The sequence below is a fragment of the Mixophyes fleayi genome, chromosome 9, assembly GCF_038048845.1.
Source record: "Mixophyes fleayi isolate aMixFle1 chromosome 9, aMixFle1.hap1, whole genome shotgun sequence".
Classification (NCBI taxonomy): Eukaryota; Metazoa; Chordata; class Amphibia; order Anura; family Limnodynastidae; genus Mixophyes; species Mixophyes fleayi.
In genome coordinates, this window is record NC_134410.1 from 66112479 (window position 1) to 66184567 (window position 72089).

Sequence of the window (72089 nt, forward strand, 5' to 3'; positions counted from 1 at the left end):
ATGGTGGCTCCTATTGTGACCCTCACCCGGAAAGGTTCCAATCCCTTGGCCGCCCTAGAGGCCTTTGCAATTCTTCAAGGCGCCTTTGCTTCTGCATCTATCCTCAGACAACCGGATACCTCTTCTTTGTTTTTTCTAGAGATTGATGCTTCAAATGCAGGCATAGAAGAAGTTCTGTCTCAGAAGTCTCTTCGAGGACCGTTTCATCCTTGTCTTTCTTTAGGAAATTTCTCCCTGTGGAGAAGAACTGTGCCATTAGGGACTAGGAGTTGCTGGCCATCAAGGCGACTCTTATCAAGTGGCGTTATCTGTTGGAGGGCGCTCAACATCAAGTCACTATTTTTACTGATCATATAAACCTTCTGTATCTCTAATCTGCTCAATGCATGAATCCCAGAGAAGCACTCTTCTTCTCTCACTTTGATCTCTATTTAACCTTCAAGCCAGGGAACAAAAATAAGAGCTGACACATTGTCCCGTGCATTCTCTTTGGACAAGCTTTCAGAGGACGGTCCTTCTCATCCTATCCTGGACCCTAAATGTCTCATTTCTTCCACTAGGCTCAACAGGTTAGAGCATACTGGGGCTTGTAATTTCACAGCACATGGAGAGCCACAGATTGGTCAGACCTGCCCTTTACTGTCAGTTATTTTCACAAAACCATAAGGGAGCTAACACAACATGACACAACTTCATTTTAACAGCTCATTCATTTTAAGAAACAAGCAAAATCCCCGGTGGTAGACGTTTGGGCGACTCTGAAATGACTGACAACAAAGATCCCAACAAAAAAAAGACTGACTATAAAACTGAATAAAAGACACTTACATCAAAAGCCACACAGTAGATTTCTGAACACAGCGCCATGCTGACAGCTACTAATTGAGAACACCCTGGTTGCCAGCACTACAGTTTTACGTCTCTTAACACAGCCGCCTAGAGAAATGTGAATTTAAGATGGCACTAAAGTGTGTACTTGCAGGGGTCCTCACATTGCCACAACTGACATTATTACTGATGTTATTGATACCGAAGACCTTCAATGCACCGAGAGTGTGCGTATCCTGTTGATTGTCTGACATAGGAGTATGCTGTACCTATACACTGTATTCACCCCTTGTCCCACCCTTTGCTTTTACTCCCCTCCCCCCTAACTTTACTTTAAAATCAGTCAAAGCAAATAAGAAAAAAACAAAAAATTGCAGCCTGTGTGGACACAAGTACGCCACTCCTGATTTAACATCTACACGAAAAATGTTCAGATGTTTGGGACTGAAGGAAATTGCAGTTTTACCATGCATATGGTGCTTCTAGAGACGCTAACTATGCCACATATGTGTGGCCAAATTGGACATGGCTCCAGTATCTCAAGGCAAATTGGCAATTCTATTAGTGTGTGGCCAGCTTAAGGCGCAGAATGTAAGCACTATTCTTAAGTGGCTCCCAGTTGTGTCCTTCAGTAGATGTGTATTATTGCTGTACCTATCTTTTCAGAAACCTGGTATACATAGAAAAAAAAGACATTATTTGGGGCACTCTTGAGACCTATCTATATTATGACTTAACTGGTTCACTTATAAATTCACCTGAAAACCTTCAAAATTGCAAGTGGACTAGCTATGTTATTTTACTTTTGACAGACAGATCTGCAAAGTTTAAAAACTAGGTCATTTGGTAAAATATACTTCCCCACATCAAGTATCTTCAGTTTTTAGCATGTATACCATATAAAGTATGTCTAATATTAAATCTGTCTAACATTTAATTTTTCTTTATTAAATTTTAAAGACCTCAATAAATCTGTATTTTAAGCCATGCTTAATTTCTTTCTTGTTCAGGATGGAGTAGGTGTGTTCAACATGCCTACTGTTTCTTTCTTGAGACCACCGTTTCAGCGGTGTACCCCAAATAATGGGATATTCACAAGAAAGGCCCAGAACATTCCAGGAGCTCAGAGTGCATCTTGTGATTACAAAGTTTCCTCATTACATCCTCCCCCAACTGGTAAGAGCCTGTTAAGTGTGTGCCATGGCCGTAATTTGAGGATAAACCTATTAATCATTCTTGGTTTTACTCTAGCAGGGTTTGTTGCATCGGAACTTGTTGGACCAGAACAAACTTCCATCTGCCCGATTCAACCAAAAGGTTCTCTGAAAATCTTTTCCAAAACGAAGTCTCGTCTCTCAGGTAAGACTCAAGAACTGGAGGAAAACATTGCCATTGTTGTTCCCATAAGCAGACCTTGCAAGAATGACACTTGGGAACATAAGGATAATATAGCTATCTTCTTCTGCTGTCATTGTTGTATTGAGCCCTAAGACTACAGGGCATATTTAATAAAATGGTTCTAGTAGAACTTTAGCAGCTATTGATTACAGCAAATCAAATATTTGTTTCCATTTGTATCACTAGTCAAAGCTAAAAGTTGACTGGCTGCTGTGAGCACATTGCTCTTTCCAACAATGGTTGTCGCCTTTAGTGAACTTTATTCCAAGCTTAGGCATCTCCCCAGGTAAGGTGTAGGTCCACATGTGAAATTGATAGACTTGCTGGGTTGACACTACTAAATAATGCACATACAACAGCCAATATGGGTGGGATCTGTTTGATAATGTTGTCACTGATTGTGCTTGTCCTGATTGGGGAGAGTTGCAGATATTCAGAGTCACACCACCTTTCTATATCAGATGGGCGTTTTGTTCAGCAGTATTAAGAGAGTGGCTATATGGTGGTAGATGGTGATCCCACCTAACTGCTACATCAGTATGCTTCAATGAGTAAAGTTGATTAAAAGTGGGACTTACACTAAAGGGGTTGTCAAAGTGTTTGTAATATTTTATTACTGCAGCTGATATAGATTTTATTATTTGCAATTATATTTACTATTATATCTTACTATATTTATACTAGTATAAAAATGTTTATCCATACACACAAATAATATGAGTATAGTTTACAAAGAGTTTTTTGGTAAATTTAAATTTTGGTTCACACTATTAACCTATTTAAACTGTTATCAATCTTATGGTGACTGCTGCAATTACGCTGGGCAGGTGCAAAATATTCATAATGTGGTATCTTTCCAGCAGTGAAATACATCTGCATTGTATTCCTGGAATGTCCCATTCATTCCCCAATTCTGCCTCAGACATGCACTTTTGATCATGTACAGAGGGATGAACATGTGTAATAAGGCACGAGAAAAGCACCTGAAAAAGTGAATGTGAAATGTTTAATCAGTTCTTGAATCTGCAATAGGAAAGCAGTCAATGGCATCAATCTGATATGAACTGTAAATGTATTAGCATATTGTGTCCAAAATCTTTTTGCATTTATACAAACCTATTATCTTTAATTTTTTATAAGGATTACATAACACAAGTTATGGTCTTTGCTTATTTTGTAATCCTTTATGAGCCTAGATAGTTTCCAAGGCTATTTTTGCATTCCATGTTTCCTTGCTTATATGGACTGAACATAGCCTCGCTTCTGTGTTTTAGACTCAAATTGTATAATGTATCAAGAGTTAACCCTAACCTTATATTATACATTTTTGTTATCTGTATCAATTAGTCAGAGAAGTTTGATTTACAGTGAGCTGTTGTGCTGATAGTGGATTGGGTGGCTTCCATAGGGTCGACTAGGTGCTGTCAATAGACAGATGGACTTGTTGCCATTATTTAACATTTCTCATATAGTTTACCAATAGTGTCTTACATTTTGGTCTGATTCTTGCGTTTTCTTTGCTGGCTTCCTCAAGCAATATGTGAATGACATCCAAGAGATTCTCAAAGCTGAAATTAACAAACATTACTTTCCACTGAGGGCTCGGGGAGATGAATGAAGGGATAAATAAATTCCTTTCCATATCCACATACATATGTGGGGACTATAAGCAAACTTTACTCCTTACACATAATACCATTATAGTAGTATAATAATCGCCTCTTAATCTGAAAATTTTATTTTCCAGGCTTACCAATTAGGAAACCTCAAGGAGCTCCCATTAAACATGATAACAAGGGAATGAACTGAGCAGTAAAAGGATGTATTCATCATGAAGACTTTACAGTTCAATTTAGTTTCAATGTATTTGGCGCCTTTTTAGATGTAACCTGAGCTTTGACCCTCCTAAGACAGACAACTGCAGCTCTGCTATCTCCATTAACAACAATATTCTGAGGTATGTTTCAAATAGTGGAAACTATTTTGGCTTCATCCCCACACTATTCAGCATGTTTTCTTACTTTACGGTCTTGTCTACACTGTAATACTGCATTTTCATGGAGAATGTTGAGTATGTGGAACAACATCTAGAATGGGGATGATGATTCTCTATCATGAGCCTTTATGTGCACTTTTACCAACTAGCTGGCCGATTACATCTAGTAAAATGTTCTGGATATACTTAACCATTACAAACAGTTACAGCTAAGATAATTAAGAGTCTAATGGTTGCTTATTTTTAATTATTTTTTTTGGGGGTGGGAGGTTTGCTGAATATATTCACAAATGCAGCTTTCACTAATTCCAAGAGACTAATTTTGTTTCATTGACGTTGTGCAGGTGTTTATTCTTTGCTTTTAGTCTCTTTTGTTGCCCATACTGCAGCATTAAGTGCTTCTGCAGGTGGTTTCATTTATTACCACTTCACGCTGCCGTCAGACTGCTGAATAGCAAGCCTCCAAATTGATACTGTTGAGTGTAGTTTTTTTGTGGAGGTATAAGAGGTTCTGTGAAGAAAGCTTTGCCAGCTTTCTGACTGCAGATACGAGAACCTCAATGTTTGTACCTTGGGCTTAGATATTTTCTCAATTTCAGCTGATGGTACTTGAAATGAATTGCCTCCCTTTTCAAACTGAGGTTGTACATTTAATTTTTTTTAAACTTGACCACTAGAGAAAGCTGATCACCTTGTGGTCCAGGTTATTGTACTTTTTTTTTATACATATTTGCTCTGATCAACTTTGACATTGTTTGTCCATATTGACAACGCCACCAGCACACACTGGCCAGAGTCTGGTGTCCCAATTTGCCATGAGATTTGAAGTAGGGATTTGCCAAAATTTAGGTACAGGAGATTCAGCCTCCACTAAGTTGAGTGCTTTTGGTAATGAATAGTTGGGAAATATCCTTTTGGAATGCATTTGGGAATTTGTTTTTCTTTTATGAGATTCTATTTCAAATTTCAGCATGAATACTATTAATTTAGTGATACTGTACCTGTACTGTATATAATTTTGAATAAATACTTTTCATAGTTACGAGCCTTTCAGAGCAGCAAGTAATGTTTGTTACTAATAGTAACTAAAAGACGAAATGGCTTACTATGCTACAACCGTATATATCCCTTCAATATATTAAAAATGTACATAAACTAACTTAACCCAACATATCATCTTGTCGCATCCCCTGTGTGAGATTGCCAATCTCCAAATCGTAATATAGAACTAAATAATATACAGGGTGCGTCCAAAGAGGATATAAAAAAAAAAATCTCCTCGACATATTGGAACTCCAGCACCTGAGGACGTTATCCTTTTACCATTTGGATATACATTACTATACTCCACGGGCTGTGGTTCAGGATCCGTCTTTTGGGACATTGGCTCCTGATAGTGAAATATTCACACTCCAGCGTTTCTACTGTTCACAAGATCTCTGAGGATATTAATTATCATTAATTTGTCGGGAGTTCAATCAGGTGAAGCTTATACATCACGTTCCGGACCACGCTACATCTTATATATACGGATTAGAGATTATACACTCTCGCGCTACAGCTGCACTTAACGATTGGGTGAGACCTCTCCTATTATATACCATCTGATTTATATGGGACTCGTTCCATACTAATTGATTTTATCATTGGTAAGGTGTACTGGCCAGACACCTAAAAATTATTACAATCCATAAGTTTTTGCATTCACATTGTATAGTATAGTATAATATATATATATATATATATATATATATATATATATATATATATATATATATATATATATATATATATATATATATATATATATATATATATATATATATATATTATATATTATTAGTGATACATATTACCAGATTTCACCGGTTATACTATTTGCATGCTACATATGTGAGTTCTGCTATTTGAATATTTTATTATATATTAAAGATTTTTTTTTATATCCTCTTTGGACGCACGCTGTATATTATTTAGTTCTATATTAATGTTTGTTACTATATTGAGAGGTGGCACTCCCCCTCTATGAGGAGTTGATGTGTAATATTGGCGATCCAGATAAAATATTTTTCATAGGAAGCTTTTTGGTTTACTTGCAATATTTTAAGGCTGTCCAGGGAGCAGGCTATTGCTTGATAAAATAAGAAGTTTTACTAATAAGTCTTCCAGATACGGAGAACAGAAATGACTTGTTCCTGAAGTCTGGTTGCAGTCATCACCATTACTTTTTTCCAAGGGCGCCCCGGGCCGCTCAGAATCACGGCTGTTAGGGCCATTCGCCCCCCCCCGGAAGTAATATAAATGTGATGCGGCCGCCTGCGCGGCGTGTGCCCCCCGGGCTGATGTCCGTCAGCCCGCGCCTGCTTTTGTCTAACTTCTTAGGGACTATTCATCAAAGGGTGGATATTGAAAGTGTAAATATTCTTGGAGGCAAGCTAGAGGAAATTTTGTGACTGGCTGAATTGGTATATGCAAGTATAAATTCTGATTCTATAGCTTGTATTACAGAACATAAGAACTCCATTCTTAACTTGCAACCAGGAATGTATAAATTTAGTAACGTAACAGCCAAAATGTATCATTCTTTTTAGAGCAACAAATAATTTGAAATAATATCCTGATAATGTCTGTTACTTGGGAATAGGAGATATGACTTTTCGCTGCAAAGAACAGAGTGGATTATCTGTACGAGGTGTGGACATTGTATAATAGACAACATGGGAAAGGTCACGATAAATTATCTTTTATGATCTTGCTTTTTGTCTACTATAGGAATGTCGTATTAGGATTGTGCATAACACTTTAGTGTACACTAGTGGTTCCCAAACTGTGTGCCACGGCTCCCTGGGGTTCTGCAGCGATCTCACAGGGGTGCCGCGGCCAGGGCCGGTGGTAAGCAAGGAAGGTGACTACTTGGTAATTATTTTGGCTTAGGGATGCCTTGAAAAAAATTATGGAGACCCTAAGGGTGCCTTGAATTGAGAAAGTTTGGGATCCACTGGCGTACACCATACCACCTATTTCCAAGACTTGACTGTGCAGGGACATACCTGTGAGCATTTTGTTGCAGTAACCTTTTTTTTTTTTTTTTTTTTTTTTTTTTTTTTTTTAGATTCACTTTCAGTAAATGTGTTTCTCTTACTTTTGTCCATGGCCACCTAATTATTATTGAATTGAGGTGTATCAATCAGACCCGTTGCCAAAGGTGTATAAAATCAAGCACCTAGCTATGCAGTCTCCATTTGCAAATCTTTGTGATACAAAATGGGTCGTTCTGAAGAGCTCAGTGAATTCAAGTGTGGTACTGTGATAAGATGTCATCTTTGCAATAAGACACTTTGTGAAATTTCACCCTACTGGATATTCCATAGTCAAATGTTATATTATAATGTTATTATAAGAAAGTGGAAGCATTTAGAAACAGCAACTCGGCCACAAGGCGGAAGACCACGTAAAATCACAAAGCAGTCAACGACTGTTAAGGCGCATGATGCATAAAAGTCGATAAAGTTCTGCTGATTCCATAGCTGAAGAGTTCTGAACTTTCACTTGTATTAATGTAAGCACAAAAACTGTGCGGTGGGAGCTTAATTGAATGGGATTCCATGGCCGAGCAGCGACATGCAAGCCTCACATCGCCAAGACCAATGCCAGGCATTGGATGGGGTGGTGTAAAGCACACCGACACTGGACTGTGGAGCAGTGGAAACGTGTCCTGTGGAGTGACGCTTCTCTGGCAGTCAGATGGGCTTGTCTGGGTTTGGCAGATGCCGGGAGAACGTTACCTGCCTGACTGCATTATGCCAACTGTGAAGTTTGGTGGAGGGATAATGGTATGGGGTTGTTTTTCAGGGTTTGGGCTAGGCCCCGTATCTCCAGTGAAGAGCAATCTTAATGCTTCAGCATACAAAATCATTTTGGACAATACTATGCTTCCAACTTTATGGTGACAGTTTGTGGAAGGCCCTTTTCTATATCAAAATGACTGTGCCCCAGTGCACAAAACAAGGACTACAAAGACATGGTTTGATGAGCTCAGTGTGGAAGAACTTGACTGGCCCACACAGAACCCTGACCAACCCCATCGAACATCTTTGGGATGAACTAGTGAACTAGAACGGAAATTACGAGCCAGGCCTTCTTGTCCAACATCAGTGCCTGACCTCATAAATGCTCTACAGAATGAATGGCCTCAAATTCCCACATAAACACTCCAATATTTTGTGGAAAGCCTTCCAAGAAGAGTGGAAACTGTTATTCCTGCAAAAGGGGGACCATCTACATATTAAAGTATATGTATTTGAATACAATGTCATTATAGACCCTGTTGGTGTAATGGTCAAGCGTCCGAATACTTTTGTCCATATAGTGTACTAATCGCTCAAAACGTATATAGTGTAACCACAAATCTGCTAACATCCCTTTAAGCTCTCTATGGGTAGATTCAATTCCCAGCGATGTTCTTTAGAACAATATGGGGTGCGCTTTATTACCGTTACTGAGGTAATTTTAACACATTTTTGCTTGCGGCTCAAAGCTGCGAGCAAAAATCAGTGTTGAAATTACTGTAGTAATTGTAATAATGCACAGCTATTACTGTAGTAACGGTAATAGTGCGTGACCCTCGAACAACGCAGTGAATTGAATCTGACCCTCGAACAACGCAGTGAATTGAATCTGCTCCCTAGTGTAGCCCGGTAAGCAGCATTATGTAACTCGCAGAAATAACTCATTTTCTATTTCTAAAGACCCTAATATCATATTTCCTCCTAAAACTATCCACAGACCGTTGGTGAGCTGGCACCAAGCAGCCAAATCGATTTACACCCCAATTTCTATTTTAAAGAGGTACCATCAAATAAGTAAAAACGTTTAATTTATTATAAATTGTCTATATCTTCATATAAGGTGCTTAGCAGAAAAAAATAGGCTTTCATGCTATAATAAAGTGTGTAACATAATACAGATTGCACTAGTAAGACAATAAAGTATACCAGGATACACATTCCCAAGTGTATGGGGGAGATTCTGCTAAATCACTTATTAGGGACAAACATAACTGTAATGATAAAAATTAAACATTTTTATCATATTTGAAATTTGTAATATTTCCCAATCCTTTTTTTTTGCTGTGATCAAAATGTGACTTTTTTTTTTTTTCCTTTAATATATTTTATTGAGGTTTTTCAAAAGTAGGAGGTACAGAGAATGGAGGCGCTAAATCCCAGAACATACCAACGAAATAAAAGCTTGTAAGAATTTTCTTTTATCGGAGTACAAATTGAAGATTTAGCAACTGCTTCTCAGATTTCTGTCCATTCTTCAGGATCTAGAACCTCTGCCATATCCTCCTCCCAGCGCAGCTCATGCAACTCTTTATCAGGTAAATTGTTATTCATCAACCGCCTGTAAAAGGTGGATATAAGGCCTTTATAAGTTGACCTGTGGACACAAAGACACTAGAGATGGACGGCAAGGAGTTTGCGGGTCTATTTGGTTGTTGAATGAGTTATGTATTTGCAAATAGTGGTAAAAGTTTGAAAATCCCATTGGAACTATGTCTGGTAAAAACAGAATGTTCTGCTTTGTCCAGTGGGAAAAAGATTTGGGGTTAATTCCCGGAGGAAATACAGGGTTATTCCAGAGTGAACATGTGTAAGAAGGTGGGACGGGGGGGGGGGATGTCCTAGCGCCCAAAACGCAGCAGGGGAAAAGGGCCCCTGTTCTCGTGTGCCAGGCACTCGTTATGCTGTATGGGAAAGGGGAAAATATGGGAGGAGCAGCTCTGCAAGGTGAGTGCACCACGGGAACAGCCCTCACCGGACTATACTCACGGAAGCGGGTCTACGACGGTGACTCCCTCTATCCCTGCTACTCCAGGGGTTCTCACTCGCAGGGGTCTTCCGAAGACCTTGTCTGACCAATGCCTGCAAAACAAGGGAGACCAAGCCACACAGAACAATCCCTTCCCCAACACCCTGTACTCACCCAATCCCTACGAGATGCACCATACCTTTCTTCTCCTCGAACGGAATCCTCCCACTCACACGCCCTCAGCAGCCCTGGTCCACTGGAACTATGTTGCTCCACAGGCCTTGACCCGCGGCTGCTCCGTGCAGGACTTTCAACTTGCCCTGAAGTCGTCGTCCCCAGGTCTTCCAGACCCTCCAGCCGGCGGCGCCTCTTCTCCAGTTCGGCGCTCTGCTTCCCGCAGTCCTCATGGCGTGGGCACTCAGCTCTTTGCCGGCTCCATCTCTTGCCCCGTCTTCACGTGGCAGGGTAGCTACCAGCCCTTGAAAGGGCTCCCTGCCACTTCCGCCGGCGTCTCCGCCGCTGGACGTCCCACGACGTCCTCTTTCTTCTCCTCCGCCGGCGAACTGACCTCAAGATGGCGGTGCCCGGCGGTATATAGTCGCCGGCGCACAGATGTCACTCGGCGGCGCCACAAGCCCTGATTGGCTCGCCACGGTGCCAACAGTTTAAACGGCCGGAGGTGAGCCAGGATTGGCTCGGCTATCCGATTGGCCAGCAGGGGGAGGTGAGCCCTGATTGGCTCACTTGCCCTCTGCTGTTGGGATCTGTAGGGGAGAAATGGAGGTACTCGCCGCTGGAATGCAGGGCTGGTGAGTAGTTTGTAGTCTCTTCTTTCTTCGCCCTCTTCCTGGGCACTGCAGTTGCAGGGCCCCTCTTCAACATTCATTTGGGATTGTCTATAAGCTTGAAGGTGCGTGTACAATATTTCCATATTTCAAGTAAAAAGCGAACTGCAGGAGGGAGAGTTTGAAGAGGGGGATGGTCTTTTATATAAAGCCAGAACAAAATACTGGGAGATAACATCTGGAGAAGGTTGGCTTCTGTGTCGACCCACAATCTTGTCTGGACACATGCATGAGCTAAAAAATGTGACTATTTTTTAACACACAATTTTGTGTAGGACATTGTTTCAGTATTTGGTGCTTTTGTGCAGACCATGCATGTATAAGGCACTTTGTTAGTTGAGCAACCCACATATATTGGTTAAATATCCAGATTAAATTGCTTTAGTGTCTTTGTTGCCTAAATCAGATTTATTACTTTTATGTCATATACACACAAGAAGAATATGTCCTCCCTTACTTTCTTTGTGTATTTAACTGCTTTGCATATGGGTTATCAATATGAATATAAAAACATTGTATTTTTTACAACTGAACAGCCTGTATTGTTTTGGCATTTTAACATATGAGCTTCCACTATATATAGTATTGCAATTTTGTGGTATTCGTCAACTATGAAAACCATATCATTTATCAAGTTTGTCAGATATCTACAAAAAATACATTTTTTTTTTTTTTTTGGTCAGAATTTATTCAAATACAGTCAGGAAAGATCTTAAATATTTTACATCCTCTTTCTATGAATATTAACAATGTAATTAACTACTTCATGCCCAGGAACATTTCTATAATGTGATCCGCTGAAAAGAATTTGATGGGGAAATTGTAAGAATTTTATTGCTAATTTGAGAAACAATTTTAGTGATTTCTTAGGGATACTTTTGTTGTTTTGTTTTTTTTTTAAAGAATTTTGGGCTGCTAGCTTGGATGCCTTCCACAACCTACTGGTTTTTTTTCTTTGTTTTGTTTTTTAGGGGGGGTTAAGGGCTGATATGCATGTGTGTTGATAAACACCTGTACTTTGTTCAAGCTTTTAGCAGTGAATTTGAAGTGTATTCTTGAAATCTCAGTATACTGAACCATATATGCATTAAGCACTCCCATGGAACTCCATTATATTGCACTGAGCATAGAAGGTAGTCTGTGAGATGAATAAGAAGAAACTCAATTATTTTGGGGTTCATACTGCCAGACAACATTATTTTTTATTTCATTTTTTTTGTGAAGAAACTCTGTAAAAAAAGAATAAATACCCTTAAGAAATATACCAACTCCATTTGGATTAAAAGCTTACAAGACTGGATCCTACAGAAAAAAGAACAGAGTTTATAAGTATGAATGTGTTTTTTTTTTTTTTTTTAAATTTTGTGGTTTTAATGAAGGGTGTCTTTTATTTACATTTTGCATTGGTGCACTACAGGATACAGTGGGCCCTGGGTGTCAGAGCAAGCTGGTACTTGTGGTTCCCCAAGTGCCAGATACCCTGGCAGCCATGGGCTTGCTGGGACCTTTAGTTCACCAATGTAAAACTAGTGTTTTAATTCACTTTTTTTCCTTAACCATTTATCACCCCCCACCGCCCAGGGGTGTGGGAAGAGACCTAGTGCTGTCAGCATGGGGCTAGGTACCACTAGGGAGGGGGCGTATATATATGTGTGTATATGTATATATGTGTTTGCGTGGGTTTCCTCCAGGTGCTATGGTTTCCTCCCACATTCTAAAAAAAACATATTAGTAGGTTAATTGGCTGCTATCAAAGTTGACCTTAGTCTCTCTCTATCTGTGTTTGTGTGTTAGGGAATTTAGACTGTAAGCTCCAATGGGGCAGGGACTGATGTGAGTTCTCTGTATGTACAGCGCTGCGGAATCAGTGGGGCTATATAAATGTAGTGATGAGAATATATATATATATAAATAAAATTTTTTTTATTTTTTTTGATGTGTTGCCGATTTTTATTGTCGGCAATCACACTGTCTGTATTTTATCCGTGTCAGTGAAATTTACATGACGAGATTTTGCCTGTTGACATTTTCGTCTGTCATATCTCCGTCTGTATTCCTACCGTGGGAAATTTGTACCCAACCAAGGTAGATTGATGGACATGAGATCAATATATGAGAGACACACAAAATACACCAGCACACTGTTGTCACCCAGTACAAAAGTCTTTGTTATACCCATTTGAAAAGCCATCCTCTACAAGTGTCGGCTAAGTCCGTTTTTGTAGTATTTTCTTTTTTTTTACTAGATCAAGATATGCAATGTATAGTTAGATAGATGGAACTTGGGTGATTAGGATGTGAATACATAATTTTATAGTTTTCAAAATGGGTTGGTGTATGTTTATATGTTTTCAGTGCTTAATTACCACAAAACTCAGTCCTAAGCCCTCAATCATAGGTAGCTCTTTTCGCTACCTATAACAGTTCTTTTGGAAAACGAAGTTATTTTGGAATTGTCACGTCTGTGGATGACACCCAACTTTAAGGGAAGTAATCCTGCCATCTATGCCAAGTGGAGAAAATTTGTAAGGGCGATCGTTAACTACACTAGTCATGTGCTCTAGGTTATATAACTATCAAACATTCTACATTAATTCCGAAAATAGAAGGGCTCTCTGACTGTTTCCATTTCTTGGCTATTAAGCATCTGGCTGCTGTCAGAATATGGCCCGGGAGTAACCACATGATTTTGTGGGTGTCAGGAGGTAGTCGAGGGAGGAGAAAATAAGATAGATGAAATGGGGATCTTAAATTGGTTATTTTGTGAATAAGGTCAGCTACCTCTTTCCAGAAGGGGATGATTTTTGGGTAGCTCCACCAGATATGGGACAGGGAGCCACGCTGGCCACAGTTGCGCCAGCAGAGTTTGTCGGATAGATTGTTTTCCAAATCTATTTTTCTTTTGACAACAAGAAGATAAAACCTACCATCAAACTTTAATTCATTCCACTCCTACAATCCTTTTTGAACTCAGTGGCTAAGCTAATTTTCATTGCCAAACGTTCTTCTACTGCTGCTCCACTCTGCCAATCCCTACATTGGTAACCTGTACTTTACAGAAAAAAATGTAAAATTATTTTACTAACATACAAAGCCATAAACAAAACTGCACAAACCTACATATCTTCCATAGTGTCAAAATATATCTCTGCATTGGTCACAATCTGTGCCTCTCATCTTCATTCATTGCTTGCTCCTATTTTCGGTTACTTCTGCCCTTTAATAAATAGAGCCATGTGTATTAATGGAGAAATAAGCGGGTCCTGCTATAGAAAAATGTGTGTTTAGCCCTGTCTATCATGCAAAGCATGGGGAAGCCTATATAACACGTAACTCGCAATCCTCCTTCTGTAATCGCCAGAATGACAATAACAGATAAAAATTAATAATTTCAATTATTCATTTTTCATTTGTCTTTAAAATATTTACTTTTCATATTATCATTTTTTTTGCATTACTAGTGCAACCACTGCGCATGTGCTCCTGGATGCCCAGGTCACACATGCACATATCTCCTGAGATTGGCCAGTGAAGCTGTAAATTAACCCTTAATTAACTGTTTCCGGCCAGTATCAGAAGCAGCAGAGTACCACTAAGCTGCCCCAATGATATTTTATTGATCAAATTGAAGTGAAATGTGATGATAGAACATTAATCTTATTGCTGGAGATTGATAAATAGCCCAGGTCTTCTTCCCTGGCGCAATATAAATGTTAATATAAGAAGTTGCTGCGATGAACATAAGTCAATTACCCCCTGGGCGTTTTAGTAGCTCCTTGTAGTCAAGTCATAATTCTACAAGGTTGCATCTATGTACATAAAGCTGATTCCAACAACATTTGTCACAAACACTGCAGGCAATGCTGAAAGTGACACCGGTCGATTTGCTGACATTATTTTTTGGACTACCAGCATTAAAGTGGGTTAACAAGGCTGTAAGAATGTGATTTGAATGTGTGCTTATTAACAACAGTGTGACTGAGCCCTGCAACTGTAATCCTCTTAAGGGCTTGCCAAACTTGTGCTCGAGTTACTGTTACAACTGACAGTTTCTAGACTCCTTGCAAATGCTGGAAGGACCATGTATTCAATGTCTGTTCATCTACGGTCCTTCCAGATATCTGCTGCGGTCCCACTGCTATAGTACGCAACAGCAGACCTCATTGGTTTGCAAGAAATCAAAAAGTTTTGGAACTTGTGCCCAATGGCTATGGCATTAGCCATTAAATCCAATGGGAAGAGCATTGTGGTAGAGGGAAATTCAGATCCCTCAACGCATTTTGCCTGGTTTCCCCTCCGGTCACTATCGCAAAGGTGGCTTTGTGCATGCGTGACCTTAGGTTTTTGGAAGGAGCATGTGCAGATTTATTTTACAACAGTGGTCTGCATACGATAGAAGAAAACCAGCGGTGATTTAAGTAAGCTGTGTTCACCAGTACATTTATTGGAAGTGCTGTACCGGCACAACACTTTTAATAAATTCTCATGATCTTTCATTCCTTTTCTTTGAGATAAGGAATGAAAATGATTGTGTAAAAAATGCACTAGTTAATAAATATGCTCCACAGTGATCTATTTATCAGTATACTGAGAAGCATGTAAGCGGTGCTCACCTTTCAGGGTATTACAATAGGGACAATTGAGGCATAGTTGCGCCCAAGACTGCTACCTTCCTTATACACTGAGGCACCTAGGAGAAGACCTCTCCAGTCTCCACAGGTCTGTGCTCCTAGCAGGATGGGGCTGCAGGCGTAGTGACAGACCTCCAACAGCTCATGACAGCACCAAAATGGTGATTGCATCTCACTGGAAAGCAGAATGCACATTGTGCGCAGTATTTTCCTTTGTTCTTTATTTTATTCTATTTTTCTAAAACATTTTTTTTTCTCCCAATCTATATTTCTTTCTATATCTCTGTATCGTTCTTCTCCTTTCTTTCTCCCTTTCCATTCTTCCCTTTCCTTCTTTTATCTTTTCTACTTTGTTATATCACTTTGTGGGGGTCGCTACCCTGCGTACCCACCAGGACAGTTGCCCTGGTCCACACTGAAGGTACTCGCCTGATCCCGAGGGACTGCTATGGAAGGTGTTACTCTCTCCGGCTGCAGCAAGCCCACCACTGTACTTTGTGGCGTTCACTCCCCTTCCTCCTGCAGACAAGACAAGAAAGAGACATACCCCCAAGGGGAAGGGACGGGGAAGGGGCTACGACCAGGAATGAAGGCACTTGCTCAATTCCGCCTGTCGTCACCCCATGGTTAGTCTAGCCTGGACATCGGGGCTGTGAGTATTTGGGACAGAGAACGTCCTTGCCCAAACTCTCTACTCACCAGTGGTGAGGGCCACCCAGCAGTTTAAGTGACGGGGCTACACTTGCCAGCAAAGCGTTGCCGGTCTGGCGGTTCCCACCTGGAACAGTCAGTGCACTTCCGGAACTCTGGTGAACCACGCCCTACCCCACGGTACACTGCCTGCCCTGGAACCGTCAGGTTAACCTGCCGGAACTCTGAACAGGCATCCAAATGAACCGCGGTTAGCTCCCCCGGAACTCACAAGGGATGTGTTGCAATGCCAGCGAGGAACCCACGTAGGTACCTCCGGAACATACCGGTATGACGGAGACTTACCGGGCGGGAGGACTACCATGTGGCTTTTCGTCTGGCGTGGTGCCTTGCCCGTTCTCCTTGCCCCTTCCAGGCCTAGCGTGCGGCCAGAGAACGGACCAAACACCATAGCATATCTCCAACGGGACGCTGACTACTTACTCCTGGAGAGGAAACACAACCCAACCTCGCAACCCACGTATGCACACAACAATACAGTACCAGAATGCACAGTATACCTTCCTACTCTGCCCGGAACCTCTTGCGTGCCCTAGAAGAATGCTGGGCCTAGTGCCCTGCCCTAACTAGGGGCCTACCTGGCTGAGGGCCTTGTGCCCTGCTGTGGGGCTGTGCCCCTACCTGGCTCTGGGTTTCATGCCTGGACCTAACTTAGGGCCTTATGCCCTGCTTCTGGGGCTGAGCCCCCGACCTGAGCTGTGGGCCTAGAGCCCAATAACTAGCCTACAGTGGTCACCCCTATCTGCTGCTCAGGCCTATCACCTGGTGTGCCACCAGGGGCGGGCTGGGCCGGGGGGAATCGGACCCCCGGGCTGCTTAGAATTACAGCTATTAGGGCCGGCCGGCCGCCCCCCGGAAGCAATATTGCCGGTAAAAACCGGCGATAAATGTGTGCATATCTATGATGTGGCCGCATCACATGACACGTGATGCGGCCGACTGTGCGGCGTGCGCCCCCCGAGCTGACATCTGCCAGCCCGCGCCTGTGTGCCACGTGGGCCTGTCCCTGGAGAAAGATGAGAGCTAGGCAAAGGTGGTAGAGTGCGGGCATAGGCCCGGGAGAGGTGATGCCCAGGGGGCCTTACCTGGTCCAGGGATACCTCAGACGAAAAACGACATACGCCGAAGTAGCCAGTCGGCGTCCTCCAGAAGCGGCTGCTGGAACTCTCCTCCTTCCCTCTTTGCGGCCGGGTCTTCAATCAACAGAGTAGCTCTTAGCCCTGACAAGGGCTTTCGATCTCTGTTTTGCAGGCCGCTGATCTGTGCGCTGCTCCAGTCCCTCGATGTCCTCTCAGCAGTTTCTCCGCTGCCGACTGAACTGCTGGGCGCCGACCCGGGCTTCTTAAATAGACGCCGATGCCTGATGACAGTGCGTCGCTGCGTCATCTCGCGTTTGCCAATGTTTAAATGGCCGGTCGGGGAGCGCTGATTGGCTATCACAATTTTGCTTTACACTTCTACCTTTTCCCCTATTTTTCTTAAAGATTTAAGTGTCTGCAATCCCCAACACCCCCGACTGAATTTACAATTATTACAGAAGAGCAATATTTGCACTGCCATTTACAGCATAGTACGTGTGTAGCGCATATATCTGTTCGCTACACGTACTGTGTGTAGTGTTGACAGAGTATGCAAAGCCCTGCGTTTAACCCTCCCAAACTTTGAGATCTGATGCAATAGCCTGTGGCTGTGAAGCGTATTCCGGCAACATGATGCAAGCCTCATACTGGTGTCATCAGGTCTCCTCCAGTCATACTCCCCCGCACCACGTGACCTCTAGTACAGCACAGTGTGCACTGTTAGCCGTGTGCGTCTACATGTATTCTTACACCAGTGATAATAAAGGTGGTGGTAAATAAATTGTCACAAAAGTGCGAAATTCAGATAATGTATCACACACATTTCTTGTGGGAGCTGCTCTTGGTCATCGTTACTGTGTCTCTGCCATAACTATGGTGCACTTTCTAAGACAGGGAAACAGATGATGGCTATTATGTGTGTAAGGGACGTCAGTATATTTGTAGAATTAAAAAAAACAAATGTCTTTTTATCTTTTAAATCAGCCCCCGGTATGTTGTCCTCGTGTGTAAGGAGGGGTGTGTGTAAGGAGGGGTGTGTGTAAGGAGGTGTGTGTGTAAGGTGTGCTGGTACCACTGTGTTATAGGACATAGTTTACGTAGTTGCTGTTCTGTGGAAGTGCCCCCCCTGCTTGGGGCTCGGTGACGTCAGGGTATAAGCAGCGCTCTGCTCGGCAGGCTCCATTCATTGGCAGAGCTGAGCGGGAAACCTACAGGAGGGACTTGCTGTACCGGGGGTAAGTGTGTGTCTTCTCCTGGTAACTCCTCAGCCCATATCTCGGATCGTCTCCCGGTAATCGGAGCACGGGGTGGGGAGATGTTATAGTAATGTCCTGTTCTCGTAGTACCAAGGTGCCAGGATAGTGGCTCGGAGTTATCGCTACACCAGCTCTAGTACAAATATAGGCTGAGCATATTGCCCTAAACTTGTACCCATAAAAGGCACTGGCTGGCTGGGTGTCTTTCGGGACTAACGACGTGACACAACTCCGGGCTGTGCTGGTATAGTCCCAGTGTCTGCGACAAACACTGGTATACAAGTTATATAGTATACTACATGGGGAGAAAGTGCCACCGCATATGGCTTAAACTAAATATACTGCTTCCTAAGAGTCACCCTCAAACTTTACAATTACCTGGGAGTTGGGTGACTCTTAGCTGTGACTGGTCCCATAGTGGTCTTGTCTCCTTTCCTTGCTGTTACTGGTCTCTCAGACTCTGTAGCTGCTAACTTATATCATGTGAGTGGGGGCAAGTCATTTCTGGCTGAGTGCCCTCGTCCTGACGTGGCATCACACAGTTTGGGAACACGTTTTGTGAGAACAAGTCTTACATAATATTTATTTGAGACTGGCAGAAACACCAGCATTGGAGCATCTTTGGGATGCCTGCTGGAAAATCAAACCAAAAACTGTTCTAATTAGGGTGTGTCATAAGGAGGGGAACATAATGAGAATTATTATATTGCATAATATGTACAGTGATTGAAAAACATTTCATTTTAATGCCCATTTGTAATATTATTCCTGGCGACAAGCGATATAAAGAGGGAAGGCTGTAATTTCCTACGTGTCTCGCAAGGATTTATGCCCCCACTTCTTTCTGCACTTTCCCTGTTAACATGAAATAATGATGATGGATGAATTCATTCTTCCAGACACAATTATAAATGAGATTCTGTTTCCTTTATGCTGCCCCTTTATCCAATCTAACTAGCAGCTGTCCCGGATATATTCCGATGTAATTAAGGCTGTTGACGATGATGGAATTTCTGCGTTAACATTTGCATCTACTTCCCATCTTACGCTGGGTTTCAAAATGTATTTATCCCACAGACCTGCAAAAAACATAATTTGAACTTTCCATTGTTGCAATAGTTCTTATACTATTAAATGTAGATCTTTAAATCCCTATATATATATATCTACCTTATTCATATTTTACAATGCACCAAAACACGTGAAAAATAATAAGGTTTTTATTTGTTGGAAGTTAACTTGAGCTTGTAGTTTGTGGGATCTATAAATTGTAATGCTGCATCTGATTGTCTTTGCCAATGTTTGTTTATATTGCATATTGCGGCGCGGAAAAACAACTACAGTTAATACGGTAATTTGTAGCTGGATTTCAGCTCGCGGCTCAGGGAGCTGCGAGCTGAAATCCAGCGAGTAAATTACCGTATTAACTGTTATTACGGTAATCGTGCGCGGGCCGCCGGATTTTCGCCCCATAGAGTTGACGTGGGGACTAAATGACAGTTGTGAATCAAGGATTACACCTAGGCAACGAGCTTGCGGGGTGGGATTTATGGTCATGTTATCAACAGAAATAGAAATGTGAGGCAGGAAGCTTCTGTTTTTGGGTGGGAATATTATTAATTCAGTTTTTGAAAGATTGAGTTTGAGTTGGCGAGAAGACATCCAAGATGAAATGGCAGAAAGACAGTCAGCAACGCGAGACAACACAGATGGTGAAAGATCAGGAGAGGATAGATAAATTTGTGTATCCTCCGCATAGAGATGATACTGAAATCCAAAGGAGCCTATTAGTTTTCCAAGAGAAGTGGTGTAGATAGAGAATAGGAGAGGACCTAGGACTGAGCCTTGTGGTACTCCAACTGATAAAGGAAGCAGAGCAGAGGTGGATCCAGAGAAATTAACACTGAAAGAGCGATTAGATAGGTAGGATGAGAACCAGGAAAGGACAGTGCCTTCAAGACCTAGGGATTGTAGCGTTTGAATGAGGAGAGAGTGGTCAACAGTGTCAAATGCAGCAGAGAGATCCAGGAGAATTATAGGAGAGTAATGGTTATTACTTTTTGCTGTGATCAAATCATTGACAACCTTGGTCAGCGCAGTCTCTGTGGAGTGTTGAGAGCGAAAGCCTGACTGAGAGGATCCAATAGGTTGTTTGCTGTAAGAAAGTGTGTGAGGCGAGTGTAGGCAATTCTCTCGAGAAGCTTGGAGGGGCTTGGGAGATGGGGCGGTAATTTACGAGAGAGTTAGGGTCAGAATTCTGCCAATCAATAATAGGCAGTTTCATCTTTTATAGCAACACAAGCCTTTTATTTTTATTTTTTTAAATCTGTTTATCCTTCACAATGTTTAGTATCCACAACAAATGAAGGTGATGTTTTAAGCATTGTGTTTTGTTTAGACTTCAGGGGTTGCATGGAAATATTCTGGTGCTCTTTCCAGGAAGAGGATATAATTTTTTTGAACATTGTTGATATTAAACGTTACAAATGTATCTCGGAAACAGCACACAGACAACTCCCTCTCTGTCTGCCTGGTACTAGACAAGAACTGGTTCAAACCTTCCAAAGTATGCATCAAATGCTTCACACATGTATGATTCACCTGCATGGGGTATGTCTGTGTATAAAAGCATAGAAAAGAACATAATGTTTCAGTCCCTCTTCCTGTATGCAGCATTTGTCACCAATGTTTAATGAAAAATTGTACATCATCTGAACTTCCTGCTTATTTGTATGGAGCACATTTTGGGGCATATTCAATTCCGATCCCGATTTGCAGGATCGCGCCAGAACGGGCGCGAACCTAATCCGCGGTACCGCAATAACGTGGAAATCTGCGTTCTTGCGGTACCGTATTACCGGCAGTACTGCGCATTTTCCGCGGTAATGCGCGTTACCGCGGATCGGATCGGAATTGAATATGCCCCTTTATGTTTAATCTTCTTTCTTTTCTGTTACTTGCAACAGTTGGCCTACCTGCTTATTAAAAAAAATACTCTTTACAGTTTGTTGTACTCATGCACTTACTATAACTTGTTAAACATAATCTTCTTAATGTAAATTCTTGAATTTTTATGCCAGATTGTTTTTTTTTTTGTTTTTTTTGACAGATTTTTTTCTATAGCAGTGATAGCAAATCTGATAGACTTCAGAAGCAGCATGGTGCTGCACTCTAGCCTTTAAAAGGGTCTCGCATTACAATTAACCTCAGTAATAAGTTAAAACAATATATTAAATCAAAGAAACATCTTTAGCTGTAAAAACATATCAACAGGCATTTTAAACAAATGTTAAAAGCTATAACATATCTGACAACGAAGCAGGAATTAGCTGGTGGCCGCAAGTCAAGGCTCAGAGGGCTGCCTGTTGCCCATCACTGTTTTATAGAGTAGTGTTGGAATATCTTTATCATAAACAAACAGTTAATTTGTTGGTGTAGTTCAGCTGTACTTAGTGTGGATGACACAATGTAAAGCTCCATAGTAATATTCACAGGAACAAATGTCAGCAGCAGTGTAAGGCTGAATACACACTTCAGAAAATTTCTCCAGATGTGATATCATTAACAAAGTCCCGATCAGCATGCCGATTCATATGTACATACTATACACGTTTAACCTTCAGATCAGTGCTCTTCTGTCATAACCATCAACTGAAAAGATCGTAACTTTGTAAACTCTGTATGTACTCACGACCAGCAGTGTAGGCAGATCTCTATACACTGCAGAATATGCCTGGCATTGTTCCATAGTTTCTAGAGATTTTTTAGTCTGTTTATAAAATCAAGTGAAGCGATACACAGTACTTTGGTACAATAAAACACGATCGTTGGAGTGTACACACTAATGCGATATAGGACCTAACAGTCGTTTATTGTGTGATTGGCACGATAATCTGGTGAGAAACCTGTAGTGTGTACTCAGCCTAATACTGTGCTGCAGCTTAATGCTTTATCACATATGGGGGCATATTTAAGAAAGCACGACGGTGCTCTTACCGTGAAATCAAGGTCCCTCTGTGTCCTCCGCATATTTATGAAAGGTGCATTGCTATCTGCTGCTTTGCACTCCTCTTCGTTTTTGGGAGCAGTCACCATTCAACAGTATGGTGACTGCTCCTGGCCGCAATCTAACAAGTTCCGAAAAAACACTTTTTTTCGGAAACTTGTCTTGATGTACGCCAGCTGAAGCTGACGTACTTTATCATAATTGTCAGATTTCAGTGCTGTCAGCTCTGCTCAGAAGAGCAGAGCTGGACAGCGCATGTGTGGAGGGATCACATGATCCCTCCCTGTCACTCACCGCTCTCTCTGCAACTATAGTTGCAGAGACAGAGAGGGGATGTTTTTTTTGCGCATGTACAGTTTTTCGAACTGCACATGCGCAGTTCCAGAGTAAAGAAAAATGTAGAACACCTGGAGGAGATCCTGAGACGGCGCGTCCCGAAGAAGGGGGGTAAGTGTGATTTTTTTTTTTTTTATTTTTTTTATTTTATTTTTTATTTTTTTTATTTTATTTTTATTGATTTATTTTTTTAGCACAGAAACAGCAGTTTATCGGAACTGCTGTTTCTGTGATCCGTTTTTAATAAATTTGAGAAATAGTTCAATCCTTATCCATGCGATAAGGATTGATAACTATTTTTCATTTTTGCTGATGATTGATAAATGTGCCCCATGATGAGATAAATAATGGGCTTGCTTTCCTGATAAATTCATTATTGGGGAATCTGCAAAAAAATAATTGAGCTTTTTTACTGCCAGATATTATTCAAACTGTAATAAGGTTAAAGAGTCCATAAGAATAGTGCAAGGTTTGAAGGAAACCTCTAACCCCATGAACAGGTACTATAGTTTATTTTAAAAATAAATGTCAAAATAGTCATAGTAACTAGATGCCCAGAATTCTGTTGGGGTAGGGGGAGGAAGAGACAAGAGATATGGACATTATCAGATATTTAACTAATGGTCATAGGCTATTTTTTTTCCCTTATGTAATACAGGTACTCCTCACTTAACGACCTACCCATTTATTGACCACTCGGATTTACGACCAGGTTTTTACAACCGGCACCTTGCCACTCATTAGCAGGGGAAATTGGTGCGCTAATGACCTTTGCCCTTGCGATGGGACATAGCCACACCCGTACTACCCGTGTAGTGCGGGAAGCAAACCACACTAACAGAATACTTTCTGAAACCTACACCTAGGACTTCCACTCGTACACCTACAGGTCCTTAGGTATCCTTGCTGTGATCTCCCTGGGCCCTCTTTGTTATAATTGTTGCTGTTTGTACAGCTTTACTGTACACGTTTGTTTTCTGTTATGCAAAGTAAAGCAAACTTATCAAAATACAGTTTTCTTTAGTCCATTTCTTCAATAAAAATGATTACAATACATGTAGGTGCATATTACAGTACTGTACTCAGCGACCAATTCGCTTAATGGGCTAGTCGTAGGATCGGAACTAGGTTGTTAAGTAAGTACCTGTATGTAAATTACTTTATTTTTCAAGGTGGTTCTATTGAAAATACTGCCTAGCTGTAGCAAGTTTTGTTATAGGAGTAAATCAACCTGTTATCTACTCTTATCCAAAGTATGTGATATTTCCATGGCAATAGTCATACAAATATTTCTTGTTTTGATGTTTACTTAACAGTGCAGGACCACTGGGCAGATGGTTGGGGTGTTTTTTTTTTTTGTTTTTTTTTTAGCTTTTTAAAATTTAAATAAGAAAAGAAAATTCAAAATTAATCTCAGAGCAAATCTTAACGGTTTACTTAAATTGGTATACACCTTATTTTTCACTGATGGAAACACAGGCCCTAATGAGCATATGTGACTGCCAACCCATTAATAAAATAAGCAACATTTTGATTGGAATTGGTTGTTAAAATGTTCATGAGCTGGTTTAAAGGCTTGTGACCCTTTACAAAGGCTAGTTCACACTTCGAAAGTGATTGTGTTTTACAAGTGGTGATTAGTAACAATTATTTATATAGCGCCAGCGCACCGCAGAACTTTACAGATGGGAAGAAATGCAGTAACAAACAAGACTGAGTATTACCAAACCAAGATGTTAGAGGGCCCTGATCATTATCTATACATTTACATTGACTGCACTGAACATGATAATTGTTGGGGTGAAAAATAGCATTAAAATTAGGGTAGTCTTTCACACAAGAACACAGGTCAGGGCACACTGTACCACAAAATGCTGCACAAAGCCTTATGGGTAAACTTATAAATAGGCGGTTTTGTAAAACTACCAACTCTGCTTTTTGCCATCAATATTTAAAACAGCAATTTTATTAAAGGCAAACCGTTTTAAATAAAGCCATTTAAAATAATGACTGCAAATCGCAGAGAATCAGCGATTTTTTTTTTTTATTTTTTTTTTTTATTTTTAACCACTGATTGATAAATGTACCCCCTTTAAAGTGTTACCAAGGTCTACAAAATATTAAGCAGAAGGGTTTTTCCATTCACTTCTATTTTGTTTAATCGTAACATTCATAACCTATATAGACAGCTAATACCATGGTAAAACGTTCAGGATGTGTAAAGAACTTTGTTCTGTCTTCATGTCCATCACTCCTTTCAAGGTTCATTAGATAACTTTACTTTGTGTTGACCCTGTCACTCACCAGGCGTCATGGTGCCTAACCGTTTTATCCTCCCTTTGCACGCATAAATGACTTTCGGACATTTTGTCTGTGTTCATTTTTTTATTTTTTTTTTTTCAGGCCAGAAATCTATAAATATGACCTGCTATATGTGTGTGTGTATCTATCTATCTATGCATATGTATAGCTGTGTGTATAATTTAGCATACAATATATTATATGCCAAGTTGTTTTCTCTTTGCTGAATCCAGTTAATACAATGTATTCTTCTGGTTTGTTCTTTAACTTTGTATTTTGTGTATTATCAAGGACATTAAAAGCTTAATTGTATCACAATTTTATTTTAATTATGGTTTTTCTTAACTATATTTTACACAGTTCTGTTACTTACTGATTTTGACTTGTGTTTAGTGAACATATAATTTCATTTTGGTGGCTGTCATACTGCCTCCTGTCACATTTGATCCAGAAGATCTAGGACATCCATGTGATGACTGTCTTGTTCTTTTGATCCCGTTTCCTTGGATACTCAGAATTGAGCAGTGTCTGGCTTTTGATTTATTTTTTAATTTGTGTCTGAACTTCCTTATTAACGGAGCTCTGGTTCCCTACACTAGGGGCTATACTGATGTGATAAAGTGATAACTGCCTTATGTTTGGTTGTTTTGCTTTCAATTGTTTACACATGCGCTGGGAAGATGGGTAAGTAGTGCAGAAAGAATGGATAGGTGTGACTGAGCACTTGGTAGAAAAAAATGTTTGTCTCTATTGCATGAAGTATTGCTTTGTTTAAATCAAGTGCTATGAATTATTTTTAAAATAAAAACTGCATAGCTTTTATCAGAGAGAATCCTGCTATAGAATGCTCATGTTGTGATATCTGACGGTACCGGGCATCTTGTGTGGCCCCAAGACGACCACAGTGTCTAACACTGATCTTCAAATAGTTAGGATCCTTGTTCTGTTAATTAAAAATAATAAAAAAAACAAAAAAAAAAGGATTGTAAAATGGCCAGTATCAACCTGGTGTATGTGGTCATCTTCTAACCACATTACCAGGCTCCATTGACACAGAAAGTGATCTAACGTAGCCTGTGCGCTGATGAATGGCTCCATCTCATCCAGTGGCAGGATCACAATATATGTGTCGAACTCTAGGGGTTTCCAGAGACAGCATTATTAAAATAAACTACTTAACTTTTAAATTAAATCCTTCTCATAGAGAGAAGGGAACATATCTTGTAGAGATCTCCTGTATCTCGAACAGTCCACTAGATGGCGATGCTGACCACTGTAAGATCTCTTCACAAACAGAGGATGGGATCACAACAAGGAGAACATCTGCCTGAGTGAACCTGGAAAAGCGACAGGTGAGAGGAGGTATCAAGGATCCAGGGAAGGGGGAGTGTAATGGAGCGCATCCAATGACCCAGAGCCACCACAGTTTATAACTGATAAGTACCTACGTGCTGCGACACGCCGGGAGGTAGTTCAGGCAGCACTCTGCTTTATCTAGTAGTCATTTCCACAGAGGGAGCATCAGACTCTGAGCAGGGACCCGCTTCTCCTTTCAGTGCGGCTACAACACCAGCATCCGCTGCAGGGAAGTACCGCCGCGTAGCAGGTACGTGAGGCAGAAATGGGGGTAGGCATGGTCTCCGGAGGAAAAGGAGTACAACTTACAGGTCCTAGTGCCAGTCCCGGGGGAATGGGGGCTGCTCAAACACAGCAGTACTGCACATGTCAGCAGAGCGCTCTGCGCCGTTGGGTTCCGCGGGTCCAGAGACACTAGGAGCTCCCTCCTCATGCAGGACCAGGTACAGCATGCAGAGGCAGCAGTGCCGTGGTCAGCAGCGCAGGAGCCCGCAAAGGCGGTCAGAGTCCTTCAGACGTCGTCCATACGGTACTCTGCTAAGTCGGCCAGTAGTAGGACAATACAGAGGCTGGCAGTGGTACAGGCCATTCATTCAACGAGAAGACACCATGGTTGATTTGGCGGCAACAACAACATTTAATGTAGAGCCGGATTCTGGGGGAGAAATAAGTTCTTCGTGGCCTTTTTGGTACTTGCCAATTGTTTGGAGTAAGCTTTAAATGTGAATACATGGTTTCCATAATTACTATATACATCATCTAGCTCTCTGATTACTTTTTTGTGCAAAAAAAAATAAAAAATCATGTCTTCACATAAAGCCAATGAGTACAGCTGCAGTAAATATTTGTTTGGTTATATACATTTTAGCAAAGGAAACTTATTTAAAGTTGCTTGCTAACTCTGATTTTCACCCTGCTCCCATCATTTTACTGAATGATGCCACTATCTGCACCCTGAGAGCTGCCCTATGTATATCCGTATAATCAATAATAAAGTGGGTGTCTGCAGCAGCCGATGTGACTGCTGTTTATTATGGACATTACATTGCTTCTGTTTTGATTATTTGCATACCTGTTTCCAGTGTGCTAGATGAGTATATTTCCCTTCTGTTATCCATTTAATATTTGACCATGAGGAGTAATTAGTGTTCCCTATCTATACTGATAAATTGCCACTGCTTAAGTGATCGGTTTTACTGTCTCTAATTAACTTCTGCCTTATTGCTGCTAAGGGTATTTATTCCAGTTGGCATAAGGAAGCTATTACTTCACTGAACAGGAAAATGCCCTCATAGCCTTACAGGAGCTTAGCATGTCTCTATAGTTTGGGATATAATTCTTTGAACAAATCATGCATCAGTTAGCAGCTTTGTAACCTGGCAGTTTCTGCCACTGAGCTCTCGGAGGCAGGATGAGGCGCACATGAAGGATTTGTGTATGGCTACTTATTTCTATCTATAATTCACACACTAATATATATATATATATATATATTATAGAGAGTGAGAGATGATGGCAAGCAGCCCTTGACATATTAGTAAATGAGGAGTTATAAGCACTTTGTCTACTTTACGTCTGGTGTTGATCTTTGTAGATTTGCATATTTTATTTTTTTTTACTTTAGTTTTAATACTGCATAACTTAAGTTTGGAGGTCCACCTGATCCAGCAAACCCCTTGATGTCTGTGACTGTCCAGCAATGCTCTGCTTGCTAGTGGATTTTTTTTCACATGGGCAGTAGTTGTGAATTAACAACATGCTGGTAGTAGAAGCAAGGAGCATCTTTTGGACCACAGCAAATATCAGACGCAGTGGCTATTGGATCAGGTGGAACACTGGGCCTCGGGCAAGTAATATACTGGAATAATTTGTAAGTTAAGGGAAGTCTTTGAAAAGTGAATTTTAAGTTTGGGTTGAGCTAACTGGATCTTTCCAAATTTAATTGGATGTTATTGGGTGCTAATTGGGATTCATGTAGTTTGGACTTAGTGTTCATCCAGATTTTTGTACCTGTATGCCTCTGCTGTAATTGGCAGGTCAGAACAAAGCACTGTAAGAACACGTAAGCCCAATTTTCTGACATTTGTATTCCATCTCAACAGCAGCGACATGCATGTACTTGGATCTGTAGTATTTTTTAGAGGACTTTGCTCATGTTGCAATCCATTTGGTGTGAGTAAATGTTGAAAAAGCTCATCTGCTGCTAAAAGAAACATAAAGTGAGTGGTGTGCAGTGCAGTCCTCAACATATGTCCTAACTTTCAAACCTCTACTAGGGCTATAAACCTTCGTTAAATTACCATGGCTTCTATAGATGGGACAGGGGTTAATAGCAACCTCTGACGGGGACACAATGTGAAGGGAAAGTGGCAAGTAAGTTGCACAAATAGGCAATGGTTTGGTTTTTTGAGTCCCTTTTATAAAAGTCAACAGCCTTTGTGGAATCTTAGAAAACTGTAACCGTAGTGTATTACCGTATATACTCGTGTATAAGCCGAGTTCTTCAGCACATTTTTTTATGCTGAAAAAGCCCCCCTCGGCTTATACACGGGTGAACTTACCTGGTCTCTGTTCCCTCAGCTCTTCAGTTCCGCAGTGGAACGCATGTGCGTTCCACCGTCAGGAAGTTCGGCACAAATGCCGAACTTCCTGTCATTGGAACGCACATGCGTTCCACTGTGGAACTGAAGAGCTGAGGGAACGGAGACCAGGTAAGTTCATTCTCTCTCCCTCACTCGCTCCCTCCCTCCCTCTCTCCCCCTCCAATATTAAGATAACGTTATTTCCCTATTCTTTGGGGGTGAATTTCAGATATGGCATTTTCTGGGTCTCATAATACATTATTATTCAGGATACCGTACATTATGATGTCTCGCAAAGTAGTTGATGGTTCTAATTTATACAATTCATTTATAAAACAGTTTTTTCAAATTAAATCAATAAAGTAGAGTACCATGCTTACAAATCAGGGGGTGTGGAAATATTAATGCACACATATATAAAGATATTTATTTACAGTGTCCCCCTGCACCCCATATTGAAATGTGTCAGGGCTTCACTAAAATGGCAAGCTTATATCAGGACCATAAAGCCATATTTATTGAGCAGTTGTGAAAAAATGGCAAACTGTGTATTTTTTTTTTTAAATTGATGCTGGGTGTCACACCTACAAGACCACGTTCAAAATCAGTCCTGCTTTTTCTAGATATGCTCCCGAAGCTGGTTGTTTTCATGCCTGCTTTCTGCAAGATAGGGGACAGATAGCATGCCAAAAAGATTTAGCTTCGTATCAACTCTGTGTTTCAGGAATAATAGTTCAATAATTTCTTCTGTGTACCAAGAAATATTCTCTGATTAATTTTTAAAGAAAGAAAGGTGCATATGTCCAAAGAACTAGTCAGATTAAAAATACATGAATCATTCAGTAGCTAATCAATCAAAAACACATGATATAAAAATGTGTAAAATAAAAATGCATATACAGATGTAAATAAAAAACATAATAATGAATAAATCTACAAAAATTACCAGTAGCTGCTGCATTTCCCACCCTAGGCTTATACTCGAGTCAATAAAATTTCCCAGTTTTTTTAGGTAAAATTAGGTGCCTCGGCTTATATTCGGGTCGACTTATACTCGAGTATATACGGTACTTTAAATATTGACATAAGTGGGGTGCGTCAAATACATAATTCCACTCCATCAGTCATTGTAATGCCACATTTACCCCTTACTGGACAGACGTACTACTAACAGATAAAAATTAAAGTATTATTGATTCCTATGCAAAACAAACATTTTGTGTTCTGTGATATATGTGCTTAGCTATGTTAGTGCTGTGTTCATTAGGTAAATATCATTCATGTACACAAGTCTTCCATTTCTAATTTCCTAAACTCAAGTCATAACGTGTTTTTAAGGACAGTCTAGGGGAGTGAAGATTCCTTCCATTGCTCATCTTAAATGTTATGGATTAGGCTTGTAGCAAACTTTGACATGTCATTTATATTCTGTATTCCCAAGCCCCCATCAATAACTATTGATCCTCCTGTAGTTATCACAAAGCATTAGGAGAAATAGTTGTGCTGGAAGGAATTGCTTTTCATGTGAGGGAAAAAAATGCATCCTGAGAATTTGACAAAGAACATAGATCATGAGTAATTATTGCCACAACAAAAATGACAATCTTGACCTTTGCAGTGATTTTCACACAACCTGTAGAATATTAGCACAGTAATCTGAACTAGTGATGTCTGTTCTTCTCCAGTATATATAATAGGTTGTTTTTAAAAGTGATGATTGGATTGTTTAGTTTGTGCCTTAATTAATGCGGGTTAGTACAGTCCATACACTCTTTGTGTATTGATTATAGTTAAATTTTTTTAAACTTATGTTTTTCTTTAAAAATGTCCATTGTAAATAATACTAATCTTTGCGGTACTGGAGGCGCAATTAAAAGTCCTTCCCAACTGTCAAAGATGCATCCAGGGGTCTCAGATCTGTGCTGGATGTGCAGCTCAGGGGCCGGGACACCTCTACACATGTGGTGGAACTCTCCCAGATTTGTCCCCTTTTGGCTCAAGGTATAGGAACTCTCTGTAAAAATTGTAGCTTGTCCTGTTCCTTTCGGCCAAGCTTCTGGGTACTTAAGCTCTCGAGTATACCAATCACTCACTATAAGAAATCTCTTCATAGACATCTAAGTAATGCTGTCAAACTGATAATACCTATTCATTGGAGGTCCCCTGTTCCCTCTACCTTGAAGGAGTGGACAGAAAAAAAAAAATTATGTTTACATGGCCATGGATGACTTCTATGTCCAGTTCAGACTGTTTTACAGATTTCCCAGCAATCTGGCTTAGATAGATGGATAGAATTTAAAGATTCCTCAGAGCTCCACTCCCTGATAGAGCAGTAGGACATTCTAGGCTCCTGGGAGTTCCCAATTTCACTACTATGGTGTTGGCTGACGGGCCTTGGACGGTCTGTTACTACTACATGTTTTAACATTTTGCATACATATAGCTTTTCTGGTGCATACCCCTGAGGATCACCAACCTCCTCCACCCTCTTCAGTACCTTCCTCTCTCCCCACTGTTCGTTTACCAAGAAAATGTCAAGATTATACTTTTATCTTGTCTTTTTTCATAACCAGTGATTACAATTTTTGTATACACATACTTTGTATCCTTACTTATTGAAAAGGTGTCCATACAGTGCCATCCATCCACCCAGTACAACCTGTCAGAACCAGATATCTACAAAAACAGACTTAGATCCTCCGCACTCTCCATGTACAGACTGGGTGCAAGAGGGGGTTGCCCACATTGTATAGACAAAAAACAGGGATACTCTGCACTCTCCAAACACATAATTAATGTACTAAATTAAAAACAGAATGTTAGTTCCACATATTACAATATATGTTAAGCTGACCAGATATGTATCAGTCTTGACTACATGGTTTTGGCTAAATATAATGGATATAGCAGGTAAGCTCATAGAGGGCACGGCGCCATACTGTCCGATGTGGCTGTCATTAAACCAGAGTACCAGTTGGCATCTGAACAGTGCTGCGATTTGTGGCCAGTTAGCTCTAAAACAAGCTAATTGAATGGGAAAATTGCAGCCTGTATGACCTTACATTATTGAAAGAGGAGCCGAGGCCCACAATAACTGTAAAAGATAAGGCATTCACCTGTATTGAAATGTTATTACCTAGAAAGTTTTATATATGTTTGGCCTTTATTATCTCTGTAAGAAGTGAAGGTGTTAAAAATTATGGGACTACTGAAACTTTCTGCAACATTTAACATGTTGTGTGTTTTTATGTTTTTGAAGGAACAAGACATTGAAAAGATGATTTGTGGAGGATTTACAGAATTTGGAAAGAAATTGATCCGTAGGAGGGTTATAGATGATGGCAATGAAGAAACATGCTTTGCCCGATGCCTGACCACATTAGATCTTATTGCCCTGGGGGTTGGCAGCACACTAGGAGCTGGTGTATATGTTCTGGCTGGTGAAGTTGCAAAAGAGAAAGCAGGGCCTGCTATAGTCCTTTGTTTTCTTGCTTCTGCCCTTGCCTCCGTGCTGGCTGGTTTATGCTATGCAGAATTTGGAGCAAGGGTCCCCAAGACTGGTTCAGCCTATCTGTACAGCTACGTCACTGTTGGAGAGATCTGGGCATTCACAACTGGATGGAATTTAATCCTTTCTTATGTATTGGGTAAGTTGGTTTTTTTTTTTCTTCTGAACTCTGTACAAAAATATTATGTTTTGGCAGCTTTTTTTTTTTTCTAACCTGTTGCAGTTCTGAAGTTGTTTAATTGCCATATGGCATTTCCACATGCTGATTTATGTGAGAATCTACATAAACAAGTCAGTCCTAGATGACTTTGGGTGCTCTTATTGTTCAACATTTCATAAATATTATTAAATTCCTACAGGGGATCTTTCTATATCTTGTACCAGTAATCATTATCTCCTTTCCCATGAAGAATTAGTCATATGAGCAGTCCCTACAAGCGCTCATGTGTATACACATACACCACACATTCAGCAATAAAATGTGCTCCAACCTTTTACAGTTATTAAATTGTTCTACTTAAGTCCCTGATAATGTTTCCATTTAATTAATGGTGAATATGGAGAAATGCATCTTATAAAACTAGATGATTGTTTTATTGGAGAATGAGAGTTGGCAGATTGTCCTCAGGCCTTTGCTAAATTAGCGGGCTTTCCACCAGACATGTAGAGGTGTGCTCGTGACTCACTTTCCTTTGCAGACCTGCATTTTTCGCCACTTAGATCATTGGTGACGTAGCTTAGTAAAGTATTTTAATCACTTAATATGAAAATTGTTCTTAAATTTTCTTAGGGATAGAATACCTAAAGATCGGTCTTAAATAAGCTTCAAACACAAGGAAAATACATCCAAGGCAGTTAATCTTAATAATTTCTTCTGTAACATTTCCTTTTGCCATGCTCCGTCATATAATACTTGTGGAGAAGGCTGTAATTAAACATAAAGCTTTTCCTTGTGTGTTTTAACAAGCCGAATTGTGTTTTTTTTTTGTTTTTTTTGTTTGTTTTTTTTTGTTAATAATTAACAATAATATAATAATGGTTTTAGTTAGTCTGATCCCTGCGGTCTCCTTTTTAAAGATTTACTGATCAATATTGTAGTTTGGCATATTTTAAAAGTTAGGTGAACAGCGGCAGGAAAGGGCTGAATAAAAAAATAAATAAAACCTTGATCCTAACATTCAGAGGTTCTATTTCTCGACTCAGGTACTGCCAGTGTGGCGAGAGCATGGAGCTCTACCTTTGACGATATAATAGGCAATCACATCAGCAATTTCTTCAAAGACAGAATATCTATCAAAGTGGAAAATGTCCTGGCAGATTATCCAGATTTCTTTGCTCTTATTCTTGTTTTCCTGCTAACAGGTGGGTGTTTAATTAAAGTGTGTGTATTTTTATTATATAATTTTCTTTTCTTTTTACGACGACCGTTGCATGGACCATACAAGAGGCAGCAGTTGCATCCATAGGCATGCCCCTGGTAATCGTAGCCTGTAATTGTGTGTCAGGAACAGACTACAGCACATTTGCATTTTATATAGAAGACCCACTGGCAGCCAACATCCTGTTAGTGTATATTGTATAACGAGATACATTAGGTTTAATAGAAATAATGACCTCATTAAGCTAATAAATGTTCCCTTTTATACTAGATTCTGGACAATGCATTTGGGCAATCTAATGACTAAAATTGTGCTGTGTGGATTGTGAGCGCCTTTTTGTTGATGGCAGGTCTATTCATGCATCACAGTGCCCTTTTGTTGGTGTTTGGGCAAAATATCAAATACCGATGAGTACTCTGGGATCATACAATGAAGTATTTTAATCAACTTTTGCAAATGAATTAAAAAAATAGTGTTGGTCAGTGCACGTAGACATTTTGTAGGTGTTTAAAAGTGCATCTCTTTACTTAACCAGTTTAACACTGAAGGCCTCTACTAGGCCACAAGATGATCATCATCAGCATTTATTTCTATATTGCCAGCAAATTCTGTAACTCTTTACAATTGGGAACAAACAGTAATAAGACAATGCTGGGTAATACATACACACAGAGAAGGAGGGCCATGCTCAAAGGCTTATAATATATGGAATGGATTTGAGTCCACCTTTGTACACTTGGGGGGAGGTATTCAATTGGGCGCCAAAAAAAAAAAATTCCCGCCGCGTTAAAATAAATAAATAAAGATATCGCCTGCGGGTTTTTAACTAGAAACAGTCGCTATAGCAGTTAACGCAGCGTGAAAACTTGTGCAATTCAATTGAAAAAGAGGGAATGCTGCCCCTGCGCTTTAATCATTGTGTTTGCGAGTTTTTAGGGGAGTGAAGGAGTTTTAACGCTGTCATGTAGAACACAAAAAAAAGTATTTGCATACATTTTCATAAATTTTATTGCATTACACAACCATTCTAGTTGATAATATCTACATTACAGTACTTTCTTTAGCATATTTTTTTATTTAACTATTTTTTACTATAGAATCATCTATACCATGTCAAAACACATTAGTACAAACATATTTGTACTAAAAACATACATAAATATATTTATTTAGTGATTCTTTGTAAAAAAAAAAAAAAAAATTCCATTTTTTTTTTTTTTTAAACAAGAAAATCAACTTTTACATGTGTGGCATTTTTTCCCCCTCATTATTACATGATTTCAAATAGTTTTCAGAGGTTCTTTATTTTTATCACACCCCAAAAAGAGGTGCAAGATAAAACCGCATATTGGCCTGTTTAATGCGCCGCGTAAAAAAACAATTGAATTGCTTTTAACGCAGCTGCCTCTTGCACACCCTATACTTTCAATAGACCTTCTACTGGAGCTCGAGAGGACCGTTTGTTAAAAAAAAAATATCGTTAAAAATGGAATTGAATCGCGGGTAAAGTTAACCTGCTCGAAAATGATATTTTTATTTATTTTTGGATTTTTTTTAACCTGCAGGCTATACTTTTTTCCCGATGTTTTGTTGCATTCATTATATATTGTCCTTTTATCTAATGTGGCATATTTTTAATTAACGTGTGCTCTCTCTTTTACTCTCCAGTGCTTTTGGCTGTTGGAGTGAGTGAGTCTGCACTGGTTAATAAAATCTTCACTGCTATCAATCTGCTGGTGTTGGCCTTTGTCATCTTGTCTGGCTTTCTGAAAGGTGATATCAAGAACTGGAAGCTCACTCCAGAGGATTATAATTTCACTTCACCTAACATCTCTGGCAGGTAAGGATGCTGTCTAGGCTGTAAAATCGGCAGCTAGTGTATGACAACCGACCTGTAATTTTTCTGTGTGAGAGCTCAGAAGAGCTCTGCTTTAAAAGGCACATTTTAATAATGCTATTCAGAAAATGCATTTTTTTTTGACCATTGTATGTTGTTTTTGCAGTTCAGAAGCATTTGGTTCTGGGGGTTTTGCTCCTTTCGGTTTCGGTGGCATTGTGTCTGGGGCTGCTGCCTGCTTTTATGCATTTGTTGGATTTGACTGCATTGCCACCACAGGTAATAATGCTGCAAGCACGGATGCCTTATGTGTAACTGATCACACTGTTTTCCAATTTATTATGCCCACGTCTATAAACTTGAACATATGATAACTTCTTAATGAGACACTCTCCTAGTTTATTAACTTTGCTGGAGTCTAAAATTTGAAATCCCATTTTGTGACTCAATGTATACAAATTCTACCTATATATTATGGCTTTTATGTGTTTCATAAATACTTACTTTGGTAAAAAAATGATGATTTTTTTCTGTTTAATTGTCCTTTTCCTTGTACATGCAAAAGAGATGGCAGGTTTAGGAGAATTATAAATAGGCTTCTGCCACTGTGTGTTGTAAGGAAATATTAACTGTAGTAGTTACATTTTCTGACTGTATTAACACTATGGGGGAGATTCAGCTGACAATATGGCTCACGGACACCGTGCTGCGCACACTGCCGGCAATTACGGTAGAAAGCTCCACTGCGAAGTGTCTCGCGATCGTTCCGGAAACACTTTGTAGCTAATTGAATCTTCACTTATGAAATAGATTTATCTTTATTTGATGTTTTAAGAAGCTAGCGTGTTTTAGTTTATTTTTGTTTGTTTTTTTAAAAAAAAAATGTGATTTGAAAACAATTCACTTTTTAAAATGCATACATGAAGGTGAGTCAATGCATATATAGAGGAGCGTAAATGTAAGAAATTATATTATTGATCACATATCGGTTTCAATATTTCTGTGTGCCACATTTTCAATAGTGTGTTCGCTAAATAAAAACATTGTACACTCTTGTCTTCAGGGTTGTGCAATGTTCATTTTACTCCTGTTTGTTTGGAAACAGGAATATGATGATAACTTCCTGTGCCTGGAACCTGACCAGCCCATCAATGCACTTTTTCCTTACTAGTGCAGAGTATTTCACAATAGTTCTGAGCTCACAGGATTTTTTTTTTTTTTACTTTGTTTTACCTTTTAACTTGATTAGCATAATGATTTTTATTAATAGGAAAGAATAGTGAACTTGGGGTTTTTCAACCTAAGAGATCCATTATGATTTGCTTTTTGCTCTGCTTCATAATTTCACTGCAGCAGCTGAACAGTAACAGATCAATGCATACTTCGGTACAGACCTACTGATATTGAGCAGTGCTGACAATTGGGCTTAATTTGACCTCTGTCTCAAAAGTCTTAAATGTTTATTTTCCAGGTGAAGAAGCCAAGAACCCCCAGCGTTCCATTCCTATCGGCATCATAGTATCTCTCCTTGTGTGCTTTGTGGCCTATTTTGGAGTGTCTGCAGCTCTTACACTCATGATGCCATACTACTTACTGAAGAAAGACAGCCCCCTCCCTGAAGCATTCAGATACGTGGGTTGGGTACCAGCTCGTTACGTTGTCTCTGTTGGGTCTCTATGTGCCCTCTCAACTAGGTAAGGCTAGGGAAAAACACATTTACATGCTGTGTATAGCTAGAGAGATGTTGGCAGTGGAAATAGTCTGTGATAAATTACTTCAGTACACTCTTAAAACCAACCAAACAGGCCATGTAAAAACAGCAAAGAACCTGCATAGTTTGCAGCCAGCGACTAAAAAGTTGCTGCATTGGTTGAAATACTCAATTAGCTAGAATAATTTCAAGTATTTCCTTTTTTAAGATTACTGTGAACTAATTGCTCTTGTTAGGAATCCTTCTATTTAGATTTATAGATTCTTATAATTACGCTATTGCACGCAAATGTTTTGGGCCTATGGCGTTTCGGAATTTCAGTTTCTTCTTCCCTTTTTATATAGCTTTGCACATTAAACGTGTCTGCTCTCACCAAGATTATGGGATAGAGCGCATTCTGGTCCAATTATAAATGAAGTTAATTTTAAGTATATTAACAATGGTATTCACGTGTGAATTTTCTGTAAGTGTTGGATTGTGAATGGTGACTGCAAAAAATGTGAATGTCTACTGCAGCCCAGTTCTTGCATTACTACTGTGGTATAAGGCACGTGTTCAGTTAATGCTTTACAGATTACACTGTCTGTTCTAGATCTCATTTTACTTTTTTTTTTTTTTTTTTCCTTTTTTGCAGTTTGCTTGGTTCAATGTTTCCTATGCCCCGTGTGATCTATGCAATGGCTAAAGATGGCCTGCTGTTCAAGTTCCTTGCGAATGTCAGTAAGAGGACAAAGACTCCACTGATTGCCACCATTGTTTCTGGAGCTGTGTCAGGTATAAATGAGAAATTGTAACACTTGTCAAATTTGAGTGGTTTTAGCAATTACTGTGAATGTTGGTGTATTGACTCTTATTTACAATCAGCCAAACTTATTTGTTAAGCAATTGTGTAGTAGTCAGTCTCCACTGATAAGTGTGTGTGGTCTGTTTTTTGTTGTTTTTTTTTTGTTTTTTTTGAGTGGTCTAGGAATCTCTATTCCACTCTGTTCTGTTTGTTTTTAAGCCGGCAACTTTCACCTCACTTTTTTTTTTTTTTTTTTTTTTTTTTAAGGATGTCTGAAATGTTATTCATCATTAATCTTACACTAAATGGAGTTGTCTTGCCAGTTTAGACAGATATTGAAAACCGCTTTACTGCAATTCTAAATGATTAAAATGCTTGAGGTAGTCCATCAAACTTCATCTGAATTCTACAGGGAAATGGCTTGATATAAACCTGTGAAAAATGTGTACACCTCACTAAATTGTGCATACTAATGACCTATTTAGCTAGCATTAGCAGTCAGGTTTATCTGTATTTATATGTTTGCATGTCTTACAGCGATCATGGCTTTCTTCTTTGAGCTGAACGTTCTGGTGGAGTTGATGTCCATTGGTACGTTACTGGCATACTCCTTGGTGGCTGCCTGTGTCGTTATCCTGAGGTAAATGGTGTACTGTGACATTTTTAGCTGTGTGCTGATTGGGTATTATATTATCTACAGGTCACCATATATACAGCCTGACCTAGAACTAATTATCATAATGTTGGCTTTGGACTTATCAGGTACCAGCCAGATCAGCCGAATTCCTCTAGTAAGAACACTGAAATGGTGAAGCTGAATAATGACGATAATGAGAAAACAGACCTCGATCTCCAGGTCACCTCTGCCACAACTCCAAGCGATCCGTTCCACATCAAGCACCTTTTATTTCCCACCTGTAAAGTCCCCACCAAAGCATCAGGAAGCATTGTGTATGGCTGTGTCTCAGTAATTTGTAAGTGTGTTTCATTCTGCTGAAGGAAGTCACAGAAGATTTGTTTCCTGTTAGGACTGCTCCTTCATATCAAGTGTTTCTTTGTCTTACAGCGGTCTTGTTCATCTTCTTGTGTTTGATACTTACCCACAAACTTAGTGATATCCTCAGTGGAAGTCCCATCTGGATCTTTATCTTTAGCCTTCTGTCTGTGGGAGCTACTGCCATTACTATTGTCATCTGGAAACAACCAGAGAGTAATGCTCGTCTGTCATTTAAAGTAAGTGCCAGCATATTACTACTGTTAGAATTGTAGTTATGTTACTACAATAAATAAATTCTCGCTACTGAGATATTAGGAAACAAATAGTACATTGCTCACTGTTGCACAGGATTCCACCATCCTGCTTGTACATGACCAGATGAGATCAGAGATGGTGAATTTATATAATTGTTGATTTTTAAGTTGCAGCCTGTCACCGGGCGCACAGCAAGCCTTGGGGTATTGTTCTTCTTTTTATTATGCGTCATTGAAAAAAAGCTATTTGAAATAATCACCATCCCTTTGATCTGTACTATTAAACATGCAGACATAAGGTATTCTGCCCAGGTATCCTTGTCTGTCTTCATAATTGCATTTATTACCATGCTTTTTCAACATGTAAAATTAAAATGTTAGCCATAGATTTCAGTGGAACAGCCCTTTCCCCAGTGATAGAGCAATTATACATTATTACAAACACCGGTAATCTCTTTTTTCCATAATTTGTCAATTTAAAGTGCACCCTATGGTCATGTAGATCTTTTGTATAATTGTAGATATTAAAATAATTTTCCATGCATTTGCTCAATTGTTCTATTAGTCATCAGCAAAGCATGATTTTAAAGTTAAATTATCAGTTCAATGTCTCTTTAACCAACTTGTGTATTCATTTATCCAACAGGTGGCGGCACTCCCTCTACTTCCTCTATTTAGTGTATTTGTCAACCTTTATTTCATGATGCAACTTGAAGCTGGAACATGGATTCGATTTGCTGTGTGGATGGCTCTAGGTAAACTATTTAGTGCACTACTTTAATAAGGGTGACAAACTGATGAACATGGTCATATCTTAAGGTAAAAGCATATCATGATTGGTGTTTATCCTCACCATTCATGTGGAATCCAGGAATCCTGGCACTTGTTCTAAATAGAACTTTTATTACAAGGAGTACAGAGGTATGTGTAGGGGCATCCCTGTCATGAGGTTAGATTGTTTTGTCATGTAAAAAAAAAATACACTTACTGGGCTGTGTGCATGTGACCCGGCCCAGCCAGTCCCTCGCTCCATCCAGTATCTCTACACGGAGACTACAGGCATGGGGGTAGTGAGTGATCAGGGGAGATGCTTTCAGATCTGTTCTTGAGGACTGTCCCGGGTATGCGTACTAATCTATTAGTATTCTAAAGAGGATTTCTCATTAAATTTTAAATAATGTTTTTGTGCTGGGCTAAGTGTTCCATTTAGTGCTTTTGTAAGTATTGCTTTAAAATATGCTACTTTTTGTATTTGCAAAGTCAGTTTCTTGGCAGTACACATAAGGATTACAAGACTATATATCTGTTTAACAAATAACAATTAGAAAAATATATAATCTGGTATATCAAAAATATTTTAAATAGAAATAACATAACCTATATTTCTATTGAGTACAGTCATAACCTTTGTCATGAATTAGATATTGTCTTTATGATCCCATAAAAAAGAATATCTACTGAATCTATTCAATCATTTAGCAATAGGATAATTTAGCATAGGTTAAGATTGTAATACATGCATTGTACATAAATGCTGAGACATTGAACATTTGGTGTCGCAACCGGCCTACAAGCATAAAACTAACAATCTCTTTTTATTGCCTTTTTTAGGTTTTCTCATCTACTTCTGCTATGGCATTTGGAACAGCACTGAAGAGCAGAACACGAAAGGAAAGGGAAGTGTACTGAATAAAAAGCCCACATTTCCCATCTCTGATGCTGATGAACTTTCAGCAACTGTTGTTTGAGGACCATTACAACCCAGGCACATGTGGTGTTTTTTAAAAGCTGTAGCCATGCAAGCTTGGTGTGAAGCCTGCCACTGTCTTTGCAGCTTCAGTAATAATGTTATTTTTTTAGTGGGGGTGAGTTAACTAAATTGACCTGGCATTGCTCTGTGTGGCCCCAAAACAATTGTCCTGTCTGTTTATGATTATGTTGGCTAAAATGTACAGATCCCTTGTGAAATCCAAGAGTTCTGCATTGCAGCCAAACAACTGTTTCTTCAGTCTAGGTCCCCCCATGTGTGTATCTGAATAGACCACTGTTGGCTAACCTGTGACACTCCAGGTGTTGTGAAACTACAAGTCCCAGCATGCTTTGCCAATATATAGCATCTTATTGCTGGAAGGGTATGCCGAGACTTGTAGTTTCACAACACCTGGAGTGCCATAGGTTAGCCAACACTGGAATAGACTATGTTCCATGTTTGACCAGCCTGTCACATAAGAAAAGGCATACAGAATAAAAGGTTTTCAGTTTATCCTATAATGTTTAGATTTGTCAGTATGAACTCCCATTTAATTTGAGATGTTGTGCAGTTCCCTGTATTCCTCACACTGTATCAGTGTATATTGTGTTTGTTATCATCTGTTATCGTTGTACTGAAAAGATAAATACTAGTATAATGGCTTCAAGTACTGTGATGATAGGAATACACATGTTTTACTTGCTCAAAAACACCGTTCATTCACCTACAAAGAGCTGAAATTGTACTTGAAGACTTAGTGTTTACATATACAGGAAATATTTATTGTGTTTTATTAAGGTATATACTTTACTCCCTGCTTTAAATTCTAAAGCAAGTGGTGACCTAAGTGCTCAAAATGTTTTTTCTTATTTTTTTACTTTTTTAAAAATCTATTTATTAGACATTACTATTAACAACTTAGTTTTATATTGTGGAAGTATTTTATGTCCGAGTATGTTTTGCCCAGATTATTCCAGAGGAGACTGTTCTCCAAGGCAGAAGGTCCAGACCGTTTAAAATTACAAACTATTTATTTCCTTCATATTTCAATACTGGAATATGTTATTAATGAAAATGTATTTTATTTATTTTGGTTGCGCTGCCATGTTCAATTGTAAATAATACTTGGAGGTTATGTAAAATCATTTAAATTCCGAAATAAGTGTATGTTACAAAGGGTTTTGGCTTTTTAAAAATTATTTTAATTGCATCCTCCTAATTGTAAGATTGTGCTAGATGGGGGCTTAATGAACTCATGTACCCTTTCTGTACCCATGTACCCTTTCTGTAGTGTCGATATGTGGCATGGGAGCAGAAGGTTGTAACGGATTTTGACCAATGTCCACACACCCATCTTTGTGTATATATTAATATCTGTTTTTAACATTCGTTTTTGCTGGTGACAAAGATCAACACCAACTGAAGGTCAAAAACTAACTTATTAATTACAAATATTTTTTTGTTTTTATAAGCACCTAATGAATTGTTTTTCTTTTGTTAGAATAAAATGTTTTTGTTCTGATCTATTTAGGTTGCAGAAATAAGTATAGATTTTTATCTGGTTTGCATCCCTAAAGGGGGTGGCTTTCTTATTAATCTTTGTGCAGTAGACATTTGTTTTTAGGAGCCCCCACAAGGGAAATTGCATAATGAAGATTAAAGTGCAATGTAGTATGTTTGAAATGCAGTTATCCATAATTTAACTCTATAATTAATGTCCTGCTCCTTTTTTTTTATCTATAAATATAAATGTGTGTTTTATATTTGCACGCATGACGCTAATGTAGTGTGTGATGAAGGGGAGGATGAAATGTCCCTCCAAATGTATTTTTGTAAAAAAAATAAATGGCATTTTTTTTGTATTGTGCTTTTTTTTTTCTTTCTGTCAAACAATTACTTTACAACCATATGAGTTCAAAGAAAGTTACATGTGCAACATTGAGAAAGCAAATGACTCATTCTTTTAGAACCAATAGTTGCCTTTTTCACACTAGCCTGTTATAAGCAAAGCTCTGGTTGCCATATGGTTTTCAAATGGTAAGCAGTAGATTTTATTCAAATCTCAATGGAAAAATAAAAACTACATTTAATGTTGGAATATCTGTCAATGTATGTCTTGAATTTTCTTCACAAGTCTGCTAACATTATTTCTGTGTAATTCCCATAGTTGGATGTTTTGAACGCTATATGTTAAAGGTATAAAGAAATAATGTTAAAGAAAAACTAAAAGCAAATTCATGACAATTTTATGGTCAAATTCAAACCAAAGACCAAACAAAATCTTCAACGTAAGACCATGTAACACAAGAAAAACAAACATTTGTGAGTTTAGCCCATGGTATCTGGGGGGAAAAAGGTGTTTTTTCTGTTATACTGTAAGTAACCACTTCCACTGGAAGTATGCAGCCCTTTCAAAGTTGAAGTACATATGTGTCACCGAAGGCAGGTTTCGCAGCGGTATTTGGCTCGGTTTGTAATCTGGATAAATGCTAGTCCTCAGAATGTCGCAAAATTTTCATGTCTGTTATATGCAAAGTGTAATAAATTGCATCAGATATGATTCTAATGACTGTTGGTGCAAAGTAGGTTTTAAAATAGAAATGGCAACAAGCCCCAAAACACTTGGCAGTTAATTATCCTGTTTTTAAATCTGTTAAGACCATATAGATCATCATCTATTTATGTAGCACCACTAATTTCATAGTGCTGTACAGAGAACTCACTCACTCAGTCCCTGCCCATTTGGAGCTTACTGTCTAAATTTACACACACACACACACACACTATTTGATAGCAGCCAATTAACCTATTCGTATAAATAATGGGTAATAATGATACAAAGAGAGAATACAGAAAAGAATCTCCGCTGCTTGTTATGCTGCTCAGAATACATATAATCATACTGCAGGATCAGTTGTTTATTGTCCTTTGGAGGGAATAGCATTAGGAATAAAAATACTGGTCCACTATCTAATTCATATATCCACACATACATAGTGAACACATTTAAGCTTCTGGCTCAAACACTATTTGATAGTTGAGAGCATGTCCTATGTTTATTATAGATACATTTTCTTATTTTCAGTGTCAACATATTACACTGTTCTGTACTTTGAAGGGTTCACGAGGCAAATTCTATAAATTTACCTAAAACAGAAGGTAAAAATAGGCTGGGCAAATTGAGCTTACAATCTCAGATGGTAGCGTACATGTTGCTGGATTCAGGTACCGTTCTTGACTCTGAGCAGTTGATTACAGGTACAGTGCTTGATTCTGGCTCTGGGAAGTTTTTTTCTTTTTTTTTTTTTATGTGCTCCTACTTCAAAACATCATTATGATTATACACTGCCCAGCATTCTACTAATTCTCACTGGTATATAGTACCCCCTATCATCATCAACATTTATTTATATAGCGCCAGCAAATTCCGTAGCGCTTTACAATTTTAACAAACATTAATAAGACAATACTGGGTAATACATACAGACAGAGAGGTAAGAGAACCCTGCTTGCAAGCTTACAATCTATAGTCTATACAATTACTTTGAGAAGGTTTCTTGATCTTGGTGGCAATGGAAATTTTAGTGATTCCCAGTCTCATGTCCTCCCATGCCTAGATCCCCTCCCATTCTGCCTTATGATAGTTCTGTGTAGATAGGGCAGCATCAAGCAGAATGCCATACACTTTTTTTTTATTTCATTCCCTTGAATGTGGAGTGATGCCTGCAAATGCATTTGAAAGGGTTGAGACCCAAAGAGTGTGCTGAAGGTAGACAAAGTAAGAAATATTGTATCTGTAGGTATTCATTCTTGATTTGTGAGAAAGTGACCTTCGCAGAGGTGTGGTCAGCAAAGTACAGTCACTGGCCTTGCCTACAGAAGTCCGTGAGAAACTGAAGATCAGCTTGGAGCCATTTTAAACCAGACTGTAGATGCGTTGTCCCAGATAGAATGGGTGAGGTGATTTTCAATTTCTACAAATTAGTCCCAGAGATTGGTGGAGGATTTGAAACTAGTTCTACAGTTAAAAGTATGTGGTCTTTGCTTTTTATGTATGCCCCACAGGGTGGTTGGATCAGGCCAATAGGATAGTCAGCCTATATGTCTAGCCAAGAGGTTGTACTTGTGGGGACATATGTCTGTCACCTGGGAAATGTGCAAAGCCAGATACTTCAATTTTATATCAGTCTCCTACCCCTACTAGGTATATGTTTTTTTTTTTTTTACAGGATGGTCATCAAAAGTCTTGGGGGGGGGGGGGGGGGTCTTCTGTTGCAGATGAAATGAACAAGGGGTTTCTGGACATTGTTTAGCAGGGAAAAGGGGGACCCATCAATGGGAGAGTCTGGAGCTGGCTGTTGAATGTTGACTGCTATGAACCTGCCCAGCAGCTCCAGTAAGGCAAATCAGCTTGTAGTTTGGAGAAGAGTTTGAAGTTTTCTTGGCATAGCAGATCATTCTTAATTGGCACTTAAAATTAAAGTTCAATTTGAGGGATTTTGCATCCTGAAGACATGGAGGAGCATACTTTTGAATTTTGAAGAATTTATTTTGTAGCCAGATAGTTCACTATAGCTCTGATTTTGTAGAGATTGGGCAAGTAGATTCTTGCTTGCTTGGTGTGAAGACACTGGGATTTCTGACCCAATTCTACCCACTTCACGCTGGCTAGCCACTCACGGGTGCCTTACTATGCCATGGAAGCCTACCTAGTATCTTCTAAGGTTTAAATAGTCACTCAGGCAAAGGCAGTTAGAAAGTAAAAAAAAAAAAAATTATTGTAATAAAGAACAGTCACTAGTATATTATATACAACCAGTCAATAAATACCAGACAGGTTTACCACATCATCTGTTCTTTACATCACTAGCTTAAGGAGTTAGTCACCTGGCTGTCCTGACTTGACGACCCATGGATCTCCCGATGTATTCCACTGGTGGAGAATGGCAGCTCAAAAACCAACCACCTTGAAATTTCCAGCTACCAATTCCTAGAATGAACATCACCTTTCCCCTTGTAGTGGCTCCTTATATTTAGGATCAGATTTCCATAGTGTTTTCCCCCTCGCTGGGCTAACCCCTGGGTCTCTCCTTAAACATTGATGAGTGTTGGAGTACAGGGTTGGAGGGGGAGTGGGGATGAGCTGTTATTCCACAGTGGCTCCCCTGCGGTTTCCCAGACAGAACGCCTCAGGCAGTCCTGTGGAGGACAATGGGTACTTATTGGCCTTCTCCACCTCCAAATATCAGATAACAGTTAACCCCTCCTGAAATTAACCCCTTACACTACTTTGTGATGTCACAGGGTTCCAGGCTGTTCCATGTTTCCTGTAGAGAAAGGAGGGAGGAGAATGCATGCAGTTCCAGCCCCCTCACCTGTATGCTGGACACCACCTGATCCTTATCCATTAACCACTTCAATTCGAGAATAATGCATAACCGCATCACTGAATTAACAACAAAGATGTTTTTACAAAGGGTAACATGGAAGGAAGAAGTTTCTTATCTAGGCGTGGCTACAATGTCTAGTTATCCACATATAATTAGACACTGCAGTTGTATTCTGTTGAGCTGGGGTACAAGAGCAAGGGCTATTAAAAGTACATGCTATAATCCACATTTTGTGAGAAATGAGGGACCGGCTGGTTACGGTGTTATCAAACTCATTTCGTCAAAATTGGGACAATAAAAGTAATATATTATTTGCAAATAGAGAAATCTTGAAGTTGATATTTCCTACCTGTACCCCTTTGATGTTGGGATTAGATGCAATGTGCGATGCAAGTGGTTCAATCACCAGGTCAAAAATCAAGCTGAAAGTTTAATTTTTTAGGCCCTTGTTACAGCTTCAATACAGAAGCACAGAATTTCTGGTTACAGATGTTGCAAAAAATAAAGTGAGGGAAAGAGGCGAATAGGGGTTGGGGGAAATTGCCACCAAATCCTTCATTCTGTCGAACCTTTCTACACAATAGGTTGTGTGAGTTCTTCAAATCAGGGACACAATAACTTCTCTTTCCACTGCCTTCGCCTGTATCTCTGAAGACCAAGAAACATGAACATGAAGATGAGATCTACTTTGTCTTCCCTTCTTTATCTTTTGCACATTTTTAGATATGAAGAGATAATGCATGAAGGATGAGGGCTACACATTATTTTTCACTCTGTGAATATGTGCTAAAGACCACATATACATATATTCTGAAGGAGGATTTCCCTTGAATTACCATCCCTAACATACCTAAAATGATGGTGAAAGATAAGGACCAGTATCTAAGTCTTCTGAGTCTGCTCCTACAAACTGATGTAAGACTCTTAAGAAAATTTCTAACCATATTTCTCTTTTGATGAACCACGCAGGACATGTTTGTCTTAAAAAAATGAGGGTCAATAACTAAAGGAAACAGCAAATGCAATTCTACTGTGTAATTCAAAGATAATAATTTTCCATGGATTTATAATAATGGAAATCCAATCTTTGCTATGCCAGGTCTATTTAGCAACTCTTCAGACCAATCAGCAGTAAATGTTGCCCTCTTATCCATGATATATGCAACTATATGTAGGATACTCCCTGCCCCATAATTTAAATTTGTAGAATAAATGGGGGGCTGTTACCAGCAATGATAATTAATGATCTTTGCCTTAAGGAGCGATATGGATTTTTTAAAAAAGGGATTTTATAGGTACATTTAAATTGTTTTCCAGGATATATTGTTGCCTACATCACATATACATAGCTGTGAAGTATGTAAATGACATAGTTTATAAAACCACCTCAGAATGAGGTAAGTTAACTGAAGAGGCTAGAACCACTAAAATTGTTGCCTTTCAGAAAATGATGGACTATTTAAAAAAGAACCTTTGACGGCAGATAAGAACCACTTGGCGCATCTTGTCTGCACAATTTTAAACCTATGGTAACCTCAAACATTATTTATACTTTTATAATTTTTGTAAAGATATCCTTATGTCTACCCCAAGCATGTTTAACATGCTCTACTGTACTAGTAGTCTCAACCACCTCTCATGGGAGGCAAAGAAATTGGGACTTGCAGTTTCTTTTTTTTTCATCAATAGTTTTTATTGAAAATGATCCAAAATGTATGGGGTACAAAAACAAAAGGGAGAAAGGGAATCATACAACAGGGAAGAAAGAGTGGGATACAACTGGGTGGTAGTGTATACAATGTACATTAGCACATATTCATCACATGCTTAGTAGTTAACCAAATACAGTTGTACACTTGAGGTGTTCATAGTTATGATATATAATGGCCGAGGTTCTGTCACGTGCCAGACCCTCCGGTTGACTTACTGGGGTCCGGTGTACAGGCCTAGCTTCTTCAGTTAGGCTTCTCTGTGCTGCGACCTTCCGTTGGCGGTAACCATCTTGGATTTCAGGAGTGTCTTTTCCGGATTTCCTGTACCCATTTCCATTCTGCAGTTCCTGGCGTCTAGCGCTATATGCTTCCAAGCTAATACTAGTATACTGTAGGCATTTCCATTCTCTGCCACATTAGACCCAGCCCCTCCATGGTGGGTGGCGCTAAATCAGGTAGATTTTTAGAGTGTCACCGTTCCTGTGTGCTCCATGATGAGTTCCATTAAAATGAATGGTGTAAAATCTGAATTACTATTTGGCTAGGTATTCAAGAAGCCTTATCCATCTGTCAGATATTCAGACCATTGGAACCATTTAATGATAGGAGAGGAGGCTGCAGTAGTAAAAGGAATGCCTAGAGTTTCCATCTCAAAACTGTATTGTATTTTAGCTACAATCTTGCTAATAGTTGGGGGGGTGGATTTTTCCAATTTGGAGCTATTGCATCCCTTGTTCCTATCAATATATGGTCCAGTAAGTATTGGATGTGTTTTGGAATTTGGGGTGGGTAGATGTGGAAAAGTACTGAGTCTAGAAAGGGGTTACTGTTGTGCCAACAACTTTGCTGGCTAGGGTAAAAACAGCATTCTATAATGCTTGAATGATTAGACACTTGTGGACATTGGATGAGCATTCACAAAAATGCATTGCCATTGGTCTGTTGAGAAAGTTTTTTGTAAATCTACATCCCAACGTAGTTTAGAGGTAGATTTTTGTATAGTTTCTGAGATTGATAGATACTGATACCAGAACCTAATTTGCCAGTCTTACTTGCCAGTCAGTTAATTTGGCAGTCAGAACTTACTTGCCAGTCTTTCCCACTGCCTTTTATGTGTTTACTCAATATGGCAGACAGAGATAGCTGAAATGGTAAAATTGATTTTGGTAATATCAGTTACCCAATGTCTGATTTGTAGGAATTTAAAAAATTCCTTTAAAGGCAGGTCAAATGGTTCCTGTTGTTAAATAAAAGATAAAAGTTCCCTCTCAGCCATTGGAAGCTGTGGTCAGCAATCAGGGCATAGCAGTTAGTATAAAGGGAATTCCTGGAGCCCTAACCTGTTGCCTGTGCAACATTGATTCTTCAGACGCTAACCTGGTTTCCAATAGTCTACAGTCTTCTCAATTATTTCTGCTCAGACAGTGCAGTCCGGTCCAGCATACTGATTCCAGTCCAATCCAGCAATCCGATCTAGTCTTTTGTTTCAAGTCAGGCCCAGCATTCCGTTTCCAATCTGGTCCAGCATTGCTGTTCCAGTCCAGCAATCCGATCCAGCTTTCTGGTTCCAGTCTGCTCCAACATTCCAGTTCCAGTAATCCGGTTCCAGTCCGTTCCGTCATTCTGGTTCCTGCCTTGTCTCCTTTGCTTATCTGATCACTATCCTACTATTCTTGACTACTTGCTAGTCTAAATGTCATGGCAATAGGGTTTCTGGGATCCGTCTCGGGACCCTTGGGACTAGCTATGGCTGGAGTGTAGAGGAAACTGGGAGGCCGGATGAATGTCTTGCTCATTGAGCTTGATCTAATCCCGTATACTGGATGTTAGGAGGAGGAATGCTGGACTGGACTCCATAGTAGAATAAATGACTGGAATCTGGACCTGATGTATTGGAACCTGGACGTGGGAACAGGGGGGACCTGAACCCACGACCAGAGACTCAGTACCTCCTAGAACTCAGACAAATATAGTACCACAACTGGGACTGGGGAGACTCGGAACTCAGAACCTGAGGTAGGACTGGAACTGAAAGTCGGTACCTAGAGATCGCTCCAGAAAGTGGATGACTCAGAACAACAACCTACTACCCCAGATAGCCAGTTGGAGAGATAGGAATAGATTGATGATAGGAGGATCCACACAGATGATAACAGCTGTAATTTCTACATGAGCATATAGGATGAAGGTGAATCCACACAAGGAATACATAGTCAAAGTATTTATTTCAGCAGGCAGAATGAAGCTGAATTCACACAAAGGTTTAATGGTTTACAGTTCATTATAACAGCAACAAGATAAAGTTGAATTCACACAAAGGGTTAATGGTTTGCAGTTCATATAACAGCAACAAGATAAAGCTGAATTCACACAGAGGGTTAATGGTAAAAGTCCATATAACAGCATACCCTATGAAGCTGAACTCACTCAGAGGGTAAATTGTAGAAATCCATAGAACAGCAAACAGGGTGAAGCTGAATTCACACGAAGGATTGATAGTTGAGATCTGTATACAGCAGACAGGATGAAGCAGCAAACAAACAGCAACTGTGGAAGTTTGGAACCAGGAACTAGGAAAGTGTTGCACTGGCAATTTGCTGAGTGTAGGAGTAGACTCTTATATTCTGCAGAGGAAGCCATTGGTGGATGAGATCAGGTGTTCAGACTCAGCAGGATGTTTAGCAAATGCCTCACCCAAGATGGCAGCCTCCACTACAGCAGACAGAAGTCGCGTTTGTCCCAGGATAGAATTCTGCATTCGACCAGGAGGGAGATGTATGGGGATATGGTGTCGCCGAGTGGTGTAAACAGGACTAAGACCCGATTCGTGACAGTACTCCCCCTAGAAGGGTGGCCACTAGACACCTAAGATGGGGCTTAGCAGGAAATTTCTGATGGAATTTTCTGAATTTTCTCCTCAGGGCCGTAGCCCTTCCAATCGACCAGATATTTCAGGTGTTTATGTCAAAAGCGAGAGTCCACGATGGTCTTTATTTCGTATTCCTCGCATTGTTCAGTCAGAATGGGGAGTGAACCAGCTTTAGGGGAATAAAATCTGTTCAACACCAGTGGTTTAGAAGGGAAATGTGAAAGGTCTCTAGCAACTGAAATTTATAGGAAACAGGGTTGATTACTTTAGAGATTTTGAATGGACTGATGAAGCAAGGAGCGAACTTCATGGAAGGTACTCTGAGCCGGAGATAGTTAAACTCTGTCTACAATATTCAGGTTAGGAATGGCTCTACGTTTTTTTATCCGCTTGAATGTTATAGTTGTGAGAGGCTTTCGATAAGGATTCATTTTCTCAAGGCTATTTCAGAGGCTGGAACAGAAGTTGCAGGTAACGGGGTAAATACTGGCATTTGAGGATGAAGTCCATAAACCGTGAAAAGTGGAGTAGAAGAAGATGACTCATGATAGTGAGAGTTGTGAGCAATTTCTCCCTAGGGAAGCAAAGTTGACCAATCCCCCTGAGAGTATCACACATAAAGTCTGATAAAGGTATCTAGATCCTGATTGACTCTTTCAGTCTGACCATTGGCCTGTGGATGGAATGAGGAAGAGAAGTTCAGTTTAACGTGGAGGGCCTTACACAGAGAATACCAGAATTTAGCTACAAACTGAACTCCTCGGTCAAACACGATCTTCTCAGGATATCCATGTAAGCGTAAGATCTCTTTAATGAAAAGCTGGGCAAGTGTAGGAGCAGCTGGAAGTCCTTGGAGTGGGATGAAGTGTGCTATTTTTGAAAATCTGCCAACCACTACCCATATAGTGTTAAAGTTGTTAGAACTCGACAGATCAGAAATGAAATCCATGGATATGTGGGTCCATGGGCAAGAAGGAATCGCAGGGGTAGTAGTAAACCGGCTGAAGCTTGCCTGGAACTCTTATGTTGGGCACACTTAGAACATACTGCGACAAACAGTTCAACATATTTAATAAGAGTAGGCCACCAATAATTTCTTTGTATAAGAGCATGAGTTTTCCGAACACCAGTATGTCCTGCAAATTTAGAACAATGCTCCCATTGGAGAAGTTTATTGCGTAGAGGTTCTGCCACATAAGTTTTGCCATGAGGAGAAATTGGCTCAAGTTTAGTGGCTGCGATGCGCGTAGGACTCATAATAGGTTGGGCTCAGTAGGATTGGGATCCTCATTCTCTACTATTGACCGTGACAGGACATCTGCCGTACAGTTCTTAGAGCCCAGGCGGTAGGTAACATGAATGTCAAACCGAGAGAAGAACAGCGCCAAGCAAGACTGTCGAGGGTTCATACACTGTGCAGTCTTCAGGAGCAATAAGTTCTTATGATCTGTATAAATTGTCACTGGATAACGAGCCTCTTCCAGCAAATAGTGCATTCTTCTAGAGCCAACCTAATAGCGAGCAATTCTTTGTCTCCAAAGGCATAATTCCACTGAGCTGTGAAAAATTTCTTAGAGAAGAATCCACACGGATGACATTGTTCATCGGGAGACTTTTGGGAAAGTATGACCCCCACACCAATCGAGGAAGAATCAACCGTCAGATAGAATAATCTGTAAATTTCAGGTTGTGAGAGGATAGGAGCTGAAATAAATGCTTGTTTCAATTGCTGAAAAGCTGTCTGTGCTTCAAGAGACCACTTAGTAGGGTTGGAACCTTTTCGGGTTAAAGCACTACTGTAGACTAGACTCGAATAAACTTCCGGTAATAATTAGCGAATCCAAGGAAACGTATTGCTCTCAAGGTGGTGGGTTAAGGCCAATTTATAATGGCTCGTACCTTGTCTGGATCCATGCGTAGACCAGTTCCTGAGATGATATAACCCAGGAAAAGAATGGAGTTAACCTCAAAGGTGCATTTTTCCAGCTTACAGTACAGCTTGTTCTTACGGAGACGTTGAAGGACCTCCTTTATATGAGACTTGATATCTGGAAAGAAAATAAGAATTTCATCCAGGTAAACTACTAGGGTGTTGTACAAGAGTTCTTGGAAAATTTTGTTCATGAAGCCTATTAAAGTAATTCTATCGTTTTCAAATAAGCATTGCATAGGCGATTGTATTGTGTTTCTAACGCACAAAGTGATTTATTTTAGCAGATGTAAATAGTCAACAATTCAATACATTATTATATTATGATACAGTACAGTACAGCCAATATCAAAAGATAAATACATACCGCTTGCGCTACGCTGCGCTAACCACGGGCACCAGTGAACAGTGATTCACCCTTTGAATACTGTGATCAGTGAAGACTGAGCCTGGTGGGGGTGGAGCTATGATTATATAGACAGTCAGTGTTACACAGTGAACAATAGAGATGACGTAGCTTGCTTCTATAGGTCCAGACAAGGGTAGTTCCAGGGTAAACAGGTCACAGGCTGATTCAATCTAAGGAATCCAAAGGTGGGGGTCATCTCTCCAGGGGATGTGCTCCAGTTACAATGAGTTCATTAGCATATCACATTCTGATATCAATCTGGCTATTTATTCCCTAACATCAATAACTAGAGTATGCAATATGCAATCTCTTCGGCGATGGAACCGTACAACTGCTGATGAATAGGGGATTAGTATGATATCAGACATGACACATTTCCCATAACCTGAACCTTAGATAGCACTAAAGTGTACATATAATCATAATATATAAACTAATAATAAACCAAATACTGTCTGCTCATAAATTACTGTGCAATGCAGTGGTTCCCAAACTTTTGCAGTTCGCGGCACCCTTAGAGTCTCCAAATTTTTTCAAGGCACCCCTCCATTATAATTATTGAGCAGTCCTGTTTTAGAAGTAGTTGGGTCAAAAAAGTGTAATAAGTATTTAGGTCAGGACAGAAATACTTATTTAGTTGTATGCAAAAATGCCCCTCTGCATCCAGACACACTGCCCCCTCTGCATCCAGACACACTGCCCCCTCTGCATCCAGACACACTGCCCTCTGTCACGCTGTCCCCTCTGCCCTCTGTTACGCTGTCCCCCCTCCTCTGCCCTGTGTCGCGCTGTCCCCCCTCCTCTGCTCTCTGTCACGCTGTCCCCCTCCTCTGCACTCTGTCACGCTGTCTCCCTCCTCTGCCCTCTGTCACGCTGTCCCCTCCTCTGCCCTCTCTCACGCTGTCCTCCTCTGCCCTCTCTCATGCTGTCCTCCTCCTCTGCCCCTCTCACGCTGTGTCCCCCTCCATTGCCCCTCTCACGCTGTGTCCCCCTCCACTGCCCCTCTCACACTGTGTCCCCCTCCACTGCCCCTCTCACGCTGTGTCCCCCTCCACTGTCCCTCTCATGCTGTGTCCCCCTCCACTGCCCTTCTCCTCTGCCTCGCTGTGCCCCTCTTCTGCCCCGCTGTCACTCTCCTCTGTCCCGCTGTCACCCTCCTCTGCCTCGCTGTCACCCTCCTCTGCCTCTCCTCTGCCCCGCTGTCACCCTCCTCTGCCTCTCCTCTGCCCCGCTGTTACCCTCCTCTGCCTCGCTGTCACCCTCCTCTGCCTCTCCTCTGCGCCGCTGTCACCCTCCTCTGTCCCGCTGTCACCCTCCTCTGCCTCGCTGTCACCCTCCTCTGCCTCTCCTCTGCCCCGCTGTCACCCTCCTCTGCCTCTCCTCTGTCCCGCTGTCACCCTCCTCTGCCTCTCCTCTGCCCGGCTGTCACCCTCCTCTGCCCCGCTGTCACCCTCCGCTGTCCCCTTCCTCTGCACTCTGTCACGCTATGCCCCTCCTCTGCCCTCTCTCACGCTGTCCACTCCTCTGCTCTCTGTCACGCTGTCTCCCTCCTCTGCCCCTCTCACGCTGTGTCCCCCTCCACTGCCCCTCTCATGCTGTGTCCCCCTCCACTGCCCCTCTCACGCCGTGTCCCCCTCCACTGTCCCTCTCATGCTGTGTCCCCCTCCACTGCCCCTCTCCTCTGCCTCGCTGTGCCCCTCTTCTGCCCCGCTGTCACTCTCCTCTGTCCCGCTGTCACCCTCCTCTGCCTCGCTGTCACCCTCCTCTGCCTCTCCTCTGCCCCGCTGTCACCCTCCTCTGCCCCGCTGTCACCCTCCTCTGCCTCTCCTCTGCCCTGCTGTCAGCCTCCTCTGCCCCGCTGTGCCCCTCCTCTGCCCCGCTGTCACCCTTCTCTGCCTCTCCTCTGCCCCGCTGTCACCCTCCTCTGCCCTGCTGTCACCCTCCTCTGCCTCTCCTCTGCCCCGCTGTCACCCTCCTCTGCCTTGCTGTCACCCTCCTCTGCCCCGCTGTCACCCTCCTCTGCCCCACTGTCAACCTCCTCTGTCTCTCCTCTGCCCCGCTGTCACCCTCCTCTGCTTCGCTGTCACCCTCATCTGCCTCTCCTCTGCCCCGCTGTCACGATCCCTCTAACTCCTCTGACGCGGGCCAGCCATATAAAAATAAAAGAAAGAACACATTAACTTACCAATCCACCGGGCTCCGGGACCCAGTAGACTCCTCTCTCCCGCAGCAGCTGTCACTGACGTCGATATTCAGTGACAGCTGCTGCGGGAGAGAGGAATCTACTGGGTCCTGGCGCCCGGCGGATTGGTAAGTAACTGTGTTCTTTCTTTAATTTTTATATGGCTGGCCCGCAGCACCCCAGTGACAGCGCCGCGGCACCCCTGGGAGCCGCGGCGCACAGTTTGGGAACCGCCGGTGTAATAGATCCAATATGAATATGAATTACATAAATAACTAAATGTTGTAATAAGAGTGTTTGCGTGCGTATTTTACCGTGCGATCGCCGTATGCCACGTGTAGCATGGCATACTGAGTGCAATCGGCCAATAAAACAATATTAACCAATATACTTTCGTTCATCCAATTATACGACCTCGACAGTTCCACCCTTTGATAGTACAATAAATTATCACCTTAAAGATGTTATATGCAGGATCTCAGTACCACGTTTCATTGCTATGTAATGCAAATCCCCCTTGAGGTATGACCACGCTGTTTGTAGATCTAAACAAGTTATCATAAGAGAGTCTTAGTCCTTAAAACGATTTCTTCTTTTACTATAGACCGTACATTTCTGGAGCTTGGAGATTACCTTTTGTATGCCCTTCAAGGGTGCAATAAAAGACGTAATACATTATTTGGAAAGGTACAAGGTACAAGAGAACATGTATCAGCTATACAGAATACTGTACTACAGTTCTTCAAGTTTAACAGGTTCATCTGTCCAATGCATGTCTTTAAGCTCAGAATACATTTACACACTTTATGTTCATCAATAGCATCATCCTATGTCTATCAATAATGTCATATAGAACCTCCTTCAGCTTGCGTTAATATACACACTTCTAATAATGTCATCAGTTCTTTTCATCGACACTTGTGGGCGGGCTATTGTCTGTTCGTTCTTCCCAGTCTCCCAATACTCAGATTTAACAGTGATCAGCTTGTAAACTATTGGGAGACTCCAGACTAAGGGACCTAGGTGTTGTACTTTTCCCCTAGTGACCTCCCACCCATAATTTGGGTACCTCAAGAATATTTAGTGGGATGAGAACTAGTCCTAATTGATATAATCACTGAGGCACGTGAGAGCACGCCCAGCACTTTGTTTGGTCTAAAACCTTACCCTCCCAAGAATGATAATCATTCTCAAGGATGCCTGCTCAAGTCCGAATATTACTGGACTGGCATCGCTGGGCGTACCTCTCTTTTTGTTTTTTTTTTATCATGGGGTCAACGTACTTACGGACGTAATGCTACTCAGACAATAGCCCCTCGCACTTTCTCCAAGCTCCAAGGTTTCCAAATTTTCCTTTACCCCTGAATTGATTAGAGTAATTGGCTGGACCAATTATGCTACTAACTTCTCCGTCATCCCCAATTCCTCAACATCATTACCTGAACCAGCCTCTGTCACCCGCTAATAATTAAAAGAATTGACCGTCCTGAGAAGAGAACGAAATGAAAGAACACAAATCAGGAAAAACTACAACTTCATGCTGGACAACAGTCTTAGCCTTTGGCTCAGGTGCTACTAACTGCATTCGAGGCCTTCCAGAACAGACTCATGAGTGCCCTTGGACCCTTCGCTGAGTGTTGGCCCCTCTGCAGTGGGTGGAATGGGCACCAGTGTGTCTCTGCTACCCTTGAAGCCGTGATACTGGTAGCCTACACCTGGTACCTGTCTGTCAAATAACCTGAGCCTAAGAAATTACTGTTCCACAACTTATTCTCCCGATCCAACATCCTGACAGTTAGTGTGACCTTTCAGGAAACAGTGTTTTGGACGTTCTCGGTTGCTGTCTCACTATTTACCTTCTCTCAAGGTCTAACCTAGCCTCCCAGTTACAATCTCATCTCACGAGGGGTCAAGAACATTTCAAAAACTGACAGGTTAAGAGGCTGCCCAGGAGTGATCTTTTGGTAGCGGGGAAGGACTAGTGGCCGAAGCTATCAGTCACTTCAATCAAGTTCCAACTGTTATTCTATTCAATTCGTTCTACCTAGTACCACTACTTTATGTTCACACTGGTTTATGGCTAATTGAAAGTTTGTGATTTGTTACCACTACTCATACATTATACATCTGTTATCAATAACATGAATACCCCTATCATCTATTATAACTCTAGGACTATCACATTGAATAACAAAAGCTTTGCGTATGACACAGTAATACATTAGACACATTTCAATACACCTTTACCCAGACATATTTCATTAATACACCAGTGTATACTTGAGGATCCTGCATGGTAGTAATTGGATGACGTGGATTTGTTTTTCCTTGAGGAAAACCCATCTGCAGGAGGGATATGGGATGGCTCTATTGGTATCATTTTCCTGACATTCTCTTAATCAAGATAGGACGTTGCCGTCCTACTAGCTTGAGACGAAATATCTGGTGCACCCCAATATACTTTTACCAGCTTGCACATACCTTCTGTACCCAGCTGAGCCAGACCATTTGCTGCCTCCTCTGGGTCTGGGAGATACACTCTGGGAGCTACTGGTCTACCATGTCCATCTCTCCAGGGTCCTCCAGACTCCTCACCACATCTCTTCACCTTCCAGACAATTTTTTCCTCAGGTAACACAAATCTTCATATATTAACCAATATGTGTATGTGTGCATGTGTGTGTGTGTGTGTGTGTGTGTGTGTGTGTTCACATTTTAAAACTAAAACAATACAACGAAAAACAAAACAAAACATAGATTTGTTAGCTGTCATATAAAACCCTGCTGTCTATTTGACAGCTACGTTCGCCCTGGTGTGACATTCTCAGTACCTCACATTCAGCTACTTGACTAAGTGAGAAAGACACAGGGGTCTATTTCTATAACACTTTCTTCAAATATAACAGTATCCAGTACATGTCTGTGTAACAGTGAAAAAAATATAAAACACAAAAATTCTACATTTTCTAGGGTTTCACATTATGTCGTATCTTGTGGCACAAATCCTACCCCAATGTTCTACATAGAGATGCATATCTGTATGCTTAACCTCTAGCAATCTTCTGTCCTCCTGTCCTCCCCACCCTTTGTGCATCCATATAAAGGCACATTTTTGTACAGGAGGCACGAACCACAAGAAAAAACAAACAAAAAAAACAAATCAGATATGCAACTTATAAAACATGAATCGTATTTCCACAACAGAACCTTTCTGCTTAAAATCAGCAGTTTCTATACGCATGAAAACAAAACCCCTGACTGTTTCTGTGACTCATGTCAATCTAATGTGTGTATCCCTGAATTTGTCTTATGTAAAAAAATAAAAAAAAATATGTCTTAGCCCCATTGATGAGACTGTGTCTGTTTTTTTTATTTATCTCTACCAGAGCAGAGAGAGAGAGAGAGAGAGAGAGAGAGAGACTAGCATAGATGTAAAAAAATGAGAAATGAGAAAGCAATGAATAATATGAATACAAAGATTTGAATACAAAGGTTTGAAAACAAACGTACATGCAGAAAGGGAGATTTTACAGCACAAATGACAGCTGGATTGGACTCTATGGGGAAAATGGCTGTATTCATTTCACTAATCCCCTTAGCTATTTGCTAAACTATGACCCCTCCCCATACTTGACTAGGGGGTCCTACGTCAACCGTGCAATCCAGTGTCGTCCGTCATTTGTTCATTAAGAACTCAGTATCACATTGACTACATACCTTTTCAACGGACTTTCTAACTTATGGCAGAGAAATATAGAAGTTAACTCTTAATGACTCATGTGAGATACATAAAACAATATTTTTGGAGAAAAGTATGTACATACTTCATTTTTGGATAATGATTCTCAGCCAAACAAATTATCATGAGTCACTGCAGCCTGAAACAAAGAGTGTTCCAATGATCCATTGTTAATTAGTCTTTCAAGAGTAATCTTTCTATTTCTCTACCACACCCCTTTAAACAATACGTCTATAATTCTTCTGTGTACTCTCTATCTGTTAGAGGGAAACAAGATAGTTATCTTAAAACAGCAAACAAATCAAACATTTCCATTCTTTACCATCGGCCAACGATTAGGAAAACAAGCATTTGACAACATAAAACAAACAAAATCAATAAAGATTACCTTTTAAATCAGTTTTTTCTTTCTAAATCTGCTCACCAATACTTACCACAGATTAACTCTAGAGTCGGCTATAGTTCTCCCACAAAGTATTAGTTGCTATGGGGTGTGCAATCAATTGTTGGGGAACCTCTGAAACTTGTGTACGCCTCCTTTGTGGGTGTCTATGTGGTTTCCAACCCAGGTATCCCTTTTTCTCTCTACACAGTTCCTACTCATGTGTCCCTTCTTAAGGCAGTAAAAACACGTCCTTATCATGTCTGCACAATCTTTTGCTAGGTGTCCTATTTTATTGCATTGAAAACACTTCCTCAACTCATGTTGTTTCTTAAACCAGGTGTTATTATACGGTGGTCGTGTGTGCAGTCCCTCTGGTGCTGGATTACTTACCATCCTTAGCCTATCACTTAGTGTCTCTTTCTCTTTACATATATTTTTATCATGTGCTATAACTGACTCCCTGAGAACACTTACAGTAATTCCTCTCCAGTGTGGTAATGAAGTTTGCACCCTTCTTTTCAAGTTTTCCCTGAGGCCATCCATTAGAACTTTAACAGCAACCTCTCTGTAGTGTACGTTATCTTTTATGTCTGATACCCCAGTATATTTGGCCATCGCTATTAGAGCCCTGCAAAAATCGTCTGTTGCATTTTCATTGTCCTTTTGTTTGATAGTTGAAATTTTACTCCAGTCCACTATCACGGGAAAGTATATAGCCAATTGTGTGATTATTTGTCTAATATTGTCCTGATTATCATCCTCGGTTAAGGATTCATCCTCCTCCAACATACAATCCTTAATGAACTTTTGTATGTCAATATTGAGAGGAAGACAAGCTCTAAACAACACTCGCCAATCTTTATTAGTAGGCTCATGTGCATAACCAAAATGTCTAATAAATTTCTGACTCTTGGCCAAATCATTTCTAGGATCAGGGAAATCAGACATAATTGAAAATATTTCAGACCTAGTCCATGGATCATGTTTTACTAAATCACTACATTCTGAACTAGTTGCTGGAATGGCTGTTGCAACATAATGAATGTCCCCCTTTCTATTAATTTCCATATTATTCTCACCGATTTCAGCCGCTGCCCCTGCTGGTGGGATTGTTCCTTTTCCTTGTCCGTGTGGTGCCCCCTTCATATTACCAGCATGAGCAATGGCCGAAATGACGTTGGGTACATTTCTTTCTTCTGAAACATTACTCTTAACATTACTCTTAACATTACTTAAAACAACATACAAGTTACTAGTTACAGTTTTCTCATTTTTGGTATTGGCTGTACTTTCCGCCCCGACCAAATTTGTCAGGGGCGTGCTTGCGCTCAGTTCTCCACGCTTTGTAACGCACACTTCCGGAACGCTCACTTCCGGTACGCTCATTTCTGCTGTGCGCGCACTTTTCCGCCACACTTACTTCCGCTGTGCATTTGCTGCTCTGCCATGTGTTACCTTCCATTTGCCACGACTTTAAACAATCATCATGTTTATTTCTCACTTCCGTTGACTTAATCAACCATACTTTATCTTTTACGTTATTTAGTACCTCTGCATTAAAACTCCCTATTGTTGGGAAAGGCCTAACACACTCTTTGGTCATCTCGACCCCTGTGTCGCAATAAGCCGTTGCGTATGCACCATATTTATTACACATGCGAAACCTTGCTGAATCCCTAAGGCCTTCTTTAGGCAGTACATTGGCCATCTCTAGCGTATGCTTAGCACCCATGTTGAACAGTTTCTTAGATAGCCCGGCTACCACAACCTTCTATGCGGAACACAGATACACTGATTTCAACAATTGCTACAATCACCGCTAGAGATCTCTTACTGGTCGTGGACGTATTTGCTCAAGCCGCGTCCACTCGCTTCCTCTCGTTCCAAACGAGGACCCCTAACACAGAAACTATCACTGTGGGACCCAAGGGCTATCAGCTCCTCGATGCCCTGGCTAAACCACAAAAATCTGTTGAGTTTATTATAACTGGGAGAACAAAGTCGATACAATCAACCAGCCTTTCCAACATAATTCCTCCTAGCTGCTTCACCAATTCGCACGGTTGTCGTGCGGTTAGATCGCACCGCCTACCAATACTAGTTATTAGCAAACCTTGCGATCTATTGGTAGCGCTTTGCGAAAACCCAGTTTTCGCATTCGGTACACCTGCCCTGTATACCGTCCTTCAGTTGGGCAACCCGCCTCATCAGACAGCAACTGAGCACAATGAATAATAAACAGTGTATCTACGTTACAAAATCACACACTATACACCTTTTCTGCACAGAAAATCAAAAGTTCCCAACAATAGTAATAATGTCTCAGAGGCTTTCACAAGTAATTATACTATGCACATATAATAACTATCAAAACGATTGTTTAACCACGTGGCAATATTACCGGAAGTACACATACTCAATGCAGGAAATACACATACTCTATGCAATGCAATACCCTTTAAAATGCAAAACGACAATAAAAAGAAACATTTTTCTATCTTGTCCCTAGATTCAAATTAGCGTTCCTTCAGTCTATGCAACAACGGACATTCGGTTTCGCAACACAAAGTGAACTACAGGTCTTAAACACATTGCGTTTTTTCCCGTATGAAACGCGTGCGTCAACCCACCCTTTGTTGAGGAACCGAATATCGTAAGCGTTGCATACCTGCCGATAACGTAACTCACCTCCGAGCCCCCAAATTATTAAAGTAATTCTATCGCTTTCAAATAAGCATTGCATAGGCGATTGTATTGTGTTTCTAACGCACAAAGTGATTTATTTTAGCAGATGTAAATAGTCAACAATTCAATACATTATTATATTATGATACAGTACAGTACAGCCAATACCAAAAGATAAATACATACCGCTTGCGCTATGCTGCGCTATGCTGCGCTAACCACGGGCACCAGTGGACAGTGATTCACCCTTTGAATACTGTGATCAGTGAAGACTGAGCCTGGTGGGGGTGCAGCTATGATTATATAGACAGTCAGTGTTACACAGTGAACAATAGAGATGACGTAGCTTGCTTCTATAGGTCCAGACAAGGGTGGTTCCAGGGTAAACAGGTCATAGGCTGATTCAATCTAAGGAATTCAAAGGTGGGGGTCATCTCTCCAGGGGATGTGCTCCAGTTACAATGAGTTCATTAGCATATCACATTCTGATATCAATCTGGCTATTTATTCCCTAACATCAATAACTAGAGTATGCAATATGCGATCTCTTCGGCGATGGAACCGTACAACTGCTGATGAATAGGGGATTAGTATGATATCAGACATGACACATTTCCCATAACCTGAACCTTAGATAACACTAAAGTGTACATATAATCATAATATATAAACTAATAATAAACCAAATACTGTCTGCTCATAAATTACTGTGTAATGGATCCAATATGAATATGAATTACGTAAATAATTAAATGTTGTAATAAGAGTGTGTGCGTGCGTATTTTACAGTGCGATCGCTGTATGCCACGTGTAGCGTGGCATACTGAGTGCAATCGGCCAATAAAACAATATTAACCAATATACTTTCGTTCATCCAATTATACGACTACGACAAGCCTTGAAAAACCGCTGGGGCATTACTGAGGCAGAAGGGCATAGCAAGATACTCATAATATCCATCCCTGGTGTTAATTGCTGTCTTCCACTCATCACCTTGTCTAATTCAGATCAAATTATAGGCGCCATGGAGATCAAGTTTGGTAAAGATGGTAGCTCCCTTTAACCGATCAAAGAGTTCTGTGATAAGAGACAGCGGATATCTGTTTTTTACAGTGATGTCCTTAAGTCCCCGATAGTTTATACAGGGGCGAAGACTGCCATTCTTCTTTTTAACAAAAAATAATCCAGCCCCCAGCAGGTGAAGAAGATGGACGAATGAAGCCCTTTTCTAAATTCTCCTTGATATATTCAGACATACCCTGTGTTTCAGCAACAGAGAGAGAGTAAACCTGTCTACCGGGTGGAATCTTTCCTGGTATCAAGCCTATGGGGCAGTCCCAGATCCGGTGAGATGGCAAAGTCTCTGCAGCCCCTTTACTAAAGACATCTATGTAGTCTCTGTAAGGCACAGAAATAACAGGAGTGTGTTTGTTGGATGTATTGCGATCAGGCAATATCTCCTGAAGACAAGTTTTAGTGCAATCCGGGACCCAGGAGAGCACTTGGGGAGAAGACCAGTCGATACAGGGTTTGTGGCGTTGGAGCACCAGAAAAACAAGAACAATGGAATTGGTGGCCTCGGGAATCACTAGGAATTGATTGATTCCAGAGTGCAGGACCCCTACCTGCAATGTTACTGGAGATGTTAGGCAGGAGATGGTGCCACCAGGGATACGACTCCCATCTACAGCTGTTAGAAAGATGGGTGGAGACATCCGGACTAGAGTAATGGCTGAGCTGACATGAAGTTGCCTGCAGCTCCTGAGTCCAAGAGAACAGAGATGTACACAGAATTTTGAGCCAGTCTCAACGTCACATGGAGAACACAGTCTCTAGCTTGAGGAGGACGAACAATAACTCCTAACCCAACTTCCTCACTGTTTGTTAGGAGGTGGCATTTCCTGACCTCTGGGAGCAAGATATCAGATAGTGGCCTGAAGCACCACAGTAGATGTAGAGTTTCTGCTTGACCCTCCGCTCATGCTCAGTGTGTGAGAGCCAGGACTTGCCTAATTGCATGGGTTCTCCTTGAGGGGGAGAAGGAGATTGAATTTGAAGTGTCTGACGTGGCTTGACAAACTCTGAACCCTTTTTCTCTAAAAGTCTTTCTCAGAACCTCAGATCTATCCGATTGCACAATGTGATCAGTTCATCCAGGTTGGTGGGCAAGTTTTGTGTGACTAACTCATCCTTAGTGCGGTCTGAGAGACCTTGCCAAAAGGCTGCCACTAGTGTGTCATTGTTCTATGAGAGTTCCGATGAAAGGGTTCTGAATTGGACCACGTATTGTACTACAGATGATTGGCCCTGTTGCAAACGCAAGATGTCAGCAGCGGCAGATGATGATATCCCAGGCTCGTCAAATATTCTCCGGAATAGTATTAGGAACCCTTTGATGTTGGACAGAATAGGATCAGACTTCTCCCAGAGGTGAGATGCCCAGGCTAAGGCTTGTCCTGATAGAAGGGAGATAATATAAGCAGTCTTAGTTCGGTCTGTAGGAAAATTAGCCGGCTGTAGCTCAAAGTGAATACTGCATTGGTTCAGGAATCCACTACAGTTCTTTGGGTCTCCATCGTATTTGACTGGCGTAGGAAGAACCAACTGAGACGGTGGACCTGGTACAACATTGTCACTGGTACTCTTTGAAGGGATTTCTGTAGGTGTCCGTGTCAATGCAGTCTGTAGGTTTGCCATACAAGCAGATAGCTCTTGCAAATATCTCAGCACTTGCTCTTGGGTAGTTTCCTGTTTTTCCATGCGTTCAACTAGGCTTCGGACTAAGTCCGCCCTTGGGGTATGTTCCCCTGCCGGATCCATTGGGCCAGTGCAAATTGTCATGGTAATAGGGCTTCTGGGATCCATCTCGGGACCCTTGGGACTAGCTGTGGTTGGAGTGTAGAGGAAACTGGGAGGCCGGATGAATGTCTTGCTCATTGAGCTTGATCTAATCCCGTATACTGGATGTTAGGAGGAGGAATGCTGGACTGGATTCCGTACTGGAATAAATTACTGGAATCTGGACTTGATGGACTGGAACCTAGACGTGGGAAAAGAGGGGACCAGAACCCACGACCAGAGACTCAGTACCTCCTAGAACTCAGACAAATATAGTACCACAACTGGAACTGGAAGGACTCAGAACTCAGGCAGAGACTATACAGGGGGTGGCAATCTCCTGAACAGAATAAGCCTGGAGCTGGCCTGGGACAACTCAGAACTCGGAACCTGAGGTAGGCCTGGAACTGCAAGTCGGTACCCCGAGACACAGAGTTGGCTTCAGAAAGTGGATGACTCAGAGCAACAACCTACTACCCCAGATAGCCAGTTGGAGAGACAGGAATAGATTGATGATATGAGGATCCACACAGAGAATAACAGCTGTAATCTGTACACGAGCAGATAGGATGAAGGTGAATCCACACGAGGAATAAATAGCCAAAGTATTTATTTCAGCAGGCAGAATGAAGCTAAATTCACTCAAAGAATTAATGGTTTGCAGTTCATATAACAGCCACAGGATGAAGCTGAATACACACAGAGGGTTAATGGTAAAAGTACATATAACAGCATACATGATGAAGCTGAACTCATTCAGAGAGTTAATGGTAGAAATTCATATAACAGCAAACAGGGTGAAGCTGAATTCACACGAAGGATTGATGGTTAAGATCTGTATACAGCAGACAGGATGAAGCAGCAAACAAACAGCAACTGTGGAAGTTTGGAACCAGGAACTAGGAAAGTGTTGCACTGGCAATTTGCTGAGTGTAGGAGTAGACTCTTATATTCTGCAGAGGAAGCCATTGGTGGATGAGATCAGGTGTTCAGACTCAGCAGGATGTTTAGCAAATGTCTCACCCAAGATGGCAGCATCCTGTACTGCAGACAGAAGTCATGCTTGTCCCAGGATAGAATGCTGCAATCGACCAGGAGGGAGATGTACGGTGATATGGTACCGTCAAGCAGACTAAACAGGACTAATACCCTGATTAGTGACACTCAAGTGCCATTCACATTCTCTAGTCTCCTGAACTCACAGCAACCACCATCTGTACAAGTCAGCTTTGTGCCCATAGCCACCAGTTCAGCTCCAGAGACACAACTCAGTCTATATATATCAGTCCCCTTGTTTGATTTACAAGTGCAGCATTACGGCACACATGTACCTTACCTGTAGCATAAAAGTAGCATAAAAGTAAAACAAAGTATTTTAAAGCTCTGCTCTTGGCTATCGATGAATGCTCTGAACATCAAGGAGTGCATAGTACTAGTCTTTGAACTTTTTAGTATGGATGAAGGCCACCTTAGTCTATTTACTTTTATAAATGTCTAACTCTATTCATTCACAACACTGTCCATCCAATGACCTCTGCCTATTACTGTAGCTTCACTATCTATGATGGATGGCCTGTAACATTCAAAATGTATTGTGGGCGTAGTCTTTGAAGTTTTTTTTAGTATGAGTGCATGCCGCCTTCATCTATCATCATCAACATTTATGTATATGGCTAAATATAGAAAAAGATACTTTTGCACCAGGGTGTGGTTAGTATTAGTAGTTTTTATATGCAATATGTGGAAAAAATATTTATTCTCTATATTGACACATGCACACAATCTAATATATAAAAGAGAAAATTTGTCCTTCTGTCTGTCTTTCTATACAAATCCACATTTTTCAAGCGAAGATCATGAAATTTTGCATACGAGTGTATTAAAACATGACGGAGGCAACTAAAAAAATTTAAAATTGAAATTCATTACGGGGTGGGGGTGGCAAGGGGGTAACACCTAAAAATCATCGAAAACGACCATAACTCTGGAATGTCTGGAACAATTTACACCAAACCTGGTACACATATGACTTACAGTCTGACAACAAATATTGTGGGGGCAAGACACCCCTAGCACTCCTAAGGGTGGGTGTGGTGAGGGGGGTAACACCTAAAAATCATCGAAAACGACCATAACTCTGGAATGTCTGGAACAATTTACACCAAACCTGGTACACATATGACTTACAGTCTGACAACAAATATTGTGGGGGCAAGACACCCCTAGCACTCCTAAGGGTGGGTGTGGTGAGGGGGGTAACACCTAAAAATCATCGAAAACGACCATAACTCTGGAATGTCTGGAACAATTTACACCAAACCTGGTACACATATGACTTACAGTCTGACAACAAATATTGTGGGGGCAAGACATCCCTAGCACTCCTAAGGGTGGGGGTGGCGAGGGGGGTAACACCTAAAAATCATCGAAAACTACCATAACTCTGGAATGTCTGGAACAATGTCTTGGAAGAAGTTCCAAAAAAAAGGGGAAATATATTTTTTCTGGATGCACACGGAAGAACAGGTAAGACGTTTCTCATCAAGTTGTTACTTGCTAAAATTCCAGTACATTCCAAGATAGCTATTGCTGTGGCCTCTTCTGGAATTGCTGCAACTTTGCTCCCTGGTGGAAGAACAGCACATTCAGCTTTCAAGTTACTGCTTAATCTGGCCCGAAGTGAAACTCCCGTCTGCAATATCACTAAACGAACAGAAAAAGCTCAGATTCTGCAGAAATGTCAGGTCATTGTATGGGATGAATGCACCATGTCACACAAAAATGCTTTACAGGCCCTCAATCAAACACTTCAATTTTTAAGAGGCAATGATTTACTAATGGGTGGAGTCACTGTTGTATTGGCTAGAGATTTTCGACAAACATTGCCGGTCATTCCAAAAGGAACAATGTCGGATGAAATTAATGCATGCCTTAAATCATCACATCTTTGGAGGCATGTTCGCACTTTGCGACTAACCACAAATATGAGAGTTTCTCTGCATGGCAACACAATGGACGGTCAGTTTGCTAATCATTTGTTAAATATTGGGAATGGTTAAATGCCGCTTCATCCAGTAACTAAAATAATTGTGTAAACAACATCAACTTAAAGATTCAAGAACAGTTGCCTGGAGAAGCCATATTATACAAATCAATAGATACCGTTGTTGAAGAAAATGAGGCTGTGCACTATCCTACTGAATTTTTAAACTCTTTAGAACCTCCCGGAATGCCACCGCATAACCTGGTACTGAAGATTGGATCACCCATTATGCTTCTCAGAAATTTAAATCCTCCAAGACTTTGTAATGGTACAAGATTAGTAGTCCAAAAGCTCCATTCTCATGTCATTAAAGCAACTATTTTGACAGGCTGTGCAAAAGGTGACAATGCTTTCATTCCACGCAAACCTCTCATTCCATCTGATATGCCATTTCAATTTAAGCGTCTACAATTTCCAGTTCGTTTAGCTTTTGCCATGTCTATCAATAAGGCCCAAGGACAATCTTTACATGTAGCTAAAGTCAACTTGGAATCACCTTGCTTTTCTCATGGACAATTTTACGTTGTGTGCTCAAGAGTTGGAACAACAAGAAATTTGTATGTATTTGCCCCAAATGAAGAAACAAGAAATATAGTTTATCAAGCTGTTTTGAAGTAATTGTTTATCGGTTCGTTCCATCATATACAGTTCAAATACAGTTTGACATTTTCACTTTTCACCTTCTACTGGTCCAATTTTAACATGATATTTACATGTATGTTTAATATTTAGATTGATTTTTGTAAATAAACATTCTTTAAATCCTGGGCAACGCCGCGTATTCTGCTAGTATGTAACATAATCTGATATCCAAAATGTATTCAAAACGCATACCAAAATTTAAAGGAGTTTAAATGGTTTAAAATGGTTTATGAGCAATTTGCACATGAAACATTATGTCCATAAATAGTTTAAAACAAATTTGTACTTAGAAACAAAACAAGTGTCCATAAACAGTTTTCAGAGCAGTTTGTTTCTTTTGTCCAGGTACTTGGGTATTATACTAGTGCGTAAATTTTTATATTTACCAGTTTAAAAAGTCTGTCATTTTCAGTGTTTATATTCAATTATGAGTGCTTGTATGTCTGGTATCCTGGTGAAGTAGATTAAACAGTTCCAAAGTAGAAAAATTAATTAAATCACTTATGTTGTCCCTTTGGTGGTTCTTGATCCCAATGGTTCAGAAAGCTATGCTTTTCCTTACTTCCTAATCGCTTGGGAAGCTGTGCCGATGTACATGCCGCTCTGATATTGTATATTAGATGAAGGGGAAATAGAAAGTCTCCGTATCTTGTGTGTAATTGATCTGCGCATGCTCAGAAACAGACTTTACGCCAGTGAAAGCAATTCTATGCAATTCAAGTCCAAACGCAAATTAGTATTAGTAATGTTACTTTAATTCAGCCAAACTCAGTAGCAGCTATATTAGCAGAAACAAAACACTCTGCAAATACAAGAGCTGCTGATATGAAAACTCACTTTGACCAACCTTTGACCCGTTACTTGGCTGATTTTCCTGTTATAACCCATTGGCGTATAAAGGCAGAGACCCTATCAGTGCCCGAAACACTGTGATGGGCAGTGGATAGAGGGCACAGGATTGGCACCATCTTTCAAACAAGTGGGGAGAGTTTGACTAATCGGGTTACATCAGTGTTACAGTGTTGGATGTGCCCAAAACATCCAAATCGTCTGTGTCATATTTCCACTTCCATGGTAAAAAGAATAGATCACAGAGATCAAATGTGAACTACAGAGAATGATGAAAAACATGACTCTTCTACAAGTTATCAATGACAGAAAGCACAGAGTATAGCTGAGTCATCTTCGGACGTAAATTCATTTGCGTGCTGTATCTTGTGTGAAATAGCTCTGCGCATGCGCAAGAACAGGACTTACACCAAAGAACGCAATTGCATGCAATTCATATCCGCACGCAAATGACACTTATGACTGCCTATAACTTGAAGGGAGGAATGGAGGACAGAAGGGGTAGATGAACGTAGCCCAGTTACAGTATGGGCATTGCCACGCAGATGTAGTCAATTCAAGTTCTGCTGTACACTTCTTTTCAGATGTAAGGTTTGCACCCAATCCAGGGCAGATTTAGTTGACAGATGATAGTGATGACTAAGGTGAAACATTCACATATGCGCCTTAGTAGCAACAAAACAAATTGATTTTATTGTATTTCAAAAGCATTGCATACGTTAGCATATGCGGATGTTTGAAATTTTCTTCCAGATTTTAAAAGCATTGGCAGAGATTTGCATTGCAACATATTTTTAGAAATGTATATACATATATATATATATATATATATATATATATATATATCTAATATATAAAAGAGAAAATTTGTCCTTCTGTCCTTCTGTCTGTTTTTCTATACAAATCCAAATTTTTCAAGCGAAGATCATGAAATTTTGCATACGAGTCTATTAAAACATGACGGAGGCAACTAAAAAATTTAAAATTGAAATTCATTACGGGGCGGGGGTGGCAATGGGGGTAACACCTAAAAATCATCGAAAACGACCATAACTCTGGAATGTCTGGAACAATTTACACCAAACCTGGTACACATATGACTTACAGTCTGACAACAAATATTGTGGGGGCAAGACACCCCTAGCACTCCTAAGGGTGGGGGTGGCGAGGGGGGTAACACCTAAAAATCATCGAAAACGACCATAACTCTGGAATGTCTGGAACAATTTACACCAAACCTGGTACACATATGACTTACAGTCTGACAACAAATATTGTGGGGGCAAGACACCCCTAGCACTCCTAAGGGTGGGGGTGGCGAGGGGGGTAACACCTAAAAATCATCGAAAACGAACATAACTCTGGAATGTCTGGAACAATTTACACCAAACCTGGTACACATATGAATTTTAATCTGACAACAAATATTGTGAGGGCATGTTACTTAAATCTCTACAGGTTCATTCTTAAAATCCCAGGCAACGGTGGCCCCAAAAACAAGGTAAGGCCTATATACTGCTGTCCTTCTATCTTTCTATATAAATCCACAGTTTTCAACACTGCGGAGGATCTCGGGTAATTCGGGCCACGGAGGAAAAATAAGAGAAAGCGGCTGTGACAGGGTCACCATGAGAACAGCAGCCCCAACAAAAGCTGAGGCCCCTGCTGCTCATCACTGCACATTACACATATAACTATCTAACCTCATGGCATACAGAAAGTTGATGCCACGTCACCATGGCAACAGTGGCTCTAGCTGAGGCCTGGAAACTGCTGTCCTTCTGTCTTCCTATGTATTTTTCTTTTCTTTTACAAATGTGTTAGCAGTTGTGCACATACTATCTTCCTTAATATTTTATTGTTCTTTCCTGATACGCATGAACTTGAAATAATAAAATGCCACGAAAGAAAAGAAAATGAAGAAACGAGAAACGAGAAACGAGAAATATAGTTTATCAAGCTGTTTTGAAGTAATTGTTTATCGGTTCGTTCCATCATATACAGTTCAAATACAGTTTTACATTTTCACTTTTCACCTTCTACTGGTCCAATTTTAA

The 72089-nt window shown here is 40.5% G+C and overlaps 1 protein-coding gene and 1 long non-coding RNA gene across 4 annotated transcripts; both read left to right on the plus strand.

Annotated features, from left to right (window-relative positions):
- Positions 1-1849: 1849 nt before the first annotated feature.
- LOC142101627 (uncharacterized) lies at positions 1850-4363 on the plus strand. Its single transcript, XR_012679084.1, has 3 exons — positions 1850-2004; positions 2080-2187; positions 3974-4363. It is a non-coding gene; the product is annotated as an uncharacterized LOC142101627 (long non-coding RNA).
- Positions 4364-18434: 14071 nt separating this feature from the next.
- Positions 18435-43219, plus strand: SLC7A3 (solute carrier family 7 member 3). Of its 3 annotated transcripts, none has more exons than XM_075184485.1 (12): positions 18435-18537; positions 32399-32786; positions 33851-34009; positions 35695-35866; positions 36030-36142; positions 37335-37557; positions 38209-38348; positions 38896-38998; positions 39121-39332; positions 39425-39591; positions 40256-40364; positions 41221-43219. In XM_075184485.1, exons 2-12 carry the CDS (start codon positions 32417-32419, stop codon positions 41355-41357), a joined length of 1905 nt encoding a protein of 634 aa, XP_075040586.1. In that variant the 5' UTR covers positions 18435-18537; positions 32399-32416; the 3' UTR covers positions 41358-43219. The 3 variants fall into 3 exon arrangements, with proteins under 3 accessions (XP_075040586.1, XP_075040588.1, XP_075040587.1); XM_075184487.1 differs by having other exon boundaries at positions 18440-18545; positions 32406-32786; XM_075184486.1 differs by lacking the exon at positions 18435-18537 and adding an exon at positions 26712-26807.
- The last annotated feature ends 28870 nt before the right edge of the window (positions 43220-72089 follow it).

What these genes read in the sequence shown, in the direction of transcription:
- SLC7A3 (XM_075184485.1), top strand. Translation starts at nt 32,417, where the DNA reads ATGATTTGTGGAGGATTTACAGAATTTGGAAAGAAATTGATCCGTAGG. An exon ending in AATCCTTTCTTATGTATTGG is followed by an intron (nt 32,787 to 33,850) that starts GTAAGTTGGTTT and finishes TTCTCGACTCAG; the next exon opens with GTACTGCCAGTGTGGCGAGA. An exon ending in CTATGTGCCCTCTCAACTAG is followed by an intron (nt 37,558 to 38,208) that starts GTAAGGCTAGGG and finishes CCTTTTTTGCAG; the next exon opens with TTTGCTTGGTTCAATGTTTC.